Genomic DNA, 72089 nt, shown 5'->3' with positions numbered 1-72089 from the left:
GAAGATCTCCAATACAATTGTCACCATTGAATCTTCAATCTCTCAATCACCATTGAAATTCCTCGCTTTCTCTCTCTAAAATCTACTCCTAAAACTAACCCTAAATCTAGAGAGAGAAGCTCTCAACTAAGCTAAGGTTATGATCTAATTCTCTTTCTAAACTTTCTAAAACTTACCCCAAAAATCAGGTTTACCAAGATATAAATAGAGGTGCAAAAACACCAAACACCGAGCAAGAAGAACCCACGGCGGCGCGCCCTCGCAACAGGGGAGGTGCGCCCGCACCACCATGGTGCGCGGCCGCACCACCCTCACACGCGGCCGCACCTAGCTGGGTTACTTCGATTCTTCAAGGCTTCGAGCATTTGCGATGGGTGCATGACTTATGATGGTGATGAACACTAGAAGTGGAAGTAGCTAAGGCTTAATATTGGTGGGCACATCACCCCTTTGATGGTAGCACCGCATGCAAGCGCAAGAGAAGAGCCAAGACTTGGAACTTTTACTTATTTGGATCTTGAGCTTTTCGAATGCTATGAACTTGATCCAAAAGCTTCCTCCACCTTAGTGGATCACCAAAATCAAGACCCGAACCTCGTTCAATACCTACAACCACGAAAATAGAGCAAATAAAGGAGAAAAGGCTAGAAAACCAACGAAATCCACGAAAACTACAAAATAAGAGAGGAAAGGTAAAACTAAGCAACAAAGCGTAAAACTAAGCATTTATTAAGCATGAAAGCCATGAAAAGAGGATAAAAAGGACCTAAATGCTCGTCAAATGGGTGCCATTTATGACACCCATCATCATCATTATTATTATTATTATTGTTATTATTATTATTATTATTATTATTATTATTATTATTTTTTATTGTTATTGTTATTGTTATTGTTTTTATTATTTTTGTTGTTGTTGTTATTGTTATTGTTATTATTGTTATTGTTGTTGTTATTGTTGTTGATATTGTTGTTATTATTGCTATTATTGTTGTTATTGTTGTTGTTATTATTGTTGTTATTATTGTTGTTATTATTATTGTTATTGTTATTGTTATTTTTATTGTTATTGTTGTTGTTATTATTGTTGTTATTATTGTTGTTATTCTTGTTGTGATTCTTATTGTTATTGTTTTTATTATTATTATTATTATTATTATTATTATTATTATTATTATTATTATTATTATTATTATTATTATTATTATTATTATTATTATTATTATTATTATTTTCTTTTTTTTTTAAAAAAAAAAACCTATAAAGTCAATCCATTTACAAGAAATTGGTGGGGAGCCGAGATACAATCTGGGCCCCCATCCCTTTAGCTATAGCGAACCTGATCTTGCTGAAGATGTGAGCAGCTGCACGAGCACCAATATCTTGAGTTTTAGCTAACGCCTGAACCCGCTTCAGCAACGCAACATCATCTTTCTCTAATTCCCCCAATGAAGAAAAGGAGATAGGAAGAAAACCAAAGCCAATCGCTCTGCAACACGCCCCATACTTGTCCCGCTTCCGCAGAGCCGCCGCAGACACAACACGACCAGGAACGAAGTCATACTGAAGGAATTATGTCTTCGATAAGTGCAATTACTAGATATATCAAGGATCACTATTATAGAGATAATAAGTTCATTCTATAGGGTCGTCAATATCTGGTGCTAGATATGATAATTGATCTTTGGGTTAGTTAAATAGCCCAAAGCCTTAGAATGGATCCTATGAGGTCACACAACAAGGGTATTGGGTTAAACAAGTAAGAGGCCCATTAAAGGGCCTCATGAGATTATGACATGCCATGTAGAGTGTTGGCTAGAGTAGTGTGTTTAGGATAAGGGTTTTGGGCTTTTGACATGGGCTCTTATTTAGAGATGTGATCTATAAATAAGATACATGCCTAGGGTTGCAAACAAGCAGTAACAATCAACATACAGTAGATTGTGAAAAAAGCAACCAAGCCCCTAAACCCTAAACACTCTCCTCACTCACGGCCTTCCCCTCTCCCCTTCACGTCCGTACGTGAGGTGCCCCTCATGGTGGCTCGTGCTGTTCATCGTGGTGGTTCATGGTTAGCTCGTGTCTCTCTTCTCCGTTGAAGGTTGATTGAAGCGTTCAGTCACGACTAACTAGCATTAGTGGAGGTTTAACTTGTGCCCTTGGACCAAGTAGAGGAATCACGCTTGGGGTTCTTTATCTCCCTTTGTTCTTGCTCGATCGCACGTGGAATCACGTTTCAAAGGTACAATTATGTGTTCTTTGTGTGTTATGCAAAGATCCTTGGATTAGGTACTGTATGAATATGATTCATGTTTATTTCCGCTGCGTAGTACCTATAAACTCCTACAGTGGTATCAGTTAGCCTATTGCATTTACGCATATTGGCAATAATTCTTTGATAATCCACAATTTTAATTCAATTAGGAGGGAGAATTTTTAATTATGGGTCAATTATTATATTAAATGTGATTTAATAATGCTCAAAATAGCCATGAAGAGATCCAAATTTTGCCCTAGTTTATTCGAACCCTAACCCTAATTTTTCGAAAATTTCGAACCTAATTAGCCCTAAAATCTGATTTTGTGCTTGATTTTTTGTTCGTTTTCGATTGTTTAATGCTTCATGATTTTAATCTAGTTGATTTCATGTATAAATTATGAATTTTGCATGATCAATGATTTGATTTAAAAGTTAAATTAAATTGGGGATTATTTTCTTGAAGAACCCTAGATTTTAAAATTAGATTGTGAATTTAATTTTAATTAGATGAATTAGCATAAAAATTATGTTTTAATTTATCATGGACCACATGAATTTTATTTAACAAAAGTTGTTGATTAAAATTGAAAAAAAATTAAAAAAAAAAAGAAAGGAAGAATTTTCAGCAGCAGCAACCGCAGCTGGGTGGCGCTGCCACGGCGGCTGCCGCTGCTGGTGGTCCGGAGGGAGGCGGGGTGGGGCAGCGGCTCGGGTCGGGGAAGTGCAGCAACAGCAGCACCGTGCAGCAGTTGCGCGGCGCTACTGCTGCTGCTGTGTGCCGCTGGCAGCAGCGTACACCTTGCGGTGTACGGTCACCGTGGCCGGCTTCGGCTGGCCACACCACGGTGGCTGGTACACGGCTTTTTCAAAAAAAAAAATCAGTTTTTGAAAATTTATTTCAAGATAATTATGAATTATTTTGGGATAAAATCAGTTTTATTTTGGATAAGTTAAAATATTTTGAAAACATTATCTTTTATTTTAAAAGATAAAATTGGTTTTATTTGGATAAAATATTTTATTTTAGGATAAAATCAAATATTCAAAAGTTGTTATATTTTATATTATCCATGTTTAAGTTGTTAAATTGGTAATTATCCTAAATTAAAGTGGTTAATTTTGGATAAGATTTGTTAGGATATTCTGAGCATATTCCAAAAGGATAATAATTGATTTAAATAATGTGATTATCCCTGTAGGGAATATTTCAAGCATTATGATCCCAAACTTGAACCCCACTGTGATCATACACTAAAGTACGGTGGCGTTCCAAAGGGAAAGACAAAGAGCAAAAAGAGTCGCCAACAAGTTTTAGGAACTTGTAAACCCAAAAGACAATCCAAAAGGACCATCAACTACTCCATAAGGTCTTGAACCAAATAGGGTCCGGGGATGAGGGTAGGAATCCAATCTACAAAAGAAAGGACCCGCCCTATAAAATAGGCCTCTACTTTGTTCTGCTTGTATTCATGCGCGCTTTTCGAATAACATACAAACATTATATTAAACCTACCCTGTTTATCTATGTTGGTTGAATATTAATGCACAAACAAAACTATTATTGGCGATCACTTGAGTTAAAATCACATTAGCCTAAACCAAATTAATAATTATCTTATTAAGCGTGATTTCAAGTACAAATTCCCTTTAACAATCATAAAAGGTGTGATCAAGCAATAACAATAAAAATATACCAAGCAACATAAGGATAAAGAATAAATAATAATGATGATAATAGCATGATAAGGCATAATAAAGCTTAAAAGAATAGCAAGATCCTAGGCATGATACTAACAAGATTAATAACAAATCCTAGCATGTCACTAAGCAATAAAGATCAAAGCTTTAAACCTAACATGGCACTAACATGATAACATGATATTAGAAATAAGTAAATGCACCCTAAACATGATACTAGAAAGCATAAAATAACATCCTAACATGATACTAGGAATATTAAACATCCTAACATGATACTAGGAATTAAACAATAATAAACATGCTTTCTACATTGAAAGAGAGTAATAAGATTACATACTTTGAAGCCTCGTACCTCTTTCTAATAACAAAATACACAAGTTAGTAAACTTCAATGAAAAATAATAAAGAACAATTAAAGAATTAAATTGAAATAAAATTAAATAAAGTTTAGACTAGTTTTGGACCAAACCCTCAGAAAATATCAACCTTGCACGTCTAGGGCGAAGGCAACTTCGAACTTGGCTAAGAGATTTTAAGTCTTGTGAGTGCGGAATATTGTATGTAAAAAGCTAGTTTAGAAAAAGAGGGAGAAAGAAAGCAAATATTGCTCAAGAGAGAAAAGAGAGAATTAAGAAAGAGTTGATGAGAATTGTTGATGAAAACAAGGATTCGGACCCTATTTATAATGAAAATAGTCCGGAAAATCATAGAATTTGATAAGGAATAAAACTACACGCTGTCGCCAGGAATCGACTCTGTCGCGACGCGACAGGGTCTGTCGCGCGGCGTCAAAGTCTGTCGCGCGGCGACAGACTTGTCGTTTGGCGACAACCTGTATTAGCGCGTTTTCTTCACGCGGAATCCGATCTTTAATCAACTTGATCTACGGAATCCGTACAGAAGATAAAATACGTATTTTTAAGATAATAAAACAATATTTTACTCCAAATAAAAGTCTATTTTAAAATAATTAATTATTAAATCTAATAATATTAGAATTAAAAAGAACCTTCTAGAAACTTCTAGAAAATTATAATTAATCCTAATGATTTTAGGAATAATAATTAACATTGGGCCCTCCTCTAGATCATTGGGCCGTATTTAAATAACTAACCGGGCCTAGTTTAGTATTTTGGCCATAACTTCCTCAATATTCATCGGAATTGGGCTTATAATATATCGTTGGAAAGGTCTTGTCGAGCCCCATCCAACTACACTATTATTGTACCTTAATTATGGACCAAACTAAACTGGTTTGGCTATTTTCAAATAAATAAAGTCATTTTCAAAAACAGAGAGAAAAGAATTTTAATAAAACGAAACCGCAACACTTAACTTCCAACCACTTTCACCTAATTCGATTATGGTTCAACGTGAAAGGCATTCATCACTGGGTTTGGTTTTGGGGAGACACAAATGGGTGTCTATAGAAGCCCCCACTTTGACTGAGTTTGAAGAAACTTATGTTTCGAAAAACGAGAGTCAAAGTATCGATAGGGACGGAGAATGATTCAAAATGTTCTGCAATTCCAAATCATTCTTACAACGTTGATACCTGCAAACTAATCATTAGTTAAAACAGATAAAAGAGTTAAGAAACGCGTATCTTGCACCGTCGAGCACACGTCTCTGAACGTAACCATTTTGCTGCTGCTTCTTATTGCGTTTGTGACAACCCCCACAGTATTTCGTGAACGCTATCTTTGAAGATAACCATATGTCGTTGTCTTCAATATTCTTGGTGACAATCCTCCATAGTATTTCGGGAACATCGTCGAAAATAACTGTATGTCGTCATCTTCAAGTTGTGGCAGTATGTTGCCACGGCAGTGTATCGCCGCTATAGACAATCTCTTCTTTACCTTGAGGGACCGTCGAAGTTGACCTTGCTTCGTCATCTCCAAAATTTGTGACACTACCTCGCCACGGCCGTGCTTCGCCACTAGAAAACTCCTCTCTATGTTGGGACATCGCCAAAGAATCATTCTGCTTATTGACCCTTAATTCATTTTATTATCTTGTTTTTATATTTGTGCCAATACTTCGGTGCTTTGCCTTTGTAAACCATTATTTCGGTGCATCTATTGAACCAATATTTCGGTGCCTTATTATGAGCCAATACTTAGGCGCTTTAAGCTAAGTGAGACGATCTTTCATCAAGTCGATCACTTAATGCATTTGCGATCAAGCTGACTGAATCATGTCAATCTGCTTAAAAGGGCTAACTGGCGTACCAAGGAACCCAAACTGCTAAAATAGGTCCTTAAAGTCATTATGTGGGGCCCAGCATCTTGTCGCCGCTCTGGCGCTAGCCACAGACAACTGTCGCCGCGATATCGTTCCGAACTTTCAATTTGGTCGTTTCCTTACAACCAAATCTGCTCAAATCTTTTGCTAATTAAGGCTCTTCACCTATGATTTACTGATCCATATAATTTTTGCTCAAACTCCTCTCATCTTGGAAGAATCTCATATATCTATATTCGCGGTTTTTCGAAAAAATCCGGGAATATTCTTGCTCGCTAGAATGTACCTGCATCTATATTTCAGACTATAGGACTTTGCTCATCTTTTATTATCTTAGGGTTGACCTAAGGCTTAGTGTTGCTTGACTCATTAATTTGAGATGACTTAACTCAAATCGTTTGACACGTGTGTTAGACTCCACTCGATGTGATATGACACAACATGACTCAATGTACATGACTCGAAAATGCAAAAAAGCAAAAATTTTCCGTCATTTTTGTGGAGGGTACCGACTTTCTCCCGAAAAAGAAAGACGCGAAAAAAAGAATCGAAATGTTTAACGGTGCATGTTGAATGAGCTTAATCAAGTATATGCATTTGATACTATCCCTCAAGGTATAAGGATTAATTCATCCTAAACTATCTTAGTTGACTCAATTATGAAAGTATTTAGGTAACTTAGGCGCGGAGGCTAAGCATTTCATACTTTGATACAATGATGATTATAATTGATGAGTGATGAGTGATATGACAAAGCATGCTTCAACATTATGTTAAGATTTCATGACAAAAAGGGTTCCTAATTGGAAGTCTATTTGGTCATGTATCTGTGATGTGTATGAAAGTGACACTAAGGTTAAGCTGCAAAGGCTAAGTGTATGGAAAAATATTATTTGATAAGAGTCAAATAATGATGACTCTTAGGCTAGGTAGGCTAATGATGTAAGGATCAAGCCCCCCAAGTCTAGCTCTAAGTAAATAGGGATGAGCATAGGAGATCCCTTGATATGATCATAGTGTAAGTGTGTGAATGTGAAAATGAATGCATTTTTATTATGGCCGCACCTCAATATGAGGTTGCCTACGTATCCGTTAGGAATCAGGCCAAACGTAGCTCTAGCCGAACCTCGCACAAGTGTGTGTATACCTCAAAAGGTCTTTTTAAGGGTTGTAACGTGGTTAGGCTAAAGGTTAGAGAAGAAGGGGATAAAGGCTCAAGACCCTAGATAAGCCCCCAAGGTGTGCAACCTTGCTTTTAAATCTTTGTATTTTTATGCTTGAGGTTTTTTTCTCATTTGAGCTTTCTTTTTTTTGTTTGCTCTTCTTTTTTTGCTTTTGCATTTTTTTTATTTTTATAAGTGTGGGCAATCCCGATCATGCGGTCTATCACTCACTTGGCATTCATGTTTCTCAGGCACGGTACCGAGCACTCGATAAGAAACGCAATATGAGACATGTTCTTATCAAAGATATTTTCATATCATAGACATTGGAACACTTGCCCTTTTGTACACTTTTATTCATTTTTTTTATTTTTTTTGTTTTATTCTTTTGAGATCACTCAAGCTTTTGTATTTAGAACTTGTATAAGTTGCACACCATCCCATCCCAAGGTTAGGTAGATGTGGGTTGAAGAAAAAAGGTCTATCGTTAGACGAGGCTCAAAGTGGTTTATCAAAAAATAAAAGATTATATATTTAAAGGGTGAAAGATATGATATGGCTACAAGGGGTGCCTCAAATCATTGGTATACCTTGTGCTTAATTCGGCTTTTTTGTTTTTTTTTTTTTTTTTTTGTAATGCAATGATCATATGCCAGGAATAAAATGCTCATTTTGTTAAAAAAAAAAAAAAGTAAATGAAAAGTCCTACAAAGTAAAAACTAGAGGAAAATGAAAGGTGCCTATGCTAGACTTTTTTGGGGAAAGGAATAAAAAAAATAGAAAAAAGAGGTCACGAAATCTTGTCGTTGAAGCTCGCCTCTTGTCTTGTGCTTTATTATCACCCGGTCTTCTTGCCGACTGGAGGTACAGGAAGTTTGTTATTGTCGATCAAATATTGGATGGCCTCCTTTAGCTTCCAACAGCTCTCAGTAGTATGACCCCTACCTTGATGGTACTTACAATGTGAATCTGGATTCCAACTAGGCAATCTCTTTTCAGGCGCGGGATCTTGAATAGGTCCAATGGGAGTAATGAGCCCCTTAATATGGAGTCGATCGAAGGCAACATCATAGCTCATCCCAATAGGAGTGAATTCTTTCCTTAATTCTTTCTTAGATTCTTGGTTATTCATGGCTAAGACTTCATTGAGGTCAAAGGTACTAACATTGTTACTAGAGTGGGTGTTTTCAGAAGAAGAAGGATTGTCGTTCTTCTTTCCTTTCCAGCCACTTTGGTTACTATTGTTAGTAGCTTTTTGTTTTGCAAGGTCATCTTCAATCTCAATGCCTATGTCATAGACTGCCTTGAAAGTGTTCAAGTTGTGTTGGTATCTCAAATGTTTCGAATACTTCTCTTGTAAATTCTTGATAAACAACCTCACAGCTTCCTTCTCAGTAGGGACTTCAATCATATTAGCGGAAGTTTCCCTCCACTTGCTGAAAAAGGAAGTGAAACTTTCATTTTCTTTTTGTCTTAGCATCTCAAGCTGTCTATGGTCAGTTTCAACTTGAATGTTACATTTATACCTATTGATGAAAGCATTTTTTATTTCTTCCCAATTGGAGATCTTTTCTTTGTCCAGAGAAAAGTACCATTGTTGACATATAGCTTCTAAAGACAAAGAAAATACCGAATGAAATGCTTTTCTATCTATACCTTTAATGTTCATTATAGTTTCAAAAGCTCTTAAATGAAAATAAGGGTTATCCATAGCCTTAAATTTAGGGATATCATTGGGATTGAACTTCTGTGGGAGAAGGTCCTTATCCACCGAGACCCCTTGGGAACTAATATCTTGGAATCTAAAGTCGTTGGACAGCTTGCCCAAGCTTTCCTGGATTAGGTCCATTTGTTTCTGTTTTTCAGGATTACTTATTTGCAGTGATAAGTTTTGTAACATCTCAGCCAAGTTGGCTACCTGTCCCCTGACCTCATTAAGTTCTTCTTGACTAGCCATTGCCTTCTTAGCTTTCCTTTTCCTACCGATTGGTTTGTCAAAAAGTAAAATTTGAACAAAGGTGTTGTCCTTGATTAAACGCCCTTCTCTCCTTGACCAAGTACTGTAGGAAGGGAAATTAGGGATAAATTTCATACCAATTATTTTGACTCAAGCTTTATTCAACATGCAATAGATGGGAAAAGATTATGGAAGAGTGAGAGGTATGATATGCATGGGGAAAGAATGTAGTAAGTGGGAAGATGATGTAGATGGAAGAAATATGGAAGAATTAAGAATAGAATGGACCCCCAACTCAAATGACGGACTCATGCATGAACCTAAGACATGGTCATGGTGACATGTACAAAGTGTGTGCTAAGACTAGTGAGTTTAGGTGACATGTTAAGACTTGTGTCATGACCATGTGGCTAGACTATGTGACTAGAGTCAAGTAAAGACTAAGTTAAGACTTCACGTATATGCATTAAACTGGACAGGCTGTGGTATTTTAGTCATAACTTTTAATCTGTGACTCTGATTGGGACGAAACCAACGCCAAATTAAAGATAAAACTCGGGGCTACAGATCCATAGGTTATACGACTCGTGGTTCTTCCTATAACTCCGGCTATGACCAAAACAAGTTGACGCATGTGCAGTATACGGGAATAAAAATCCGGGTTGACTAAAAGGAATTATGACTCGATTTTAGGCTTATTCATTAGTTCAAATTAATTAATTAATTAATTAAACAAAGTCCTTGACTCTTAGTGTATGACCATTGGACTTTTAAGTGCCTAGACTCAATTAAAGACTTAAACGTGGTTTGAACCATTAATAAATCGATAAACTGATTAGCAGACTGTTAATTAGACTCGTCGTGATGACTCGAGCAAGAAAACTGGACTGTCGCTAAAACAACAGAACTGTCGCCAAGAGACAGACACTAAACTGCAGCGCCACAGTCCAAATTTCTGTGCCATTGCTGGAACAATAATCTGGACTGTTTCCAGTAATTTTACTCTAAATGGACATGCCTAAAGTCGTACTAAGTCGAATTGATTAATTTATTAGCCTTTAATTAATTCAAAATTAATTAATTAGACAAAGTCCTTTTAGTCATTAGTCAATTTATTTAGTCTTTAACACAAGTCAAACAAACGGTTAACACATATATAATATATACAAGCAAGGGTGCACAAGTAGTTCACATAGTCACAATATGATGAGTTTGCAACCTAACCATGGCTCTAGTTCTCTAAAGTTCGAGGATATGGGTTAAGTCAAAAAGGTCCATGGTTAAGAATCCATATGCATTGCACACAAGCCTACCGGGAGGGTTGGAGCGAATGGACAGGATCCCGCGAGTTCGTGATGAAATCGAACTCGACTCCATGGTTTGGTGGATTCACAAACTTTGCACGTACCCAAATCTGAACTTTGCACATGATAGTGGGATATTCCATTGGGCAGGTGAAGCAAGAACCCCCGGAGGGTTATTTCCATATGTAGAGCACATATGGGTTCAGAAAAGTGAGAAAAGGACTCAATCAATAAGCAAAATCAAGCCAACAATGCTAGATATGGTCAAAGCAAGAAGGCAGACCCCTGGCTCGGTATTGGAAGAACTTGGCGCCAGACTACAGGGACTGTCGCCGCAAAAAAGCTCCTGTCGCCAAGCGACAGAAACTTTTTACGGGCGACAAGCCCTGTTTTCTAGACGCTAGTTCCTACATGCCTTGGCAAGTTTCTGTGTTCTTCGAATTTTCCAGATTTCGCATCATCTTTTCGATTCTAGTCATGAAAAATATTTCTCAAATTTCCTACGTGTAGATTTTCTATGGATTGACTCATGGGGTGCTCCCATGAGGACCTTTTAATGCATATGACAATAATGTTAATCAAATCACGCACATGAAATACTTAGAATTTTTCGAGTCTCATCCGCTCATTCTAAATAATTGCCAAAATTAAATAAATTTCAGGAATATAAATAGAAATCCTCCCCAGTGGAGTCGCCAAAACTTGTAGGGAAAATTTCAAGCATTATGATCCCAAACTTGAACCCCACTGTGATCATATACTAAAGTACGGTGGCGTTCCAAAGGGAAAGACAAAGAGCAAAAAGAGTCGCCAACAAGTTTTAGGAACTTGTAAACCCAAAAGACAATCCAAAAGGACCATCAACTACTCCATAAGGTCTTGAACCAAATAGGGTCCGGGGATGAGGGTACGAATCCAATCTACAAAAGAAAGGACCCGCCCTATAAAATAGGCCTCTACTTTGTTCTGCTCGTATTCATGCGCGCTTTTCGAATAACATACAAACATTATATTAAACCTACCCTGTTTATCTATGTTGGTTGAATATTAATGCACAAACAAAACTATTATTGGCGATCACTTGAGTTAAAATCACATTAGCCTAAACCAAATTAATAATTATCTTATTAAGCGTGATTTCAAGTACAAATTCCCTTTAACAATCATAAAAGGTGTGATCAAGCAATAACAATAAAAATATACCAAGCAACATAAGGATAAAGAATAAATAATAATGATGATAATAGCATGATAAGGCATAATAAAGCTTAAAAGAATAGCAAGATCCTAGGCATGATACTAACAAGATTAATAACAAATCCTAGCATGTCACTAAGCAATAAAGATCAAAGCTTTAAACCTAACATGGCACTAACATGATAACATGATATTAGAAATAAGTAAAGGCACCCTAAACATGATACTAGAAAGCATAAAATAACATCCTAACATGATACTAGGAATATTAAACATCCTAACATGATACTAGGAATTAAACAATAATAAACATGCTTTCTACATTGAAAGAGAGTAATAAGATTACATACTTTGAAGCCTCGTACCTCTTTCTAATAACAAAATACACAAGTTAGTAAACTTCAATGAAAAATAATAAAGAACAATTAAAGAATTAAATTGAAATAAAATTAAATAAAGTTTAGACTAGTTTTGGACCAAACCCTCAGAAAATATCAACCTTGCACGTCTAGGGCGAAGGCAACTTCGAACTTGGCTAAGAGATTTTAAGTCTTGTGAGTGCGGAATATTGTATGTAAAAAGCTAGTTTAGAAAAAGAGGGAGAAAGAAAGCAAATATTGCTCAAGAGAGAAAAGAGAGAATTAAGAAAGAGTTGATGAGAATTGTTGATGAAAACAAGGATTCGGACCCTATTTATAATGAAAATAGTCCGGAAAATCATAGAATTTGATAAGGAATAAAACTACACGCTGTCGCCAGGAATCGACTCTGTCGCGACGCGACAGGGTCTGTCGCGCGGCGTCAAAGTCTGTCGCGCGGCGACAGACTTGTCGTTTGGCGACAACCTGTATTAGCGTGTTTTCTTCACGCGGAATCCGATCTTTAATCAACTTGATCTACGGAATCCGTACAGAAGATAAAATACGTATTTTTAAGATAATAAAACAATATTTTACTCCAAATAAAAGTCTATTTTAAAATAATTAATTATTAAATCTAATAATATTAGAATTAAAAAGAACCTTCTAGAAACTTCTAGAAAATTATAATTAATCCTAATGATTTTAGGAATAATAATTAACATTGGGCCCTCCTCTAGATCATTGGGCCGTATTTAAATAACTAACCGGGCCTAGTTTAGTATTTTGGCCATAACTTCCTCAATATTCATCGGAATTGGGCTTATAATATATCGTTGGAAAGGTCTTGTCGAACCCCATCCAACTACACTATTATTGTACCTTAATTATGGACCAAACTAAACTGGTTTGGCTATTTTCAAATAAATAAAGTCATTTTCAAAAACAGAGAGAAAATAATTTTAATAAAACGAAACCGCAACACTTAACTTCCAACCACTTTCACCTAATTCGATTATGGTTCGACGTGAAAGGCATTCATCACTGGGTTTGGTTTTGGGGAGACACAAATGGGTGTCTACAATCCCATAATTATTTTTGGATATAATTGATTTAAAATTTTTGTGATTGGCTAGTAATTAGGATAGAATTTCATAACTTTGTTAGGATAATCTTTAAGGATAAATATGATTTATCTTTTAAGATTAAAATAAGATTTAATTCTATCTCATGACTAATTTAGAATATATGATATTTTATTGATGATCATGAATAATATGTGATATTATCTAATTACACTAATTAAAATATGAGATATTTAGATGCCATGTTTCCATAATTGTGAACATTCGATGTTATAGTTTAGGAAAGCATGATGAGTGATTTATTATGTGGCAATTTTATAATATATGATGTTGTTTATTGCTATATAATGACTAGTATGGCCCAGTAGATTGCTAAATACGATCTGCGCATCGTGATGTATTTTTGTAATCTTAGTACGGTCTACGAACCGATAAAGTATTTTGTAATTTTATTTTATTTAAGTAGTAGATAGAATAGAGTAAAATTACAGGTTGCAGTTAATCCAAGAAGTCCATGAAGTGAAGGCCCAAAGGAGCAAGGTGGATGTGATCCATGATGATTCAAGTGGGAGCTTTTTGCTTTATTAGTTTTCTTAAGATTAGGGGCCATGCTATGTCTTATTTATGCATTTAGTATTTTATGCATGTTAGATTTTATTGATGTTTTGTGATGATGCGCTAGAGTTCACTATTTAATCACAACATAATAAATCTAGATCCCAGTAATATTGAGGCAGCTTTTCCAATTAAAAACCCGATGAAACCTTTGACATTTATGATGGGTCATGCCAAAGCTGGGCATCATATTTTTCATTGGGGAGTGGGGGTAGGACAAATTCTACACTTTTAATTGGTTATACTCAACAAGGTTAACTAAAGATAAAGTTTAGAACCTTGAAGCTAAGGGTAATAATTAAACATGTGATGGTTAATTATTCAACCAAGAATTACAAGAGTTGTAATCAGTAAAGAGTTTACTCACCTTGAAAATGTAATGATTGATGGCAGGGCCAAAGTCCGGTTAATTATTGCACGAATAAAGGATCTTGGAATCATTTAATTCAATTGGGATCAATTAACATTGAATAAATGCTTTAAAGTTACCAATTTAATTCGCTTTTGGCCTGGTACTTTAAATTTAATAAACATAATTGAATTTTGCGTTTACTTATAAGTAACATGTCGTTCTAATTTTATTATTATATATAATTTCCTCGATTGAAAATAAAGTTGAGAAACGTTCTCAAAAAGTTTAAAAGATAATCCATAAACCTATATTCCAATTTTGCTAAGATTGTTCTAAAAGGCAAGATTTAGAAATTCATGTCACATGTCTAAGGTTGGTTTTATTCAAAATGTTTGAATAAAATACCAACACATCTTCATTTTGAAAAATGTTTCAAGGGATATAATGAGATGAGAGGTACAATCCCTAAAAAGACAAGTGTACAAGTCCAATAAAATCTCTTATCTTCAATATGATTGAATATAAGAAAGTGATTGGAAATATCTATGATCAAAAGTTGATCAAATGACGCTATTCTTCATCCACTTTATATAGAGTTTAATATTTGATTAAACTCAAATATGAAAAATGATTGAATAGACCTAGCAAAATCATGAAATGTGCTTAAAGTAGTTAAGTAAAGCATCAATTTGAACCTAAGAGAAGTGTTCTAAGTGGCTCAAAAGGGAAAGGTTTAGTAATATATGAGGATTGCATTAAGATGTTATAGGCCAAGAAATGCAAACAAGTTGCTACTTCTCAAACCTAGAACTACTTATATGCTAAAAGTTGTTATGAACAACAAATGTTTCAAATTAAATGGACTAATTCTAATTGATTAGAAACTACCTCATACAGTTGGAAGGTAAAACAATGGAAATGTTCCAATTTAAGAAGTATATTATAGAAATTGATTTAGCATATTGCTACTTCTTGGACATATGATGTCTTGTTTAGATCACTCATTGCACAATCTGGTTGAACTAAATGAAGAATTTAGCTAAAGGAGGAATAAAATCTACAAGTTTAGAAGCAAATGTTGCTACTTCACAAGAAGAATCTACAAGTTTGGAAGCAAAAGTTGCAACTTTACAAGTAGAACCTATATTTCACCTTACCTTATTATTGGCTAGAATTAAATAAATGTTATTCATTCTTGCCATTATCAAAACACCATTTCTATATATATAAATTGTCTCTAATAAGTCAATTAATTCAAATGAAAATGAAAATTGCATGCGAAAGATCCAAAGGGATGGACTTTCAATATCATTGGATTATGAATCCATTGATATATGTGACTATCATTCTAATTTGAAATTTTGACTAAGTCACCATTTAGAGAAATGATGGTGTGAACTCGAGGTTGAATACATATCGATGTAAGAAAGCCAAAGGTTCAAAGTCTAGAGACGGACAATGAAACTTCATTTGTGATACGATCACTACTTGTGCTTAGTTGAAGCATAAGAGTGAAGATTTTGAAAAGTTCAAAATGTTCAGTATGAAGTTCAGTATCAACTTGACAAGATAATGATTACACTACAATATGATTGAACTTGTGAAAATTTAAGTCAAGACATGTACTTGGCAACACATTCAAAGTATTGCGATATGATCGTAAAAATGAGAATTTAAGCCAAGACATTGATAAACATCCAGAGTTGTGAAAACGTTTTACAACAAACTCCGAAAGTAAACCTTGTGAAGTGTTTATGAAGGAAGCTGTCAATCTATATGAGATATATTTTGATAATGGATGTAAGTTACCTATCTTCCAACCATTGTTCAAGGGATGTACTTTTAAGATAAGCTAAAAAACTAAACAAAAAAAAAATAATAATTACATAGGTCAAATCAGAATGTAGCAAGGTTTCACATGCGATACGGATAAGAAGAGTTCTTATTAAGTCTTTCTACAAAGCAAGGAATAAAACATGTATTAAACCGTTTGATGCACGTTCGATTCCTATATAGAGCACGGGGTACTACTACACAACCATACTTAGCACAAAATGTTTGTTGCTCAAGTAGGTGCCCTTATGGAAATTGTTGCAAAAGGTCAACTGGGAGTAGTGTAAATCTCAAAAGAGTTCGAGAAAAGCAACAAACAAACATGGCTCAAAACCATGGTTGGTTCACCCTATGCTAAGTATGCCTCCTCATAAGGCAAATGGGAGTATAAGAATCTCGAAAAGTTCGAGAGCCTTGAAAGAGTTCAAGAAAAGTGATTTTGAAAATCTCGAAGAAATTTGAGGAGTTATCAAATAAAAGCAACAATATGAGCATGATTCACCTCATGTTAAAAATTAAGTGTAATGGGATTAATAACCATGTGTCGAAGGTAGTACATTCCAAGTGCAAATCCTCTATTGTCGTTTCTCATTGAAAACTAAACAAAGTTGTTGTATGAGTTTCAATTGTTGCATAAAACCCACAAGGATGACTAGCATATGTAAAACTTATTCAGAGAAATATAATTTCATATTGACTAAGAGTTCTAAAATATTTATTTTGGAACATTATGATTATGCAAGTAATAAAGATGATTTGACAAGTTATGACTCCAAGTGGTTTAAAACCATGAAATCTGAAATAGATTCTAAGTCTGTAAGAAAGTGTATGACACTTGATTAATTTGCCAAAATTGGATAAAACCCATTGTAAGCAAAGTAGACAAGAAAGGAAAATGTTTTCTAACTAAAGCAAAGACTTGTTAATGGATTCAACATATTCATAGTATGACTATGATTACGATGAAACCTTTACATTAGTCATGTTGCAAAGATCTATTAAAGATACTTTAGTGATTTCTACCTTATGAGATTTGGTAGATGGATTTCAAAACGCTTTCTTAAAATTGTTCATGAAATAAGATTTGTATATGATACAATCAAAAGTTTGGAGATCCAATAATCCTAAGGATGCATAAAAGATCCATAATAGATTGAAGTTAGCATCAGGGAGTTATGTTCCTAATTTTGCGAGTTAATCAAATCGTTTGATGTCCTCGTAAAATGAAGAAAAGGCCTTGTATGTACAAGATGTTTAGTGGGAGCTATAAAGTCTTCTTGGCCTAGTACAAAGAGAAATTAATGAAGGATCAAGTAATGGCTAATGCATTTTGTATGAAAATCTTGAAGAAGAAGATGAGTACATTTGGGATTCAAGATCTATATAGATAGGTCTCGAAGGATGTTTGAGTTTTGGTTAAGAAGCTTATATTGATAAGATTCTTATAATGTTCATTGAAAAGAGTTTCAATCCCATGTGACATGGCACATTGCTTAATGATTCAATACTTTGAGAAAGATTGATGAAATTAAGATTTTGAGTGATGATCCTTATGCAATTTGCAAAGGATGCATCATGCATGTCATGGACTATACTCGTCTATTTGACTCACATGTTTTTTTTAACAAGTGATAATAGATTTCAATCGAAATCCAATGTGATGTTGGAATACAAATTAGAAATTCCTAAATTCTTTGCGAAAGGGGGAAGGAAATTCTTAGTGTATGGAGGTGAATATTATTATAAAATTTAGAAATTGCAAACTTCATGTTTATGAAATGTCTCATGAACTCTACTTACTGAACCCCTTTCATGACCAAGGTATGAGAGTCATACTAAGGTTTTTGGATTGAAGCAAGTTATGTAATTTTAGTTGTGTATGTCTTGAGAAAGCATATTACAAAAGTAATACATTAGCTTGCAGAATTATGTTTATCAATTGAAACAAAGTTTCAATCTTATTTAATCGTGGTTTCAAAATTAAATAAAATGTCCAAAATAATTATGAATTGATGGGCTCACTAGGTTGATGACCTTTTGAATAAAACCCCACAGGTGAACTAAATTAATATATTATTTAAGTTCCTAGTTCGGAATCATTAAACTGGACATAAATGATTTCCAATAATGGACTAGCATGTTAAGATTGATTGGATAGCGCAGTTTCATGGGCTATAGGAGCGTAGTGATGCTCGATCAATCACATGGATATGCATGAATGATGCATGATCGAACTATAGACCTACTTTGAAATTCAAGTATAGAGCTTCCGGATATATTAGTGGATTCCTTTGACATGAGTGGAACACTGATTCCATTCAATGATTGTTTTAATTGTGGTACATTCAAACGTCTAGCCGTAAATGGAGATTATAAAGGATGTTTCCCGGTTACTTCATGAGTTGAGTGGGAGCTTTGGTTGCCACAAGATTTGATAGAGTCTACCTATTTAATTAGGAATGTGTCTTGGCCCCTTGAAGAGGGAGAATTCAGAAAATGCATGGCCGTGCTCAAATGGATTACATTGCAACCATTTGTTTTGTAATTCTAACTCAGATTTCAAGAAAGATTTGTAGATTAATATGATCACGACATGAGATGCAATCATATTATCAAATCGACACAACTAGACTTAAGGAATTTGAATATTGTGCACTTGTCTCAGACAAGTGGGAGATTGAAGGAATTATGTCTTCGATAAGTGCAATTACTAGATATATCAAGGATCACTATTATAGAGATAATAAGTTCATTCTATAGGGTCGTCAATATCTGGTGCTAGATATGATAATTGATCTTTGGGTTAGTTAAATAGCCCAAAACCTTATAGAATGGATCCTATGAGGTCATACAATAAGGGTATTGGGTTAAACAAGTAAGAGGCCCATTAATGGGCCTCATGAGATTATGACATACCATGTAGAGTGTTGGGCTAGAGTAGTGTGTTTAGGATAAGGGTTTTGGGCTTTTGACATGGGCTCTTATTTAGAGATGTGATCTATAAATAAGATCCATGCCTAGGGTTGCAAACAAGCAGTAACAATCAACATACAGTAGATTGTGAAAGAATCAACATACAGTAGATTATGACATACCATGTAGAGTGTTGGGCTAGAGTAGTGTGTTTAGGATAAGGGTTTTGTGCTTTTGACATGGGCTCTTATTTAGAGATGTGATCTATAAATAAGATCCATGCCTAGGGTTGCAAACAAGCAGTAACAATCAACAGACAGTAGATTGTGAAAGAATCAACATACAGTAGATTATGACATACCATGTAGAGTGTTGGGCTAGAGTAGTGTGTTTAGGATAAGGGTTTTGGGCTTTTGACATGGGCTCTTATTTAGAGATGTGATCTATAAATAAGATCCATGCCTAGGGTTGCAAACAAGCAGTAACAATCAACATACAGTAGATTGTGAAAGAATCAACATACAGTAGATTATGACATACCATGTAGAGTGTTGGGCTAGAGTAGTGTGTTTAGGATAAGGGTTTTGGGCTTTTGACATGGGCTCTTATTTAGAGATGTGATCTATAAATAAGATCCATGCCTAGGGTTGCAAACAAGCAGTAACAATCAACATACAGTAGATTGTGAAAGAAGCAACCAAGCCCCTAATGTAATACCCCATATTTTAAACCCGTTTAATTATATTAATCAAATTTATTAATTTAATAATGTTCGATTTCCTTCCAAATTATTTTAAAAATATAAATATGTATTTAGATAATACAATAGCATTATTTAACTTATCAATATATAATTTTACGGAAATAATAATTACATTTATAAAATATTTTATACGTATGAGTTAAGCCGGAAATGTAATACTCGAAAATCATATTTTTACTTTGAGTATTTCTTTGCTCCAAATCAAAGGACCCAAGTCCATTTCTTACTCCTAAAGCATGACCAAAGTCACAAACTTCTCTTACAAACTTGAATACTTGGCCTCCAAGTTGTTGATGACATCATACATGATGTTAATAACATGACCTCATAAACTTCATTGACCCCCAAGTTGTTGACATCATACATGATGTCAATAGGGCTCTCAAACTCTATAAATAGGATCCAAAGTTCAGCCATTTTAAGCCAAAAGTCTCTTGCCCTCAAAGCTCCATCCTTCTTTCTTCTCTCTTTCTCCCATTTTCGTACTTCTTCATCCCGTATATGTTCCAGGCCATTTTTCAGCCACTTCTGTTCATTTTTAGCATTTTGATATTTGAGACAAAGTTGTTCTTCTCAAAAAATCCTTGAGGTTAGGCTCAAGAATCATCCAATTCGGAGTTATATACTATGAGATATGGCCTCTGCAAGATCTGACTCCTCCTTTTCAACGTGAACCTTTCTACTTTAAGTTGTTTTGCGGTTAGTATTCTAAAACTAATATTTATTTTCAATTTATTATTATAAGGTTTTATATTTGATTTTATTACTCCATATAATGTTTATTTAGGAGATAATTCATGGTAGTAAATCTAGGTAAATAGTTGTAAAGAGTCAATATAATTGTTCATGCACAACTAGTCTAGGGTCGTTATTTAATGGTTTAATGTTCATGGGTTGAAGAGTTTTTGATTTAGGATTATTGGTTCCTTGTAGGGGGAATTACAAGTTTGAGATTAAGAAATTTGTGTTTGTTGCACCTAAACCCTAAACACTCTCCTCACTCACGGCCCTCCCCTCTCCCCTTCACGTCCGTACGTGCGGTACCCCTCATGGTGGCTCGTGGTGTTCGTCGTGGTGGTTCATGGTTAGCTCGTGTCTCTCTTCTCCGTTGAAGGTTGATTGAAGCGTTCAGTCACGACTAACTAGCATTAGTGGAGGTTTAACTTGTGCCCGTGGACCAAATAGAGGAATCACGCTTGGGGTTCTTTATCTCCCTTTGTTCTTGCTCGATCGCACGTGGAATCACGTTTCAAAGGTACAATTATGTGTTCTTTATGTGTTATGCAAAGATCCTTGGATTAGGTACTGTATGAATATGATTCATGTTTATTTCCGCTGCGTAGTACCTATAAACTCCTACACATACAACCCCGATTGTGTCAAAGGTGAAGACCCCGTCAAGTCAACACATACATCAAGGCCTCTATCCCAAGAACAAAGCAACACATCTGTTCGAAGCGCCCCCTCATTCCCTCCAGTTAACCTAACGTTAACCTCATTTCGAGCAGAAATCCCAAATCGAAAACAAATATCAACAAGGGTCACTAACAACGTTGTGCCGATGTTTAATACCTACCATCCCAGCACAAGACACTACATGATCCCCATATATATCTCCATCAAAAACCCTTAAGCAAGAAGAACAGGGTGTTGAAACGGAGAACAATGGAATACCCAGTTGATAGCAAAGAACACTACGGTAAAGTCTTACCATTCATACTCTGACCCAAACCCGATATTAGGACCGTCCGCAACCTGGCCGAAGAGTGATGCCCCTGTTGGGAATTCCATAAGGCAACCTGACGCGGAGATAAGGAGAAAGTGGAATCCGCAGATGCAGTGACCTTCGTGAAATATATATTTGCCAATTTTTTCATTAGTTTGGGGGCAGCGATCTCACTAGGGTTACTCAAAAGGCCAGTCTCCACAGGCTTGTTAAAAATACTAAGAGCACCATCAAAGCCCGGTCCCGGACCAACAATACCAGAAACATGAAGAAGCGTAGCTTGAAGACCAGAAGACTGGAGACGCAACGCAAGGAAAGCATTATGCCGAACATCACCCGCCGAAGAGACACCCAAACTACCATAAGAAAAAGGTAAGGTGGCAAGTCGCCATTGCCAATCACCAAAACTAGGTCCCGAAGCAGTTACAATACGCTCCAAACAAATAAAGTTATATAACTTATAGAAAATTAGTGGGAAGCTGAGATACAATCTAAGTCCCACTCCTTTTACTCTAGAAAAACCTATCCTAGTAAACTTCAAACTGAACTCGCTTATAGTTATATCCTGAGTAAACTTCATACTGAACCTACTTATAGTAAAACCTATCCTAAAAAAACCTATCCTGAGTCGTCAAGAATTTCATTCTGAACCCGCTTATATAATATATATACACATATATATATGTATATATACATATATATGTGTGTGTGTGTGTGTGTGTGTGTACATATATGTGTGTGTGTGTGTGTGTGTGTACATATATATATGTGTGTGTGTGTGTGTGTGTTATATATATATATATATATATATATATATATATATATATATATATATATATATATATATATATATATATATATATATATATATATATATATATATATATACACGTATATATATATATACATACATACATACATATACATATATATACATATATATATTAATTACAAATTTAATTAGTATGCATTAATAAAATCTTTTTTCCATATAATTTTATTACTTATGTATTATCTAATCTTACTATTAAAGGAGTAAAATTCGATAGCATACGTTAGACTTATTCTAATCAAGCTAAAAAATATGTCATAATTCTAGAGAAAATAAAAAAATTCTAATATAATATGGATAGCATATATGTTCTTGAAGTGTTCCTTTCTTTTGGGTGTGTGTTTATTTTGTTACTTTTTTTTTTAATAAAGTATCTTGAATGCTTTCTTTTTAATCACATTTAAGCGACTCAAGACTTTTTAAAATTGCTTTAAGTTATTAATTTATATAGTTTCAAAATGCCGTCAACCATACAAATTAAGGGGGGCATTTGTTACACCAAAAATAGAAATATTATTGACCCGTGTTGACCTTGACATGTTTAGGGAGTTTGACCAAAGAGTTAACCAGATTTAGGATGTTTAACTTTAAACGTTGGACCAAAGGGTTATCTAGTGCTAAAAGGATCATTGTCCTAAACAAATGCTGCCATAATACCATGCCTAATATAATAAGCTTTGCTTACATATGATTAAAAGACCTAAAGTTTGAATTATTGAGCATGATTCATGATTTTATTTCTCACTCATTTATTATTGGAGTTGAGTCAAAAAGTTAGTTTATTTATTTACTCACTCATGTAAGTTGAGTTTGAGTCAAGGAAGTTTAGTAGTGGATCTTATGCACCAAGGTAGTAATAATGCAATTTTGTGTACAAAACTACACAAGGAACCTTAAGTAAAACTAAATAGTATGTGCTCACTAATTAATTCAAGACTGAAATGGAAGTACGTGTTTATTATTGTTATGTCTTTCTTGATTGATTGTGTTAGAATCATTATAAGTTAAATTGGTAAATCACGTAAAGTGTAAAAGGATACGCACCAAAACTGTTGGAATGTATTCACCTGGAGTATGAACATATAAGGAAAGTTATGAGGTTTTATATTTAACCATAGCTTCTACAGGAGTACTGGACGTATGCGTTGGAATTCTTGCACAAGGTGACATAGTAGGTGCCAATTTGGGTAGCTCCCTAAATGGAAGCTAAATATTTAAATGGGCTATTTTTAAGGGAGAAACCCCGTTTGATGCATATACCAAAAACTATTATTTAATAATTAACATTATTAGTATGAGGCAAAGATAAGTTGACTTGTGGATTGTATAACAAACATGTTTTAATTATTTATTGCTAAGATATTCATATTAATGTTTTTGTTGATCCGTACTTTTGTGTTTGAGTTTGGCTTTCCTTTGGTTTGACCCGACTATGACCCATTTATATGGTAAGTAGAAGGGTTGATATAAAGAGAAAGTGTCAGGTTTTTGAAGCATGAAGGGCCGGGAATGAGTGCAGAGAGTTATTTGTTATGCTTTGTTAGTTTTATATTTTGAATTGTTGATTACAATTCATTTTGTCAATAAAAAAAATAAAATTATAATTCATGGACTAACATTGTTATGCTTTACTTTTAAGTTGGTTTTTAACAAGGGCCATGTTTATATTGGTTCTAACTTATAAGTGTTTTAAATTACTTATGTTTGGAGGTTCTGAACTCATTTTTTAATTTGAACAGTTGGATTTTAGTTTTAGACTTCCGATGTGTGACTTTCACTATTAGAAAAACTCATTTTGGCACCGAGTCATTAGCATTGGTCCTTAAAAACCAGTGGCAAAAATAGTTAGGCGGGAGTTAGTGTTCAAACCAAAAAAATTATCAAATTAGTGAAATGGCACTGGTTTGAACCGGCAGGAATTCTAAAAATAAAAATCGCCTTGATCATGTTATATAAAACCATTTACCCTAGCTTCTTTCTCTCTCATCCCCCGCTCTCTCTTTCATTCATTTCTCACCTCTTTCGCTTTCGTTCTCTGTTCCCTTTCTCTTTCTCTTTCGTCCTTTCATCTCATCCTCTTTTTCTCGTTCTGTCATCCTCTTTCTCTTATTCTGTCATCCTTTTGTCTTTCTCTTTCATTCATTTCTCATCCCTTTCTTCTTCCTCTTCTCAACAACCACGCATCAGCCGCGCATCATTTTTCATGCAAGCATCAACTACCAACGTCGCCGCCGCTGTTATTTATTCGAACCATGCTTTTATGTTTTGGGGTTTTCGGGTTTAATTATTCGAGGTTAGGGTTTCTGGGTTTATTTATTCATGTTAAATGCCTTGATTTTTTTTTGGGTTTAATTGTTGTAATATTGTTCGAAATTGCTGGGTTTCATTGATTTTGAAATTTTCTGGGTTTCTGGGTTAAATAGATTTTGGAATTGCCGGGTTTAATTGATTTTGAAATTTTCTGGGTTTTCTGGGTTTAATTGATTTTTAAATTGCTGGTTTTGATTGATTTTTCTAGGTTTCCGAGTTTAATTGATTTTGGAATTTTCATGAATTTCCTGGATTTATTTTGTTGATTTTATGGGTTTTAGTTTTTATTTATTTTTTATTATTATTTTGAGATTCTTGATTTGAAGGGCTTTAATGGAGGTTTTTTAAGTTTATTGTATTAATTTTGGTGTTTTAATTGATGTAGGTATTAGTTTATGACTCCACATAGAAGAAGGATTCAACATGTTGATTTTGGAATATTGATTTTAATGGGTTTTTTTTTTTATTTTTTTTTTTATTTTATAATTTTACAGTAACAATTTATGTCATAGGATGTGACAAAGTTTTACACTGGCTGTCATTGGCCTATCGAAACTCTCCTCCTTTATCCACGCTTTGGTTGATTATTGTACAATAACAATTTAATGATGAATATATATGTGATTAATGTATATTATGATTATATTTCATTGTTTGCTTCTGCGCTCATGTTATACTGCTATTGTTCTCCTATTGTTCTGTTGATAACAGTTTGGAGATAAATTCAAGTGAAAAAGCCAAAAAAATAAATAAATTTGGGACAAAAAGGGCAGCGGTTAACTGGTGGTAATGACCATATATGGGCACTGGTTAACCGTTGCTTATTTGAGGGATCCCAAGTGCGAAAATGCTATTTTCTACTAGTGTTTGAAAATAACCTTAGCCGTTCTCAAGGTGGCGGTAATATTTTAGGAATTTCCTAGAATTAGTTTTATTTAGAGTAGAAAAAATATTTTAAAAGGAGGAAATTTCCAGGGTATTACAGGAAACCACACCAACCATGGAATCACATGATTGGTTAAAAAAAATTGAAAATTTGAAAAATAAAAACAAAAAACCATCTCCTCCCTACTCGCCACCCTTCCCCCCACCCTAACTAGAAACTTTCCCTTCCTCTGCCATTCCATCGAAAACAACCCCCTCCCCAGCCCACCCAAAAAAAGCCTTCTCCCTTTCACCAACCCACGAAACCATCTTTAACCTGCCCCTTCCCTTGATAAACCACCTATAACCCACACCTACCATAGCGAAACCACCGCCCTCCCATTCTCTCCCCCTCGCTAAACCACCCCCTCCCACCCCTTACCCTCGCGAAACCCTTGAAACCTATTCCTTCACTCGAACCCCCCCCCCCCCGTCCATTCCTCAAATATCGAACCCAACCGCTTGTAAGAGAAAGAGAGAGACAAGTAACTCGCCGGAAAGAGAGGTAGTGGGAATTATTGAGGGTGGGGGTCGGAATTGGGTTGGAGGATGGAGGGGTAAGAATCAGGGGTGGGGAGGGGAAGAGTGGTGGTTTTCGGTAAGGAGAGTGGGCTGGTAGGGGGGTTGGGAAGAGGGGATTTTTTTTTGTTTTTTTTTTATGAGACACGTGTAATTTTTTTTTTTTAAAAAAAAGAAAATTTAACTTTTTCATCTGGTTATCGGTCAACAAAGGTGAGATTAATAAATAATAATCAAAAGTTAGGATTATTCAAAGTAAATCGCCCAAAGTTGGGATTATTAAAGTGATTTTATCCTAATTAATTTATTTGGATTAAGTAATCATAAAGCACATTTTTAAGAAAAATCTTGTAGTTCTCATGTGCCTTAAGGGAGCTAGAACATGAGTTAATTGTTTAGTATTTAATTAGGAATTAAATCTATAATCTATAATCTATATCTATATCTATAATCTATAATCTATATCTATAATATATATTAAAAGACGTTCCTTTTAAAGGAACGGTGCCATGTGGCACTCTTCAATGTACACGACACCATGTCACAACGCCACGTTACTATTCATGCGACACATAAACTTGCAACTTCATTTAACAAAATAAATAAATTATGATTTGATCCAGATTTGAACCTAGAACCTCCAACAAATAAAGGTTATATTTCAAATTTGGTTCATGTTAACCGATCCCACTTATGGGATTAAAGCTTTGATTAATTGATTGAATCTGCAACCTCCAACAAATAAAGGTATACACTTACCATCTCAACCATTATTATTAGTGTTTTAAATTTCACATAATTAACATTATATATTTAATATTTCAAACACCCAACTTTGAACCCCACTGTGATCAAGCATTTAAGCATGGTGGCATCCAAAGAAAAGGAAGTTAGAGCAAAAGAGTCGCCAACAAGTTTTAGGAACTTGTAAACTGTTCTCGAGGTGTGAAAGTTACACCTAATTCATGATAATAGAAATTGCTAACTCCATAGTGGTTTGAAACCATGATTGAATATTCGGAGATGATGGTATGAATCCAACCTAAAAGAGATTGAACCCTCCCTAAATAGGCCTCTACTTTATTTTTCTCATGTTCATGTGCGCTTTCCAATCTATGTTGGTTGATTATTAATGCAAAAATAAATCTATTATTGACGATCACTTGAATTAAAATCATATTAGCCTAAAATCAAATTAATAATTATCTTATTAAACGTGATTTCAAGTATAAATTCCCTTTAAACATGCAAAAAAAGGCGTGAATACAACAACAAAGCTCAACTATCTGTCCAAAAAAAAAAAAAAACTCAACTGAACTTAATTTCCTAATTAAACAAGTTGATCGATCACAGCAAAAGTCAGTAAAAATATTTTTCCAAAAATATGTGCCAGTGGTAATCAACCAAAAATACATAAAATAACATTTGAATATACCTTGATGGTCTTGTTCAATGATCTGGTGTGTACAACCAACAGTTCTCAACCCATAATGTTTGAAGGCAAGAACAATTGCACAATGAACAGTACAGCTATGGCATATTTGAAGGACTGCTCGTGACAACTAGGACTTCCTGGCTAACAGCAAATTACAGCCACCAATTCTAGTTGACAGCAGTCTAAACGAATAAGTTCCATACTTTCATTGCCTACCTGAAACTCCCAAAAAAAACTTGTTTTCCGAATTTCATCAGCAATACCACCATTATCACCATTTACCAATGCAATTATGTTCTCTAATCTAAGTACTCCTGGGTTATAAAAATGTTTGATGCATGATTCTCTTAAATCAAAGAAGATGCTAGTCCACCATAAAAACAAAACTGTTCTCTTCCCAAATGCTCATCGACGCTTGTAAAGACAAGGCTTCAGCTCAGGCCATTCAATCTCATTCACATCTCTCAGTTGCTCATCCTGACCAAAAAGTACAGTGACGCATATTCAAAATAAGAAACAAATAATAAAACAAGGAACGGTTGATTGGCCCACATATATGCAAAAACACAAAGATGACGAGGGCCTTTAATCTTAATACCCTGATATGGAAAAATGAAAGGAAAGCAATTCATACCTTTTTCCTGAAGAAAAACAGGATGAACATCTTATTTGAGGAATCCTGTAAACAAGAATTCATAATTAGACAGTTTTACAGTAAAGCAAGCAGGAGTCCAGAAGAGACATTATTCATACTATTAGAATAACTAGAATAAACAAAAGAAAGAAACACAATGTGGTTGTCCATTTTTGGGGAAATTAAAAGCACGTATACCTTTTTTTCAGTAATAAATCCTAGTTCACATATGGCTTTAGAAAATTTATTGGGATTTGCTCCTCCAGTGTTTGGATCAAACCTACTCTTTACTTCGGCTATCAAGAGCCAGCCCCTAAAAGCATCAGAATATTATCAGAAACATACCCACAAAAAAAAAAAAAAACATTCACTTATATCAATAACTTGTAAACCACAAAACTAAAAATATTGCCTTGGCTTAAGAACTCGGTGTGCTTCCTGAAGATAACTAGGGAAATCAGTTCCCATCAGCGAAAGGCAGAATACAGAGACATCTACGGATGATGATTCAAGAGGTGTCTGCAAGAACAAAACTTTATGACTTAAACAGCATTGAGATATCAATACACTTGATCAATGATGTTTAGTAACAAGAGCATACTGCACATGATCTCAGCAATAAGTTTGAGCGTGCAGCATGAAATAAAGTCTAAAATACATGGAAAGTTGAAATCACAGCAGATTCCGTAACATATCTCACAAATATTTTTAACTAGAACTGATCTGCAAGAGCCGACTTCCAAAAATTGCTCATGCTTAAAAATGTAGTCCAACTCAGTCTCTACACTACAAAATTACTTTTGCTGATGCTAGAATCTTACATTTTTCTAAGTTATTTGTAACTGAACAGGTGAATGTAAAAGGCCACGCGGTATAGTAATTGACAAGGTAATCCAGCCTTTTTTTTTTTTTTTTTTAAAGCCAAGGTAATCCAGCCTAAAGAAGGGAGAACTCGTACAAATAGAAAACAGTCTATATGACATATACTTTATAAGACGATAGCTTTTACCACAAATTACAATAAGAGTAATGTCTTATTACTACAAGTTTCAAAATATTGTTTATAAAATTCTAATGCTCTTATGTTTGAGATTTTAAAAAATAAATCCTGATGACGGAGAATAAATAAATAAAATAAAATGTAACAGACAGCAAATACAAGGAACTTGATAAATTGAATGTGGGTAAACTATGGAAAGAAGACAAACCTTGAGAGAGTATTTCGACTATCACAACTTTAGATCAATCCCCCAAAGGTTTGGTGAAAATTGTATGAGCTTACTCTAATCAAACATTCCAATCCAAAAGAGATACCCATAAGCTAGCTCATCAATTTCATATATTATGTTACCCAAAATAAGTGCTTGTTTGGTTAAATAAAGTATTAACTCCATGAACTTTCAATGTCCATGAAAGTTTATTTCCAAAAATTATTTTGGCTGAATGGTAAAAATTTCTACTTCCCAAATTCCCAAAGGAATTTCCACTAACCTTAAGGGGCTAGGCAAGTGAATTCCTCCATTTAGTGGAAAGCAGAATTTCCTAGGGGTGTCTATTCGGTTTTCGGTTTGGATTTAGGCCAAATCCAATCCGATCCGAAATAAAATTCGGTTTTTAATTTTTAAATCCAATCCAATCCGAATTTCTCATGAATCCAATCCGATCCAATCCGAAATAAAATTCGGTTATTTGGATCCGATCCGAAAATCCGAATTAAAAACATTGCAAATTTTTTAGGGACTTAAGTGATTATAAAAATAAAAATGCAATTATGAAAAGCCTAGTTTTAAATACATAGTTCCTCATGATTAATACAAATATTAAAAACATAATTTTTCATAGTTTATATTAATGTAATTATCAAAAAAAATTTACATGATTAATATAATGTATCCTTATTTGTAAAAGTGTGGTTTTATATTTCGGTTAATTCGGTTTTTTGGATCCAAACAAGGTCAATCCGATCTGATCCGAAAATCCGAATTTTCGAAAAATTTCAATCCGATCCGATCCGATTTAAAGTTTGGATCCGATCCGAATTAATAATTCGGTTTGGATTGGATTGGATTTCGGTTTTTATCCGAATAATTGACACCCCTAGAATTTCCTATGAAGTCTCACTTCCCATGTTAATGTTAACCAAGTGAGCACATACATCTATTTCCTACAAAATTACTTCCCATGTTTTTATTTGTCAACCAAAGCACTATTTTACTCAGTGCCAAACACAAATATAGGTCCAAGTGTTAAGACTCAAAACTAATCTATCTTACAAACAAGTGACTACTATTAATACTTGTGTTAGTGTTCAGAATCTGACTTGGATACTTACGGAGTTACGGTGGATGAAGGGCCCAGGTGACATAGGTGGCAATTTTAGACATCATTAAGGTAAAGTAATATGTGGACTCAAAGTCTCAAACCCAAGCTTCCAGCAGTATATATGTTTTACTGAAAGAAATATATACAAACAACCATCCCACTAAATCATGGATCTAATGACTACTAAGTAAAACAAGAAACATCCATATCCACTTGGGTCAATGAAATGGGATGAAATAATGGATTGCAAAGGTGCATACCTTGGACATGTCACAAGCAATAACAGAAGGATCACTGGAAACAAGATCAATAGAATATACTTTGTTTTTTACATTCTTTGATAACCGTGCATCCCCTGCATTTGACAAAATCAAGCACAATTAGTATAAAAGAGATAATGAGAAGCAATAAGTGAGACTTCAAGTAACACCAGACATCATTTCAAAATAGGCATTAGTTTGAATAGGGCGCAGAAGACCTCACCACAACCAAAATCAGCCACAATAAAAGATGGGTCATGATCCTTCAGCCATTTGATGATCACGTTTACTGGCAGCTCAGGCCAATGTGACATTTGTTCTTGATATCCTACATGATACTGGCAAATAAGTTAAGAAAATGTCAAAACAAGCAAGGAATCAGGCACTGACTATATCAGACCCAAACAACTTCCTGGCAGCATATTCCTATGAATATATGACAGAGTGGATACAACAACACGCACACGCACACACACATTATATATATATAGGAAGGCTCTCGTGAGAATTTTTCTAATGTGAGAACACTCTTTTTACTCGTATATTCTAAATTTCAAATTTGATGTTCTAAACTTTTCCTTAGGTGTTCTAAATTAAATCAAATGTTCTAATTTAGTATTCACATGTTCTAAACCATAAATTAGTTAAGTTTGATGTCATAAATTTTAAATAACTTATTCCAAAATTTTAACTTATATGTTCTAAATTTTAAAACGTATGTTCTAAGATTTTTAATTTTAAGTTCCAGATTTTAAAGCGTATGTTTTATTTTTTTTACACGTATGTTCTAAATTCTTTACTCACACTTTCTATATTCTATATCAGTTTGATCTAAATTTTTATATATGTAAAAATATATACTACCTCCGTTAATTATTACTTGCAACTTTGAGGGTGAACACGGTTCCCAAGTCAAAATTTCATAATTGTTATTAAGGGATATAAGGGTATGTGATTAAGTATGATAGAGAAAAAATTAAAAGTGATTAAATAACCACCCAAGCCACCACCAGTCCACCCCCACTGACTCACTCCTAAAACCCAGACCTGCCATCGCCGCCGCCACCACCACCACCACCCTTCGCTGACATCCCCTATACCCACATCAGCACGACACCCTCACAAACCCAAACCCACCATCGCCAAACCCCAGATCGAAGCTCACCATCTGCCGACACCCCCTAATTCCAACCTCACCACCACCGCACCCCCTAAACAAAAACCACCCACTCAACCCGAAACCAAAAAGACGGCCCCCAGTCAACCCAAAACCATCCACTGAACCCGAAACCACCGGAAATCAAACTCCCACTCAACCAAAACCACCAAAAATTAAACCACCGTACCCATCCTAAAAACCACAAAAGCCCTAGCCCATTTTGAAACATCCCCTAAACCCCCCGCTCATCTCGAAACCAGAAATCCCCAACCCGAAACCATCGGAATTCAAACCACCCAGCTCTCAAACCATTAGATCTAAACAACAGGTGGATGAGGCGACGTTGTAGCGGTGTTTAGAGGCGGCGATGTTGTAGGTGGTGGTTAGAAATGGCGGCGGCGACATCGATATTGAAGGTGGTGTTCGAATGAGTTATTGGAAGATGAATCTGATGGTGGAATGATTTGTTGGGTTGGATTTTTGATTGAATAAGTATGGGTAAATTAGAATTGGGCGAGAATAGTTATGTTAAATAAGTGAAATTATTAATTTAATAAGTTGTAATTAAGTTATCTAAGTGTGTTTTTAACATTATTAGTAAGGGTATTTTTGTAATCTTATTTAAAAAAATTAACCAAAAAAGAAAAGAAAATGGAAAGTTGCAAGTAATTGGAAGCATAAAAGTTGCAAGTAATAGTTAACGGAGGTAGTATATATACATACATATATGTATATATGTACATACATATATGTATATATGTATATATACATATATCTACATATATGTATATATACATATATCTACATATATTTATCTACATATATGTATATGTATACATATATGTATCTATATATATGTATCTACATATATATATGTATGTATATATAAAATTAAAAAATAAAATTTTAAAATAAAATAAAAAAAATAAAAACCAAACAAACAAACACAAAAAAAAAATTAAAAAAAAATAAAAAAATAATTCAGATGCTGAAGCAAAAGTTCACAATATAAGAGTGCAATTTCAGCAGAATATAGTGGGACTTCCTAGTAAGTGCAAGGTAGGTAAGTGATGTTGATTAAAGCCCTTTAACTGAATATAAGATCAAAAATCACACAAGTAGAATAAAGCTTCGTTCTTAACAAGAAATTCGAATCAAAAACGATTGAAAGTAACCGGATATGACCTTGAAAACGACAGAACGGATTCAATGCCTAATCAAATCATCTAGACTACTCCCAGAACTAGATACTTTGATGAACAAATCTTAGACTACTCCTAGAACTAAGAATTGCACGTTCTAATCATCAAAACAACTCCTTGAATTGAAAACTAGCAAAGAAAAGTTTAAACAAAGCTAAACAATTGTATTGAATTAATCTGATTTTTTATGACTCTAAAGGTCAAAAAAATCCTTTATTTATAGACTAAAAATAAGCTAATTCTATCCCTACAAGGATTAGGACAAACCCTTAACCTTGCCCCCAAGTATCCTAACTAGAATAGGAAACCAATCCTAATTGGATTAGGAAACTACTTCTAATCAGAATAGGAAAACTAATCCTAAACAAACTCAATTAACAAAAAACTTTCCTAATATATTTAGGAAGTTTATAGCAACTAAATAACGGAAATTAAACCTTATCCTAAGTGCTTAAACCAAGAAAAACCCTCTCAAGTGAAAGGTAAAAACTTGCAAGCAAAACTCTAGAAAAAAACTAAGTATAAAAAATCATCCATTTTGTATCGCCGCCGAAACACCATCACATGCGCCACCAATGGTGACACACGCCACACCCAAGTGTAGCTGGGCTCCGATGCTTGGAAGCCGGCGCGTGGGACCTAGATCGGCACGTGGGCATCATCATCGCCGCCGGAAGTGACTGCTGCAAATCTTCTTCCTTGGTGATCAAGCTTCCTTCTTTCTCAATTGATCTAATGAACCTTTCCTTGTTAATTTCCTTGTTTGGGCAGCCTATAATAAAGTTATTAAGACCTTCTAAAAGTACATCAGATCCTTCAAAAGAATTCCCCTCTTGATTCACATCAGTAAGTTAAAAACTTGGTGAAGTGAGGTTAGTATGACTTATTAGGAATTTCCACATCCCACATTCCTTGCGTAATTTCCCAAGGTAAGTAGAAATTCTTATAGAAAGTTACTTCCCCTATAGATAACCAAACAACTTTAGGAATTTCCAATAAATTTGGATTATGGAATTTAATTCCCATAAAAATCGAACTTTATGGGAATTCACTTCCTATGAGAATCAAACAACCACTAAATATTTGGACTTAAGACATTATCAGTCTTGCATAGTTGTAATATGAAAGAGGTCTGCTACAAACATCTCTTTAAGCAAACTTGAAGGGCCGATGATAAGTACTTTATAGCAGGATACTCAAGAAATTTCTCAAGCATATAAAAAGTATTTTTGGAATATACACCCTTGATAATGGACCAAAGAATCCACTCAGAGATTGTTCTTATGGCGGATCCAAGATTTAATGAGTGCTAGGTCACTTTTATCCATCGACCGCATATAGTCAATAATTAATTAATGCGTGAATATGTAAAAAAAAAAAAAAGTCTCCCAATGTATTAAATAATAAAAAAAACTAATTTAAACACAATCAATTCAACAAAGCAATAACTCATGGAGAATATAAAATTAAAAACTTTGATTCTCAACTAGTACATATCTTAGTAGGCTTCTCATTGTTCTTAATTTAACCTCCACTTTTCTTTAACTTGTTCAAACGATCAAACTAATGCTTTGTCAATTTATGATTGTGTTTTTATTTTTCTTTTCCTATTCTCCGCACACTCCATCCTTAACCCGCCAACATGGCATCACGTCACCACCTACATTGGCCGAAACCACCACCACCTACCTTTCTCGATGACAACAATTATTATGATGCATGACGAAGGTGTTTATGTGTTTTACAAAACATCCAAGATAAAAAGAAAAGAGCAAAAAACAAAGGTGTTATGTGGATGGTGGTGGGTATGGATTTGGTTGTTCGTTTGGTGGGGTTTAGAAACTACAAATTATAATTTCATAATTTCTTGTTGATTTTTCAAAATGAGTAAAAATTTGAGGAGAATAAAATGGGGTTTGGAAACTACCTGGCCATTTTCAGCAAGAACAAAGACATCTTTATTGTCACAAAGATATGAGCTTTATGAGAGAAAAAGAGTAGAAAAATTGGCAGGTTTAGAAGAGAGAGAAAGAGAGGAAGAGGTACTGTGTTGAATTGGTGTTGACGTGTTGTCGTCGCTCGTCAATCCGTGAATTGTGACACGTGAAAAGAGCAAAAGGCCAGATTTTTTTAAAAAGTTAACTTTTTCTTTTTTAATTTTGCTGGGTCAAGTGACCCACCAATAGTAGCTCCGCCACTGATCTTACCTATCTTGTCATTAAACAAGTAAAAATCAACTAATAGATTCCAGTGATTTACATCAGGAACAGAGATGGGGGTATAAATTTGGCTTGTTAAAATAAAACTTAACAAACTAGAGTTTCAGTTATTTATTGTTTCCACTATCTTACTAGTCATTCATAATTAAATAACCAAACATATGAAACCAATAATTTTATAAAAGGTTACACTTTTATAAAATTGTTAGCTTAATCTAAAGACCATATACTTCCTCCGTTTTCTTTTACTTGCAACACTTCCCTAAAAAGGAAATGTCACAATACTATACTATATCCCTTATTTAAAGCACAAGACCCACTAAATTACACTCCTAACAACCACTCATCCTATTTTAAAGTTTATTTATCATGTAAACCCCACCTTTCTTAATTACCGTGCTAAAAGGTGTGTTGCATCTAAAAGAAAACGGAGGAAGTATATACACTAGAAATAAAGTACTTTTAATAATTTAATCTAGTATAACTAATCACACATTCACACTTAGTTTTATAAATTGCCATAATCTAATATACATTGATACAAATAGAGGCACACTAATTTATACCTGTTAAATATTACTGAAATTAGAAGAAGAAAAAAAATTAAATAAATAAAAATAAAAATAAAAAATAAATAAATGAAAAAAGCAAACTATATTGATGGAACATACTAAGTTTAGAACCAAACGATTCGAAAACTTTTTTATTTATATATATAAGAAATCATTAGACAGCCATTAAATATTAGGAAAAATTACTTTAAATAAACCATCCTTTGCCCCGTTCTCCCAAAATAAACCAACCTTTTACCCCCTTCTTCCCATATCAAACCCAACAGGTCACCTATCCGGTACAACCGATTATATGTGCTACGTGACACTTCATGATTGGTTTTTTTAAAACTTTTACTTTTATTTTTTTAATTTGAGTTGGAAAAAATAAATGAAAATAAACAAAAAAAACCCACCCACTGGTTTCTTTCCCCCATTCCCCCACCTGCTTTCTTCTTTCTCTCTCTTCCCCCATCACCACGAATCCAACGTAGTCACCACCAATCCACCATAGTCCCCACCATCCTTTTTTCTCTCTTCTTTCCCTTCCATAGCCTTCCTCCATTACCACTTCACCTCCCCTTTAACTTTCCCACCAGCACCACCACAAACCTCCATCCACCGCCACCAACACCTCCGGGCACTACATACCTCCAACCACCACGAAACAACCCTCCAGCCACCACGAATCTCTAGCCTAATTGGGATAGATTCATCCCTCCACGAGGCTATAGGCTAAACTGGGTGTACAATTGAGGCGGCTGCTCCGATTGGTGGTTGCTGATTGTTGCGGCGGTTTGGTGGTGGGTGACGTTTTTTGGTGCAATTATTGCGGCTGCTGCGTGGCTATGTTTTGCGGGATGGTGAGGGGGGTTGTTGTGTTGGAATGGGGGTGATGTTATGGTTTTGTGAGGTGGTGATTTCGGGTTTGGTGCGTGAGGGAGTAGCAAGGGAGATTTTGGTGGTGTACGTTGGGTCGGTGGTGGATATTTGAGGGAGTAGTGTTTGTTTGGGGCGGTCTGGTGAAGGTGGTGGTGGGATGAGTGGTGACTTCAAAAGAAAGAAGGGTAAAATAAAATGGAGGTGGAGCTTTGGGTGCTGGTAATGGAGGTAGATGATAGCAATAGGTGGAAGGAAGGAGAAGGAAATGGATAACCGGTTGTTTGGGTAACCAATCATTTGGGTTTGATATTGGAAGAAGGGGGTAAAAGGTTGAAATCCAAAGGTTGGTTAATTTTGGGAGAACGGGGCAAAGGTTGGTTTATTTAAAGTAATTTTTCCTAAATATTACTCCCTCCGTTTCATAATGTTAGTCTCATATACTATTTTGGGCGTTTCAAAAAGATCAACCCATATTGAATATGTTACCTTACATTTTTAACTTAATTTTTTTTGGAAATAATTGGTTGTGGATTGATGACATAGATCTAAGTAAGGAATCTCAAACTTGAATTATGCAATTATGACTTTCAAAAAAATTAAAAAGCTTATATAAGGTAAACTAATTATGAATAATTTTGTAATTTGATATTAGATTCCAAATATTTTTCTTTTCTTATTTTATGTGATTGATTCTATGTGGGACTAACATTATGAAACGGACATATATATTGATGTAAGATAATATTGAAATGACTAATATTTGATATTAGTGTTATATGTTTAAGTATATAAATGATACTTCGTACTTCATAGTAATATTAAAATGAAGAGGACAAGAAAAAATTTACTCCCTCAATCAATCAATCAATCAAAGCCTTAATCCCATAAGTGGGGTAAGCTGACATGAACCAAATTTGATTATTTCGTGTAGTCATCGACATAAATCTTCTTCCTCCATCTCTTACGGTCCAATGTTTCATCCTCGTGCAAATCCATATGCCTCATATCCTTCCTAACTCCTTCCAACCAAGTCATTTTCGGTCTCCCTCTCTCTCGTTTAAGCCCTCTATGATCCCACTCTTCCACTCTTCGGACCGGTGCACCCCTCGGGTTCTCTTCTTACATGCTTAAACCAGCGCAAGGCAATTTTCTCTTAGTTCTCTTAGTTTATCTGCAATGCCTTTCACACCTACTTTCTTGCGAATAACCTCATTTCTGATTCTATCTCTTAGAGTGTTCCTCACATCCATCTTAACATGCGCATTTCCGTAACCTCCATCTTTTTAATGTGCTCCTTTTTAGAAGCCCAACATTGTCTACCATAGAGCAACACCGGTCTTATGGCAATCCTATAGAATTTTCCCTTCAACTGTAAAGGAATTCTTCGGTCACATAACAATCCCGTGGCCGCTCTCCATTTAAGCCACCCCGACTTAATCTTGTGGGCCACGTCTTGATCAATGTCACCATTATTCTGGATGACCGACTTAAGATACTTACAACATTCACTCATGGTCAAATCCTTTCCAATTAAACTCACCACTTCATTGCTTGTCCCACTCTGAGTACCAAATTGGCAAACCAAATATTCAGTCTTACTCCGACTTAGCTTAAACCCTCTAGATTCCAAACTTTGCCTCCATTGCTCCAACTTGGCATTAACCCCATCCTTAGCTTCATCCACCAATACGATATCATCCGCGAACAACATACACCATGGATCCTCATCTTGAATTGGTCTAGTTACTTCATCTAAAACCGTTGCAAAAAGAAAATGGCTTGATGCAGACCCTTGATGCAATCCGATTGTAATTTGAAAATCTTTTGTCAACCCCCACATGTCCTCACAATTGTTAACACATCCCGATACATATCCTTCACCAAGTCCACATACCTTCGTGGAATACCTTTCTTATTGCACACCAAAGTACATCTTTTTTGGCACCTTGTCATATGCCTTCTCTAAATCAATAAACACCATATGAAGATCCTTCTTCTTTACCCTATAAAACTCCAAACTCCATCATTTGTCCTATCAAATGGATTGCTTCCATAGTAGATCTCCCAAGCATTGAACAATGAAAATGGATTGGAGGATTGGATGGTGAGTGCCTGATCGACTTGATCGAACAGCTTCTTCTTTGGTTAATCTATGACATTGTCTGCTTGTAAAACCAAATTGGTTGTATGAAATGCTTGTGCATGCCCTCAACCTATGTTCAATCACTGTTTCCCACAATTTCATAGTTTGGCTCATAAGCATGATCCCTCGATAGTTAGAACAATCTTGAGCATCTCCTTTGTTTTTATAAACTGGGACCAAGGTGCTTTACCTCCAATCTTGCGGGATCCTTGTGGCCCTCCATATCTAGTTGAAAAGATCTGTTAACCAATCAATACCAATCTTACCCAAACAAATCCACACCTCTATTGGTACACCATAAGGGCAAACTGCCTTCTTAGGCTTCATCTTCTTCAATGCAATCTCCACCTCTACTCTCCCAATCCTCTACACATACTCCATGTTGATTTCTTCATCCCCCACGGAGGTATTTCCTGTCACAACTCCATTACTTCCATTAAACAATTCATCGAAGTACCCCTTCCACCTGTCCTTGATATCCTCCTCTTGTACTAGGACCATTTGGTTCTTATCTTTGACACATTTCACCATACCAATATGTTTCTGTTTTTATCTTCCTACTTTCCGTTTCGATATGTTTCTGTTTTATCTTCCCACTTTGCTTTATTCCTTTTATGGTAAAGAAACTATCCACTTTTATCACTACTTACCCCACCACATGGTCCACATAAGAATATATAATGATACTTTTGTTTATAAACAACTTTCTCTCTCATACTTAAAAAGTAAAAATAAGGACCCATTTTTACAAGAGTTAATATAATCCACAAGTGTTTAGGATAAAAAAATTAAAAATAAATAAAAGAAAAAAAAAACTTTAAAACAAATATTAAAGTAAACAACTCATTCTGGCAGAAGCGTACTTATATAACTAAAGAAAACAGTTCTAACCATTGCCAGTCTCTTTTCATTTCCTTTGTAGAAGAGTGCAGCAAAGACTATTAATGCTGACTCTATGACAAAACCTATGAGATCAATTTTATATGATAATCAGTCTCTTTGATCAATATTTTGTTTTCTGGAATGAGGATATGCACCCCTGTATCCGTCATTGTTTACAAAGAATCTGTAGCATGAGACATATTATTTCAAAACAGAATCATAAGTACAAAATCCAGCACGAACATTGTGTGAAAGAACTTTTAACCACTGGACACATTTATTAAAGGGAAGATAATTTTCAAAAATTACTAGATGGTAGGGCTCGCGAGAATGGCAAGTGAACAATTATGCAATAAGGAATCTAGGATTTAGATAAGCATATAATAGCTTAGCTACTCCAATAGGTGGCTGCCACAGCCACCAAGAAGACTAGATTCTAGAGTGCACTTACAAATTAGTAATTAAAAGTCATCCAAAACTTCCAAGTACTAGATGACTTAATATCCATTACATCATATACATATGTACTGTTTAACGCACATTCCCCAATTCTACTCATTTTGTCAATAATATATCCAGGATAAGTCATACAACTTGGATATAGTAACCATAAAAGTAGAAACTCACCATATTGAACAGAGAAGGGTCCTCCTTGAAAAAATTCAGAGCTTCATTTCCACTGCAAAACAAAAGAAGGATACATGTGATATCAATTTAGCAAAATAAAATGGCTAACAATACATCAATAAAAAGTTTATAACATTCTATACCCAATTTTGCCCTCAAAAGCCCCCAAGTAAAAGATTATAACAAAACAAAATTCAACTGTCAAACAATTCCAAACTCAAAATCATAATTTCACTCTATTCTAGGGGTGGGTCCAGTAATTCATGAATTTCAAAGAATCTTAAAGATGAACATTTAACACCTCCAGCAAACTATGAAGCGGCTGATATCTGTCATCCACAATCCTAATAGAAGAGACGCAGCAAAGGGAAACATTAAGCGAAGAGAAAGGAAACTATGCAAGTATCAACAATTCTCATACAATTTTATTGGACTAATTAATTGATGGTCATTCAGTTAGAGATAATATGGATAATATTTCTTGTATCTAGGTTAATTCCTATTCCTTCTTTAGATGCATTAGGAACTCCCCTCGTGAGAAGGGTTTCCTATTGTTTTTCTTTTTTTTTTTTGTTAACCTTTAAATTAAAACAAATTAGTGATACTCTACAATAAGTCCCTAGATCTTTTTTCAATATATATATATATATATATATATATATATATATATATATATATATATATTACAGGTACCTTATTTTCTGGGACTACAGCAGATCAAATAGCCTTAAGATCACAAGACTACCTACAAGTACCAAAATATGAAGGATTCCCAGAAAGAGAAGTAGGGTACCATAATGTCTATAAAACTAAATAAATCACATAATATGAAGTCCCCAAAGTACACACTAATCAACCTCAGGAGTCTGGAAAAAATGTGCCTCCCCAGCCTCACTGAACTTGTTCTATCACGACAAATAACATTACATACTGCCACCTTCTAGTTTCGGCTATTTTAATTTCCAGACCACAGATGCTCTAATTGTGTACCATGCCACAGACATGAGATTGCTACATTCACAAAATAAATATATTCATTATGTTGCTATGTGAACAACACATATTTTTTAGCCAAGGGCCATTCAAATCTCAGGTATATGATGCCCCTCAATCAGAGTGAAAACAGGAAATATATAGAACGAAAAATGAAAAAGGAAGAAAGAATACAACTATACATGTGTCTATCAATTGAAACCATCTAAACAAAATAATAATAGATTAAAACATCAACATCCATACATATGCTATCATAAATTATGTCATCCATTTTACAACCTTATTAGCAAACACTAAGTTGCATGCTCTTGATTGTGATTTACAATCATTGGCATAACCCATAATTGCGATTTACAATCATTGGCATACATATACGACTAGTCATTGACATAACCCATAATTGCGATTTACAATCATCCAGGCTGTGATTTGCATCCTCTTGACTAACAGTATACATAAAGGACTAGTCAATAGTCATTGACATGGTATTAAATCCCTTACTATTTTATGGTTATAACAGATAAGTCCTATTATGACTTAATAGCTTTATTGATGCAGAAGCTAGATCCCTCTAGTTTCACATTGATGTTGATTCCCTTGATACTCTCACAGCGGCATTCAAGGTATTAATAGCTTGATTTTAGGTTAATTTCTCTCTTATGGCGTTCCTTGCATGATTTGGATTTGGTCCTCAAAGGCTTTAATAAGTGTTTGAAGAGTAGTAGTTTTTTCAAACAATGGTATAGGTTCAGACTCTTTGAAGCCAAAAGGGACCAAAGAAAAATTAGTCTTTTGCTAGAATGGTGATGCCGGATGCACTACTGCACACCCATGGTGAAGGAAACAACACTAAGAACAGCCAAGCAACAAATTAGAGCTATTCATGAAAAACTGTGATACAGTTCCAGACATACATCACCAGAAAACAGTGATGCACAAAGGCACCAATGCTCCTAAGTTATAAGTACCGGCACCGGCGATACATCATAGCTTCATTACTCCGCTAATCCAGCGATGTCCATATATCGTTCCTTTTTGTTGTCCAAAATACCTTTAATCTAATCTTGATATCAGGATTTTAACTCAAAAGGTCAAGAGATCCTACCCAAGGTCCATACACATTAAACTAGAATTGCAACCAAGGTTAATGAATGATGATGGAGCCTTAAAAATTTACGAAGACAGAAAAAGAAAATATAACAAGCTTACAATTTTAAGTTCCAACCTAACTTTCCTTTCCTCTCAACCTGTCTTCAATTCACCCTCAAATCAAAATATAAGAATCTTAAAGAATAAAATAAATATAAATGAATGAAAAAATAAAGAAAAACATTAAAGATCTCATACAGTCATATCACACATCAGCACCATCAACTTTCCCCTCCGCCTGAGAAAAATGGGAAAAAAAGTTGACATTCTCAACCAAAATCAATGACAGATTATTTAATTTCTAACCAAACACAATACCACAATTGCACCTACGAAAATAAAATTCAAATCACCTTTACCCTAATCACCGTTCCTCTTTTAATTCGTTAATTTTCCTCCATAACCCACAAACACTAAGCCCTAGTTTGAGCTCAATTTCTCCCTCTCCGTTGGACCCCCTTAGGCCCAGTAACCCTCACAAGTGACAAATTTAAGACCCTTTGTAAATAAAAACTCAAAATTAACGAATTTGACCTCATATTGAATAGAGCTTTAAATAATTTTATGATTTTTTTTTACCACAATCAATAAGTGTGCCTTAGTTCAACTATGAAAGGAGATGATCCATTTTAAGGAAAATCCAATTAATAATTTTAAAACAAATTCATAGGACCCAGCAAGAAAGCAAGTTTGTCAGCCATAACTAATAACTATGACCACGTGGGTGGTTTTAGGAGAAACATAGGCAAGTGCTCTACCAAAAAAGCTATGAATGAGATGGCTTCTAGTACCTAAAGAAGAAAGAAAAGAAAAGAATAGAAGTATACCCACAAGAAAACCAAAGCTCGTTTATGTAATGAGTTGGGTTATGGACAAAAAGAACTAAAGGAAGAAGATGAATTTGATTTACAAAATGAGATTAGTTACAGGAAATAAAACGAAAGTGCAAGCTTTCAAGAGGCTTGTTTTCTCCCAAGACTAACTAAAGCAATTAAACTCTTAGTATTTTTTTCCACTCTGATTCTTTTATTTATAGAGCTACATCAACTGCTTTTCCTTGAAGCTAAAGTATTTTTGTTGCACTTCCAATTTTATCCTTTTACTATTCCCAATGCTTAACACTAACAGCAGACCAAACTTCCACCTTTTCCTAAAGGCAGATGGTAATCAACTCTTCATGAGTCCATGGCAATGAAGATCAATGACCCGTATCTTGAAATATACAAAGCAGATTGAGTTGCAGCTCCACATTATTTATCTTGTTGTGATGTTGCGAAGTGGATACCAGGTTCATAAAAAATGAATCTGATCTAGATGAGTATCAAAAGGTGGGTGGTTGGGATAGGTGTTTGGTTGGATGCTGCAGTTTGGGTTATGAAATGAGAATTATAATAAGGCAAGCTTTCAAGAGGCCTGTTCTCTCCCAAACCACACCTCTGTTTCAAAATATAAGCCCTGGTTGACTTTTGCAATAATCTGCTACACAACTTTGACCCATGTTTGTGCAATTTACATAAGATTAAACATAGTCATATGGGTACTTGTTAGATATTATTGGTCAAATTTCTAGGTTGGCAATGAAACATTTATTTTAAAACAAAAGGGAGTAACAAACAAAAGTAATTGAACTCTGACATGTTTTTTCCATGCTTACCCTCTAACTGATCTCTTTTAGTTAAAGAGCTAACTCCCTTGCTTTCTCCCCAAGCTAAACTAATTATGTTGCACCTCCAATATTAATTATTCCCTATACCTAATGCATAACAATGTATTATAATTCCTCCATGTTACATGGACATGGGCATGAGAATTGAATATAAGTGTAGATCCCATTTGGCATTTTTAAACATTATGGATGGGGACATTGTCCTATACAAGGATACAATATCAATAAAAATATTCTATATTTAAACCTTAAAAGTATTTATTCTGAATATTAAATCACATTTATAAAAAATAGAAAACTTTTTTCCAAAATAAAATACAGTGTTCTATACATAACTTGATTAAATTTGGACTCCAAAGTTGTAGGCAGCTTGCAGCCTCAAGTTACCAACCCACAAATAAGAGAGATTATTATTATGGCCCAACATAAGGCCCAAACAAAGACCACTTCTATTAGCTATACCCTATGTTACTCAGACTTGAGTACAACTGTACAAGTGTCGGATAAAAGTATGGATACAAAGTTAAAATTTCAAGAATACAAGAGCTTTGTCCTAATTTGAAAGCATGCACGAGGACATGAAGAAAAAAACGGAGATAATCTAAAGTAAACATATCTTCAATCTTACTCAAATTTTCAAAATATTTCAAATTTAAGATAAGAAAAAAAAAATAAAAAATAAATAAATAAATCGAAACAGGGGAGAATATAAATAAATAAATAAGATAATGAGAGTTGGAAAATGGGAAGTACTGCCAAAGTCAAATTGTCAAAGTATCGCATGATTTTTAAATTCTTTCACATAGTACATATTATGTTGTACCCCTTCCCTTACCCACACCAAGATGAAATAACAAAAGTAAATAAGTTGCACGCAATTGAAAAGCTTAGTATCCACCTCCGCCATAGCGGAGCACTCGTTATAGGGGGAAAAAATCTCTTCAATGTGATGAGATTTATACTGTTAGCAAACGCCCCATTCTATTAAGAAAAAAAGGTAAATTTCACCTCTCACCCTCCCCCCCCCCCCCCCCCCCCCCCAAATTTCCCATTTAACAGAACTAAGGTTAATACATAAGATCAAAACTATTCTTTAATTGTTCCCCCCTCCTTGCATCACTCTTTCTTTTAATGTTCTGTGTCGAAAAGATAAATCAAGGATGAGCTATGGATACAAACACTTGGATCTAGCTCGGATATAGGCCGGATCTTCCGTGTCGATAATTTGTAGGTGAGGGTAGAGAATGTACTCCACCAGCTGCACAAAGACAGGAGAAAGATGCGCAAACACATGCATTGAAGAAGATTATCAGAGCTCTGACCATTTTAATAATCCTTAAAGACTGATTCGTGCAAGATCTCCCTTCCTTACTCTAATTTAGGTCAGTATGGAGAGTCATAATTGAGCAAAATCTTTCGTACCCTGCCTATATTCCGCACCAGTACCAAGATCAGTTTCAGTTTGTATTAGTATGGGGAAAATTTGCCATGACGGAATAACATAGTGACTAATCTTATCCATTAACATTTAATTTTACACTCATTGATTATGCAATCTGCCACTTTACCCATCTTTATTAGTATGGGTTAGAATTGCATGCTTTCGGACCACCTTAAAGGCTCAAACCCTTTAACTATCAAAACTGATGCTATACTTTATAGTGAGTGCATGAGGTAATAGCTCTCAAAAATTCCATAACTAATTGCTCATCACCATGTAATAAAGATATACATTTGCATAAAATCTCACACAAGTGCACTATACAAGAACCTTGTTTCAACAGTTCCATGTTCCTTCACAAAACTCAGTTTACAATACAAAGCAAAGGACAACAAAAAAGACAAGAAATGAAGCACCTTAATATCCACCCATTACCTTTATCATATGTTACGAACTAGGTGATCACCCAAAACCTTGTCCCAATACCATTATAACCCAACAAGATGAATTTATAAATTCAGTACCTCGGCTTCTCACATCCTAGTGCTGCCTATATCCCCCCTACACTTCCCTTACTACTACCTTCATACATTACAAGTAATTTATCCACTTTTATTCAACCAAACTCCATTACTTTCTTTTGTTTTTCATTTTTAAACAACCAAACTATATTAGTAGTATCTTTTCTATTTGCCTTTAATCAACCCAACTCCAGAATCCTATTTATCACCCCTCCTAAAATTTGAACGATTTCAATAAAAATTATTGAATTGTAAATTAATTCCCGATTTGCGTCAGCTTAAAAACTTATTCCCACAATATTGTCCACGTACGATTGGTAGAAGGCTTGGTTTTCTTTTCTTTTTTTTTTTTTTTGCAAAGAACCGCTAACGGTGATAGCGGTTCTATAGTTATTATAAAACCGCTAACGGTTAGCGGTTCTTATATTAAGTTTTAACTTGTGAAGTTTTCTAATACAAGAACCTAATACAAGAACCGCTAACGACATTAGTGGTTTTATAAGTATGGAACCGCTATCACCGTTAGCGAATCTTTGCCAAAAAAAACAAAAAAAAATCTACCAAACCTACGTGGACAACATTGTGGGAATAAGTTTTTAAACCATCGCAAATAGGGAATTAATTTACAATTCAACAATTTTTAGGGAAAAAATCTTCCCCTAAAAGTTAGTGCGAAGGGTACATGAGACTTTTATTTGGAAACAAAGGGAGTAAGTAAATCATTATATATTTTTTTTTTAAGAACAGTAAATCAATTTAAGTAGGAGCCAGTTTAACAACAACACTAAACAAAATTTTGCGCTAATACACATCAAATTTCAGGAATTATCATGCATAAAATGAAACAAAAATAAAAAGCAATTAAGAATTTTACGTGCAAGTGTAGAGCTTTTCGTTGAGCATCCTGAAATGTCCACCTGATAACCTTGCCTTCATCTATACAATCCCAAAATACAAAAAACAAAAATTATTAATTGAAAATTCTACGAAATAAAACTAGAATGAAAAGGGGTGAAAGCAAGAAAGAAAATAATACCTTGTCAAGAAAATTAGAGGATTTAATAGGATTAGAGCGAGATGAAATAGAGGTTTTATTTGGGATAATTTGTTTAGAATGAGAAGTGGAAGTGGTTACAGAAGAAGAGGTAATTGTGTTATCTTTGTGAGATTTGTTGCGGGCTCTACCCTTTCCACCTCTTCTCTTACGTTTTCTGGTATCTCCCTCTGTCGCCATTACGAAATTGATTGCTGGCCGTAGGTGAGGAGGAAGGAAGACGAAATTTCTTTCGGAGGAAACGGCGGCGACCAGACGGAGCTTCTTTTCCGGCGGTGGGGAGGACAAAAGAGCAGCCGCGAAGGAGAAGGAAGAAGGAGTGAATTAATTGGGAATGTGAGGAAAAGAGGTCAAATTAAATATGTTTTTTAATTAAACATGCACTCTAACGAGTAAGTCTCAGCCCAACACGGTACTACGCCTCTTTGTCCAAGCACGGGGGCAATATTGGTAATTCACTACCGTATAAAATTTAAGATAAAGTATGCAGATACTTTCTACGTATGTAAATACAGATATAAATTGTTGAGCTACCCGTTCGAATCTTCTCAGCCCGTTTCAAGTTTGGTGCTCTTCTGTTGTTCCCGCTTTGTGTTCATCACATTGAAGCTTCGTTTGAGTTGTGTGTTCTCCTCGAATTTTGCCCAATTTTTGCCCGATTTTGCAGCGAGAAAGACTTACACTTTCCAATGAAGAGCAGAGGTGAGTGAATTATCGATTTCTTAATTTAGGGTTTAGGTTAGGAGTTTTGCGATATGATTGTGGTGGATTAAGCTTGTACTGCGAAATTAACCCTAATAATTTGGCTTTTATGTGATTGTTTTTTATTTTGGTAGCGATTTGTTAGAGTTATCCAAGAATTTCGGTATAGATAAGTACGAATGGGATAGATAAGTGCGAATGGGATGTTCTTAATGCAATATTGCTGTGAATTTGTGGTTTGTCAATGCATGCATGTGGCATTGGAGTTTTATTCTTGAGCTAGTGTATACTTATTAGTCTACTGAATTACTGATTGCGCTTGCATGTGAGTTTTCCATGAAGTTTAGTTTGGTATATATTAGTGGGAATTCATGTGAATTTTGGTATATATTCTGGTATAACTGGTGTGGATACACACATGGATAGTTTGATGTGTAAGGGTGTTGTGTTTGAAGTCAATAGGAATAAATAGGTTGCCTGATTTTCAATTGGTAAGCTACTGCATGTAAGGTACCTTGACTTGTCTTTCAATTATTATTTGGAGATACTCTCTGATTCTATTAATGGACTACATAATTTGCAGACATTAGACATATATGATTGCATAATTTTGAAATTGTTGCCAAAAGATTTTAGCAAATAGGTGGCACTTTGATTTAAGAAAGTGTGATTATGAAATTTTGGGAATTACTGATTGCAGTTTCAGTACAGTGTCTTGATTGCAATGTTACTCTGATATATTCTTCATAAAATAGTTTTATTGAACTAGTCTAACCCTTGAAGTTGAAACATACAATGTGCTTGTTGTGTATATTAGTGGGAAATCCATTATTACTGATTACTCCTGTTTCCGAAGTGTGTGTTGATTGCAATGTTACTATGATAATATATTCTTCATTTTATTGAATTTTATGTGCTGTGGCAATGCATACTTGTGGCATTTGAGTTTATTCCCTCGAGATAGTTTATTCCTTGAATAAAGGATGATCTGATTGATTTGTTTAGTACTTCAATAAAGGATGATGTATGTGGTGGTGATTGTTGTGTAATTTGTTGTTGTTTAGGTAAATCTGTGAAAAAGGGAGTTGGTAATGGTAATGCTAAAGGACGGAATGATAAAGGATGCGGTGGTAAATGGAAAGGAGATCGTAAAAGAAGCAAAACACCCGTTGAAAGATTTTATGATGAGTTCGATGATTCTTTTTCTGGAGAGTCTCAATCATTGTCTAAATCAGACTCTACTTATGCTGCTGCAACTGAAAGTGTATACGAACCATATACTGCCGTTAGTAGTAGAGATGTTAGCCAATGCTACAATAGTGAGGAAGAGGTAATGAAATGTACTATGATATTTGTTTTATTAAAGGTTATTTTGTGATAATGGGCCATTGTGGTAATGTTAAGTAAGTTTGGGTATTGTAGGTGAAAAAGGCTGAACGCAAAGCAAAGGCTAGGAAACGTAAAATTGATCCATAGGTATGGTGAGTGGTTTGTTGCCATTTTTTAGAATAATTTTGGTTTGTTGCCATTTGTTAATTGGAGTGTAGTGAGTGGTGTATTGCTCTTAGCTTATGTAATATTAGTTTAAATAATTATTTGAGTGATTGCTGTAATTCTTACCTTTTTTATTTTGCAGGATAATTCCAAAACAGTTGGAGGCAGGGTGAAGGAGTCAGGAACTGTTATTGCTTCTTTTAGGAGGCATAAGAAGGTATAACTTTAATGCTATGGATATTTAACCTCTTTGAGTGCTATTTTTGTGCCATATTTAATAGACTTATTAATGTTTAAGGATAATTGTTCCTTGTATCCTTGTAGGCAATGAATGTGAACTGTCCTGTGGAGACAATGGGAAGGGTGTTAGGGAAGTTTGACGAGAAGAAGATTCGGTTAGTTAAGGAAATGGGGTTTGGTGGTTTGTTTTATTGTGTTGGTAAGGGACTTCCACGGACGTTGGCATTCAGGTTGTGTACTAGAGTTGATGTGAGTCGTAGATGTTTGATGACTGTGGATGGTAAACTTTTACCGTTGGACCCAGTTCAAGTGTGTTGGGTACTGGGTCTACCATATGGTCCACACGCTGTTCTAGATAAGGTAGTGCACAAAGAGGTGGAGGATAGATTGTATGATACATATAGCACTGTACATCCATGCGGTACGAGAGGTATTTGATTGAGTATCTGGAGGGTCCTTTGGCTGAGGAAAGTGAGTTTAAGAAGGTGTTCCTAATGTATGCTCTGAATGTGTTGTGCTCATCGACATGCCATCGTTTGAAGAAGTCATTCCTTCATGGTGTTTGTGTTGCGAACAATGCATCTGAGTATAACTGGTGTGAGTTTGTCCTAGATCAGCTTATGAAAGCACTAGGGAAGTTTAGTAAAAGATTTTATGATAATGCGAGTGCAACAAGCAGTGGGGGATGTACTCTTTTCTTGGCTGTAAGTTTCTTAAAAATTGCAGTGGCTTTTATGGCTGATTGATTAGGGAATTTTTGCTTATGTGGAATCTGGTTTGATTGTATTTTGTAAATGTAGATATTTTATCTTGATCGCTTTGATCGGGTTCCTTTGAAGTGGGGCGAATTCCCAAGGATGAAAGTATGGTCGAGACAGGAGATGAACAAGGCAATAGCAGACGATGAGTTTGCTTTAGGGGATTTCGGAGCTCGTGGGGTAAGCGTTTTAAAAGCACAAGTTTAGTCGGACTTATTAAAATCTGGAAGCTGATTATTATGATTTTTTGTTTAGTGTTTGGCAGTTAGCTATGGGCGCCCATATCCCATAAAAGCAGATGATATCCTGCGATGTGTTGGGAACAATTCAAAGGAATGTGTAGATGTAAGTGTGTTTGTAGTTATTTGAGCACTTTTACATTTGGATTGATTGTTTGTAGATATGGGGTTAGCGTTTCATGCTTGATCCCACCTTCGGAGTCAGTTTACAGATCTCGTGGAGCAGGATATGTTTGCTTCTATTGGTTCAAGTTCTTGTTCTGTTGATCTGTTTTGCTTTATTAGATTTTCTGGAGGCATTGGATCTAATTACTCAATTGGTAGTTTGAGCTTTAGTCAAATTGATCCAAGAGGCTTATAGTAATGAGATGAGTAAGTCTACTTAAAGTAATAAGTGGAGAAAAAAATAAGGTAACTTAAGGGGCCATCAGTAGTTGATAGTTTTCCCGCATTAAGGGTAGATTACATTGCCTTGTGTGGCTGTTAATGTTTTGGAATATTTTACATGTCAACTACTTGCCTGAGTTTTTGCTTTTTTAGACTCCAATTATGTTATATCAGGTATTGGTTTACAATTATGCTTTTTTATGTGTGTTTTTATATTTTATCTTCACGTGTAAGTTTGTCTTGGCCTCTTTGCATCGTTAGACATACTTTGTATTGCACCTTGTTTGAATGTAAGGGAAGGGCGGGAAAAGAAAGAAGGGAAAGGGATGACATTCTCTATAGGCTAAATAACAATTATAGAGGGTGAGGGTGAGGGTGAGGGAAATGGAGGGGAGGGAAATAGAAGGGAAATTTGCATTGATTGATTAAGAATAAAATTTTTTCAAATTTGGAAAGGAAATACTGGTAAACTGAATCTTCTCATAATCAGACAGATCAGACTCCACTGTTGTTTCCCTAATTCAGCCATTATTACCCTCAAATTTCACAATATATATATATCCCCATCGATTTAAATTAGGGTTTCAAAATTGAGGGATTAGAGAGGGAAATGCAATTGAGGAAAGTGATGAAGAAATGATGAGAGAATTATGGCTAGTAGATAAGTAATTTGAGATTAATCCCAAATTTTGGGTATTATTTTGGGAAATTGCAGATGTTTTTATGGGATTGAAGGATATTGACGGGAATGATGATTCCCGTTCCTACCTTTTCCTCTTTTGTCCAAATAAAGGAGTCGCATTTCTTCCCCCCTTCCCTCTTCCCTCTCCTCCCTAATGATATAGGTCTCTGTTTTTTCCCCGGGGTAGGCTTGCTCAGTCCATTTATTTTTGTGTGTGGGAATTTCATTTCCCTTGAAGTACATTTAGAGTTTACATTCATATCTAGGGAACACTTCTCAATTATATTTATATTTCGATTGAAATTTGATATAAGGACTTCATATAATCTTATGGCACATTGAAAACTGATCCTTAAAAAGTGTTTGTACACACTTTGCTGGAAAACCAGGGCTAAATGTTTAATTATGTCACATAGATTAGTGATTTGTGCAAGGCTTATATGATTTGTGCAAGGCTTATATGGTTATACCTAGAGTCAAGTCTTTTATATTGTTAACTTTTTCATAGCAAGAGTAGAATTTTAAGATATTGATATTTAAATGAAATGGCAGTTCCCTTGCTTGATCAAAATGAACCTTAGACTTGTTGAAATTCCTAACTAAAGACCATTGAAAATGCAGAAACAGCTTGAGTTTGTACTCTTGATTGGAAGTATTTGATTAATTTCACCTATTTTTTTTTTAATTCTTGAAAGTATATGTAAATGAACCTCTTTCTCTTGATTAATTTGACCTATTTTTTGTTGTTGTTTTGTGTGGTTTTGGTTCTGGTTAGGTGCTTGATGCTTTGAGCAATGTTTTGAATAGTAAGGTTGGTGAAGTACATCACGGACATGTGGATGTAGATGATATTGATCTGGAAATGTTGACTAAAAATGTTAGGAGGAGAACAACGGCAACATCGGATCGACCTTTCGGTCGGACGAAAATGGTAGTGCAGTTGCATGAGATTGATGAGGACAAGGATGAAGAACAGGAAGGTATGTATATATTCATTATCTAGTTATATTCATTAATTACATATTCATGGAACCAAATATTCATGTATGGTGTTGGGTACATTTGTAATGTATAGGTCCTCAAGTAGCTCCACAAGTGCAAGAGGAGCAGGAGATTAAAGATGATCTTGATGAAGCAAATCCGAATGAAGCTCCTACTTCCAAGGATTTTCATGGTGTTGAGGGTCATCCTCAAAATGGTTTGTTGGATAGTACGAATCAGGACGACAACCATAGTGAGGAGGTAAACTAAAGTCATCAAGATGTAGATGATTTGGATTGGACTGTTACCCGAGTACCATTTAATGTGGTACTTGATCAACCATTGAACCTTGACACATATGTGCTACTTGAACAACCATTGAACATTGATGCTTTAGACGGTCGGTTCAGGGGTAGCAAGTACTCCTTTGCCAATGATGATGGTAGCTTTAATGAGTTTGCAGATGTAAATGATAAATTTGGTGATGGGAATGGTTCTGATGATAGCTTTGTGTTGGATAAAAATCTGGGGAACGTGGGGAAAGCAGGTATTAGTAACAACGCAGACAATGCAAGTGAGATTAACCCTGCTGTGTTGATGGTTGGAGTTGAAAATGGGGTGGGTAAGAAAGCTATCAATGACAATGCTGTTGATAGACAGACTAACAATGCAAATGGGGCCATTCTGGTGCAGGGACATAATGGTGCAGTGAATGTTGAGGGGAAGAGTAATGATTCTTCTCGGCAGAATGGGCATAATGCTGCAGGGGTTGAGGGTAATAATTAGACAGTGGTTGAGGGTAAAAATGTTAACTTTGGTGCACAGAATGTTGAAGGGATTGGTGATTCTGGAAGGGTGTTTGAGGTGGATACACAAGATCATAATTGTGGGAACAGTTGTTCAGAGAATGGCTCAAGGTCAAGGATTGGTGGTCCGCAACAAATGAATGAAGCTGAGTCGGAGGTACGCGAGTTCACTTATGAATATGAGGAAGACCCGGTTACCCCGACAAATCAGAGGACTGCTATGCAGATGGAGATGTTAAGGAGGAAAAACGAGCGCAGTAGGAGGCAGAGGAAGGCTGGTGGCCCTCCAACCTTGCCTGTTGATTATGTCAAGCACTGGCGACTGAAGTACATTCGTCGGTTTCGAGAACCATTGGTCCAGTTTGTCATGGATCATTCATCGGGTCACGGACGCGTTAGGAATTTGGAGTGAGTCTTCATTTTATAGTCGATTCTTTTACTTATTATCTAATTTTTTTTGTTTGTAGTGTATCGGTCCAGAAATAGTTGATACTTGTCTTGTTTTAAATGTTTTTGTTTTCTTATTTTAGGAATGATATTGCATTATTGAAATATGATGGGAATATTGCACCCGTGAGTGTATGTGGTTTGGTGGCTAGTTGTGTGGGGCAGATTTCCAGTCAAGTATATCAATGTTTATTTTTATGTCCATCTAAGTCCTTCATATGTCACTTACTCACGAAAGCTCCTCCGTTTCACTTTATTATGTAATGCAGTATGTTAGGGTCGCAGCTAAAGTTTATGAGAGGGTTTGGGAGATGCAATTTGTTGGTAAGAGTAGGCGTTTCATGCTTGATCCCACTTCGGAGTAAGTTTAAAGATTTTTGTAGATTTGGTTATAGTAACCACATTCTATATATTCTCATTTATTGCTTTGTTTTAGATTATGATGCTGACCTGTAATGAACGGCTGGATGCGATCCAAAAGCTAGTGAAATCGTACTGCAAACAACTAAGACAGACGGTTCCTAATAGAGTTAATGTGGTAAGTCTTTTTTTTTCTTCCAATTTGAATTATGTATAAATGAGCTACCATGCCTTAGTTTGTGATAGTTGATTATTTTGATTATTTAGATTTGGTTGATGGTATTGGTTTACTTAATATACATACATGACCAGATTTTTGTCCCGATAGTCCGTGATGGCCATTGGTGGTGCGTGGCATTTTCAATGAATAAGAAGGAAATTGTTGTCATAGATTCTATTGAAACCAAGAGGGCAGCTGAAAGTAGGAGTGTAGAAGTATCTCAGCTGGTATCTGCTTTTTCTCTCACTCTTTGACAAGCAAACCTTAATTGATATAAAGAATCCTTGTTTATAGGACAACTCATTATTGCAGGTCATTGCCATGGATGTAGCTTTTCAGAGCATGGATCCTTCATGGCCAACCGGAACCATTGCTAACTGGCTAGGACCTCCCTTGAAATGGCTCAGCAAGGCGATATATGAGTTGCTCTCTGTGCACTAGCATTCGATAAAATTTCTAGTTTTTTATTAGGTCCTATTCTGATTCTTGCTTTTTTTTTTGTTTGGTGGACTTGTTGCACAGCCACAGTTGCGGAGTACACATAATTATTGCAATCAAACGAAACGCCCATAAAATAATGACGAAAATGCCTCCTGTAAGTTATTTACCAATTAACGCTCGTCTTGTGATTCTTACTTATTTAGCAATGAAATCTAATGAGTTTGTTGATTTGTTAGGTTGAGGATCTGATGACAGAGAGGTCATGGCTAGTGCTGTCAAATTTCAAACCGAAACCGTTTAACTGCCTGAAACCGACCGACCCAAATGAGAACCGAACCGATTACAAACCGATTTTTTTGGAACCGAAAACCGACCCGAACCGTATTTTAGTAAACCCGAAACCGAATCGACCCGAGTAATGGTAAACCGTTTAAGAACCGAACCCGTTAACAAACCGAACCAAATATAAACCGAACTGAATGAAAACCGAACCGAAAGAGAACCGAACTGTATCTAAACCGAAACCGGTTCCAACCCAAAACCGTTTAAACTGGCAAAAAAACCGATTACACCGAACCGTTAGCAAACTGCTACCCGTTTGCACCGAACCATTTAAAAACCGAACTGATTGTAAACCGAACTGGTTATAAACCGAACCGTTTATGAACCAAACCGCTTCTAAACCGAACCGTTTACAAACCGTTAGTAATAAAAACTTATGAAGAGTGATGAAGAAACACAAATTCCATATAATGCTAGACACTCTGAGCTGTGTCTCTGATATCTTGAATCTAGATAAGCACGTCTATGAGACTATGAGCATGTTAGAATTTTGAGATAATGCTTTATAATGGATGAAAAGCCTGCTGAAAGACCCTTAACATTCCCTTCAGACTGAAAATTTGTCTTGCTGGTAGAGGTATGCTGAGTCCTTTGTGTTTCGGGGTTTTTTGAGTCCCTTGGGAGAGTTACAACACTAAGACTGGATGCTCGCTTGGATGCCTGTACCTGCAAAACAACGGAGCACCGAATGGTCGGTGGTCCGCCTCCGAAGCTTAAGTTAGTCTAAGTCCGAAGAATAAGGTGCGGAATGAAAAGGTTATCTGCTCGGATTCCGAGCTCGAGTGTACTGTTCTCTTGATAGTGACAGTTCTGACAATGATTAATAAACACTGAATATTCCTCGTAAGGAGTGTAAAGGGTTCTTTGTGTACGTATCACGTAGCCATAAATGAGGAGGTCATCTCCTATTTATAGGCTTCTCGAAAAATGTGCACTCCCTAGGGTTTCGTGCCCTAGGGAATATTCACGCAGCTTTTGTAGACCTCGGGATTTGGGCCTGAAAGCCGCCAATCCCAGGTCCTTTTATCCATCTGCCACGTGTCGTTCCCTGAGAGGTCCAAGGTGGCGCCCCTTTCAGTGACACGTGGCGGACTCTGATTGGGCCAACTGGCCTAAGGTATTTTTACCCAAATCATTTGCCCCTCACAGGTGACACGCGCTTGCCACGTGTTGCCTGTGACAGGTGTCCGCATCCGATTGGTCGGATTTTGAATAGTTACTGTGGAGGGAAAGTTTTAGGGTTTTTAACCCCTCTAGAAATAGAAAGTTTTCACCCCCCAAATTTTTACACCTTTGCGAATCTTTGGAGAATCTTGGACTTTTTGACTTTAAGAATCTCAAAATTCCCTAAGTGTTTCTTAGCTTTCAAGCATCCGACACTCGGCCCGCTGTCCGACCGTTCTCAGCCAACCAAGCGTCTCTCACCCTTCTTCTAAAGGTAACGCCTGTCTCTTCTTTTACTTTTCATTTTTTCTTTGTTTTCGAAAAAATGGTATCCCAATCGCATGCGGCACAGCATAGGATAGTGATCAGCCGGTCACCGGGGACGGCTGAATCTAGAACTTGCAGTGCCGACTGCTTGGCCAGTGACTGTGCTTTGCGAACTTCTCCGAATCCGACTGGTTTTGTGTCTGTGCAGGACACAATGGCCAGAACCAAAAGAACAGCAAGAAAACCTAACTCCGATGGATCTTTTTTCCCGTCGGATGGTTCAACTCTTTATTCTGACGGCTCGATGAGGGTGCCTCGAAGTGAGGTGTCGGAACACCCTGATAGCCCTTCTTATCTTCCTCTTACCCCCACCTATTACCATTCGCCCTCTTCAAGCGGTACTCCTAGTGATAAAAATACTGGAGGAGGCAGATGAAACCTATGCAGCCGGGCCTTCTGAACAGGCGCCGGAAGAGAGTCTAGGGGAGGACCCTGCTGGCACCAGTCGGCAGTCCCTTAGCTCTGATGAGAGCTCTGATGACGAGTCGGCCTCGTCATCTTCTTCAGATAATGCCTCCGCCTCTTCAGGGGAGGCAAGGGCCAGAATAGATACTGCCAGGGAGTCCTTGGTAGTTGAGAGGGGGGAATCCTGGGCCGAGCCGAGCGCTTCCAAGCGCTTGGAGAAAGCCCCCTACTATCATCATGTTCCGTAGAGCAGGCGGAACACCATGGCAAACGACCTTACAAGTTTTAAGCGTAAGGTTGTTCTGGGTCATGGCTTTACTTTGTGCGCCCCCAATAAGGACGACACCATTACTTGGCCGAGTATGGCCAGCTACGAAGACCGAGCATTCGGTTGTTATGAGGCGACCTTTCAGGCTGGCTTGCGCTTCCCTCTCCATCCGGCCGTGGAGAGGATTTTGGATGGATACCAACTTGGTATCTGGCAACTCGTACCCAATTCCTGGATCAATATTCTGGGGTACGTTGCCGCCTGCGAGATGCTGGAAGTGGAGGCGAGCTTTGAAGCATTCGCCCACATGCATTATCTTAGCAGGGCGCCTGCTAGGGGTGGCGAAGGCTGGTACACCTTGACTACTTCCAAGGGGTACATGATGGCTGTCGGCAAAGAGAACAAGTGGAAAGACTGGAGAACTAAGTTCTACATAGTCAAAATTGCCGACCGCCGCCTGAACCAAAAGTATAACAGGTGGAACAAGGATCCACCTCTCCTAGCAGGCAGAAGTGCATTGCCAAGCCTTCCTAGACGAGAAAAGGAGGAGATCATGGACGCGGGTTTGTTCACCGTGTCTGTGAAGACGAATGATGAGGGGGACAAGGAAGTCACCCCTCAATGCTATCTCCCTTTGTACAAATGGTTTGAGGAAGGGACGTTCTTGGCCGCTTGTGGGCTAAGTACTGAGATGCCGAGAGGTAGTCGGCCGTCTGTTTAATATGCCAGTTTTATTTTGCTTGTCTTCAGTTGTTAAATGTGTCTAACACTTGATTCTTTTTTGCAGACAAAGCAATGGAGAAACTCTCGGCCTCCAGGAAGCCGGCTGTATCTGCTGCCAGATACAGATCAAACGTCCTTAATAGGACGGAAGCCACCACTGCAAGGGTGGAAGAGCAGCAACCAGCCGGTACCCCAGGGGTGAGATTTTTATACTTAACATTTTTCTGATTAGTGCTGAGTTTTTCCGGATGTTCTCTGACTTTGTTTTGTCTTCAATGATGCAGAGTACCTCCTCCAAATCCCCGTCCAAACCATCCGACCCTAAGCTCCTAAAGACTAGGGCGGGTGATGTGAGCGCATCCGGCAAGGGCGGCCGGAAGCACATTGCTCATAAGCCCAAGAGGCCCTCAGACGCCCCTGCCGGTGAGGCGAGGTTTTTGGGGAAAGAGCCCCCCTCCTCTACCGGTGAGAAGAGGTTTCTGGGGAAAAGCCCCCCTCTTCTTCCGGTAAGGAGAGGCTTTTGGGGAAAAGGCCCGCCTCTTCTACCGGTCAGAAGAGGGTTCTGGGGGAAGAGGAGGTGGATGAGGACGACGGTAAGGACCATTCGTCCTTCCTTTCTTTTCTTTCAAGTTATCCATACTTGGACATTTTTCTAACTTTTTCCCTCTTGCAGTTCCTGTACAGAGGCCGACTGTAGTTCAAATGGCCAAGTCCATGCTGAGGACGATTGATCCGGATGATAAAGCATCCGTCAGAGGAGTCGGCACCCTAGACCTTGATGGCATTCTAGGGAACCTTTGTGAGGTATAGACTTAGCCTTGAATCACTTTACATTCGTCTCTCTTTTTTTTTTTTTTTTTAGTCTTTGTCCGCCTGGTTCTTAACCATTCGGCTTCTTTTTGCAGGCCATGCTGCGCGTCCAAGGGCCCGGGAAACCTCTCAAGGAGAAGTCCAAAGAGGTAAAAGCTGCTAAGGCTCAGGCCAAGTCCGCCTTGGATAGGGCTCAATTTGATATTGCTCAGAATGAATTTCTGACGCATGATATGATGTATTCGCAGTCGGAGGCTAATCTGCAGGTGAAGGAGGACCTGGACTCGGCCTGCCTTTAGGTCTCCAACCTCAAGAAGGAGATCAAATCCCTTAAGATGGAGCTCGAGCCCCTTCGGGATGCCAAGGATGAGGCCGAGAGAGCCCAGAAGAGGGTGAGCCGCCTGGAGCAGCGTCTCACCAACCAGGAGCACCAGCTGAGGGCCAAGTTTGAGTCCCGTGCCGAGCAAGATAGATCTGAACTGGTCAAACAAATGATCAGGGACAATGAGGCCATCATGCGGGACACTTGGGCGGCTGTTCAGCCAGGCTCGGACTATCAAATTTGGAAATCCAATTTGATGAACTCAGCAAAGCTCTCGACGATCGTCTCCTTGAGGAGATGGAAGAAGCTACCAAGGCTGATGCTGAGGCCGAGGCTGCCGAGGGCTCCGAGTCCGACTCTTCTGGGGAGTCGTCCTCTGAGGAGGAAGAGGATCAGGCGGAGGAGCAAGAGCAAAAAGAGGAAGAGCAGCCGAAGGACAACAGGCCGGCTGCCAATGAAGAGGCTCTCCCCTGATCACTTAAGCTTTTTATTTTTTCTGTTTCTGCGGCCGAATGGCCAAGTACTTGCTTTTCCGGCCTGTGTGTCGAGTATTTATGTATTTTTACCGGCCGAGGGGTCGGGTAATTTGACAATTCCTCTGGCTCTGCCAGATAATAATTTCAACCAATCGTCTGGTGGCGATTGGTCATTTTAATTTAAATCATTCGGCCATTTGGCTGAAGTTTTTCATATTCTGTCCTTTGAATTGTTTTGAAATTTTTGCATGTTTTTTGGCTAAGTATTATAACCTGTATACCATGCGAATGTTCTTGCCCCTAGACGGATGTCGAGTGGTTTCGGTTTATGAGATTGATTGACTTGGAAATTATTGATACTTAGAAGAGTATTCATGGTTTCTAAGTCAATCAATCACTATGGTGATTGCCCCAAACCACGCGGCAGACGTCCATCCAGAATTTGGCAAAAATAAGTGTTCATTCGGCCATTGGCTCGACCAAAACTCAAATTTCCAATTTAGCTGTTATGCTAAGGAAAAATCCCCGCCTGTTCTGCCCCATAGGCAAAAACAGGCACATCCGGCCATTGGCCTCATTGAGATTAAAGTGTTAAGTCTGGGACTTAACTAATTTTCTTTAAAGTAATTTGTCCGCCTGTCTTGCCCCATAGGTAAGGATCAGGCGTCATCCGGCTGATAGCCTCAAATAAGTGCTAAGTTAACTTAACGCATTTTTTATAAAATTATTCCGCCTGTTTACCCCTAAGCTGAAACAGGCGCATCCGGCTTTATGCCTCGGTTAGCCTCTACTTATGAAATAGTGACCATTTCCGAACTGTGCTAGAACAGATAGAAAATTTTGGCCTTTTAGATTTCACTTTCGATTAAAACAAACGATTGCGAGTGCTGCTTTAGCACTCGCGCGGTTGGGCCGCTTGCTATATTCGTAGAGCAATGTGCCACCCAAATGGGAGATGCTTCTCCTCGACGAATTCACCCGAATGGGCGTCGCCGGTTATCTGACTCATGTTGGAGCAGACGGTCATACTCATGTTGGAGCAGACTGTGACCATTCGGTCTCTTTTTATTTTTATCTGGCCTTGGGCCTCGTAATTGATTAAGTAAATGTTGGTATAAACTTAATAAAATTCGTAGGAACGACTGTTTAGAACAATCGGCTCCTTCAAAGGGTTTGGGGCGTCTGCTGTTGGGACAGACGCCTTTCATACATACTGGCCGTCTGTAGCTGGTACAGACGGTGCTAAAAACTTAAAATAATAGAACAAGTTGGAACATGGAAGCATATTCTCATTAACAAAACTTTGAGATAACAAAATTGAAGTATTTACATTCGTACTTAGAAGTAGTACTTTTTCAAGTTGTCTACATTCCAAGTTCTGGGCAGCTGCCTGCCGTCTGGTTCTTCCAGGCGGTAGGTGCCGTCTCTTACTTCCTCATAGAATCGGTAGGGGCCTTCCCAATTTGGGGTAGCTTTCCCTGGTCATTCGCCCTACCGAGTGCTTCCATTTTCCGTAGCACAAAGTCCCCCACTTTGAGAGGACGCTTGTGTACTCTCTTGTTGTAAGCCCGAGTCATTCTCAGACGATATATCTCATGGCGCAAGGCAGCATTGCCCCTGCACTCTGGTAGTGAGTCCAATGCTAGGCGCATGGCCTCCCAGTTCGCCTCTTCATCATACAACATGATTCGAAGAGTCCGCTCATAGTGCTCAATGGGCAGGACAACTTCTGCACCATACACCATAAGGAATGGGGTCTCTCTAGTTGCCCCTTTAGCAGTCGTTCTGATGGACCAGAGGACGTGTGGTAATTCATCCGCCCAAAGGCCACCAGCCCGTTCAATTTTCTTTTTAATCCCGTCTGAGATTAACTTGTTAAAAGCCTCGACCTGGCCGTTTGCTTGAGGACGACCGACTGATGCGAAGAAGCTAGAGACCCCTTGGTCTCCCAGCCAAGTCTTGAGTTGAGGCGTTTCAAATTGAGGACCATTGTCAAAAACCATAGACATGGGCACCCCGAAACGAGTGATTATGTTCCTCCAGATGAAGGAAATGACATCTTTTGTCTTAATGTTTTTGACCGCCTCCGCCTCTACCCACATAGTATAGTAGTCCACAGCTACCAATATGTAGCGCTTGCCGCCTGGTGCAGCTGTATATGGCCCCAGAATGTCCATGCCCCATTTGGCGAAGGGTATTGGGCTGTGGATGGCCGTCAGATCTGTAGCCGGACGATGAATGAGCTTGCCAAATTTTTGACACTTGTCACATTTTTTCACCAATTCCATTGCATCCGACTCCAGTGTAGGCCAGAAGTAGAGCCGCCTGGCTTTGGCAGCAAGGGATCTGCCCCCTATATGGGAGGCGCAGAATCCCGCATGCAACTCTTCGAGGACTTCCTTACCCTTCTCAGAGGTAACACACTTCAACAGAGGCTTCAGAAAACCAGCCCTGAAGAGTTCTCCTTGTCGCAACTCAAAGTTAGCCGCTCGTTTTTTCAAAACAGCAACTTCATGTGGTGAGTCAGGGAGCGTGCCGTCTGTAAGGTAGGCCCGGATGCTGTCCATCCAGGTTGAGCTTCGATCAAGAACTCCAATGGGGTCTTCCTTAGAGATACTCCTTTTTTCCATGACCTCCCAGAAGACTGGCCGAGGCGTTTCACAAGAGGTGGATGATGCCAGCTTGGACAAGGCATCCGCTTGATTGTTGGAAGACCTGGGCACTTGACTTAGAGTAAATTCTTCAAGTGTCCGAACTTCAGCTTTAACCGCCTGCAAATATTTTATCATGGCCGAATGAGTGGCCTCGTACGTTCCATTGACTTGGAGTACGACCAACTGTGAGTGTGAGCAGGCGTCAATTTTCTTTGCCCCTGCTGCCTTACAGTATCGAATACCAGCAAGCAGGGCTTCATATTCGGCCTCATTATTAGAGACCTAGAACTTGAACCGTAGTGCGTATTCAAATTTGTCCCCCTCAGGAGACTGACAAATAATCCCTGCACCACAGCCGTTCGCATTGGAGCTCCCGTCCACATACACTTTCCAAACCTAACTAGTATCATCCGGAGCAACCGACTTTGTCATTTCCACAATAAAGTCGGCGAATGCTTGCCCCTTTATTGCTTTCCTGGGTTCGTAAGTGATTTCCAATCCTTGCATTTCAATCGCCCATTTGAGAATTCGTCCAGAAGACTCCAAGGTTGTCAGAGGCCGCTTGATCGGCTGGTCAGTATAGACCACCACCGCATGTGCCAAGAAGTAAGGTTTCAATTTCTTGATGGCGATGTAGAGAGCGAGACCAAAATTTTCAACCATGGGGTACCGAAGCTCAGCGTTCCTGAGAACATGGCTGATGAAATAGACTGGGAGCTGAGTGCCGTCTCTTTCAGCTAAGAGAACAGCGTTGAGGGCATGATCGGAGACGGCCAGATACATGAAGAGCGTCTCTTTGGGCAAAGGGCTAACAAGCCTCGGCAAAGAGTGCAAATGAGTTTTTAACTTTTGAAAGGCCGCCTCTGCATCATCACCCCATTCAAAATTAGTCTTCTTCCTGATTGCCTGGAAAAAGTAGAGACACTTATCGCCTAACCGACTGAGGAATCTCCCCAAGGCCGCCAGACAACCTGTAAGCTTTTGAACCTCTTTCATAGTGCGGGGCGACTGCATGTCGATGACCGCCTGTATTTTCTCAGGATTGGCCTCTATTCCCCTTTGATCAATCAGGTTTCCGAGAAACTTCCCAGACTCAACACCAAAGGCACACTTTTTTGGATTTAGCATGACCTTGTGCCGCCTGAGTGTGGCGAATGTTTCTCGGAGATCAGCAAGGTGATCCGCTTGTAGTTTGGATTTGACTATCATTTCATCAATGTATGCTTCTACATTCCTCCCAATCTGATTAATGAAGACCGTATTAATCATTCGTTGGAAAGTAGCAGGCGCATTCTTCAAACCAAATGGCATCACATTATAACAGAACAACCCCTGATCAGTGACGAATGCCGTCTTTTCTTGATCTTTTTTCCACAGGGGAATCTAATGGAAGCCTGGATAGGCGCCCATAAAACTCATCAGGGCATGCCCAGCTGTTGAATCAACCAGGCTGTTGATCTTTGGCAATGGATAACTGTCCTTCGGACATGCCTTGTTCAGGTCGGTGTAGTCAACACACATCCGCCAAGTACCATTCGGCTTTTTTACTAACACAACGTTAGCTACCCAATCAGGGAAGTTGCATGGCCGAATGAACTTGGCGTCCAGCAGCTTTTTAACTTCAGATGCTGCCGCCTGACTTCTTTCTTCGCCATGATTTCTCTTCTTTTGCCGAATGGGCTTCTTTTTGGGATCCACGACGAGTTTGTGGACAGCGAGATCCGGGCTAATGCCAGGCATCTCTTCCACTTCAAAGGCAAAGATGTCTTTGAATTCTTTCGGAAGCTGGTGCAAGCTGTCACCTAGCTTAGCAAATGAAACTGTCCCCACCTTAACAGTCCGCTCTGGGCGAGTGTCGTCTAGGGGGATATCAATGTGTTCATGACAAGAGGAAAATGCATGTCGTTTTCTACCCTTTCCCCAAGCCAAACTAAATTTGTAAACACCTAACCAACCTTATATGAATATAGGGTAAGTTAAGGGTCGGTCCCAAGGGAATGCAATGATGAAAACTAAAGTCTAAGTCAAGCTACCTCGGAGTCGAAAATGAGATATTGGTTGGTACTAAAATGAACTAGATCAAATTCAACAAATAATCGAAGGTCTAAACACTAGGGATATGGGTTCCACATGCAAAATCAATGATAATGCTAGATTAAAGATCAATCAATTAATTCAAGTATTGCAATGGACAAACAATAGTAGCAATCAAGAGAGTTCAAATACTATCTCCTATAGGCCAATCTAGTGGTCACTATGAAAGGCAAACCAAGAAGAATTATAAGCAAACTCAATCAATTAGAGCAACCTTTAAATCAATTGGTCATGTCATTAAGAGTTGCAATGCAATCTAGATTAATCTTATAGGGTGATCAATCCTAATCTAATCAATCTCATGCAAAACTATGTCAACCAATTTAATTGCAACAAATCAACCAATCAAAGAGCATCAACTATCATTTCCATTAATCAAACATGCTTCCCCCTTTCCTTAGCAACTAATCTACTCACTAATCATGGTGAAATTGAAGAACAAAAAACTAGAAATTGCATTGATCATCATTCTATATCAAAATCTAATAGAAATCAAAGTATTCAATATTATCAAACTCAAATCCAAGAAAAACAAACATCAAGCAAAAGAATCAAATAACAAGTAAGTAAAAGATGAAAGAAAGAAGAGAATCTCACTAAAATTGATGATTGAAAATGAAGAAATCCAAACTTGATTGAGCAAATGTTGAGTTACAAATCCAAAACCAAGAACTTCTCTCTAACTTCTCTCTCTAAAACTAAGCTAATGAAAATTATCAAAAAGTTAGATTCAAAAAAAAGAAATACAATTCTATTTGTAGCCTAAGAAGAAATCGGCAGCTCCCGCGGTCTCTCTCGATAAGCCCGCGCCCGCGGAAAAATGGGTACGGAACCCTCTGCGGGCTGCCTGGGCAGCACCCGCGCCCGCGGCCTCAGGGGCCCGCGCCCGCGGCCTCAGGGGCCCGCGCCCGCGGCTTGATGATCCGCGCCCGCGGCGAAGTCCCCTGCTCCCAAAGGCTGATCAGGGGAGCCGCGGTCTCTCTGAGCGGAGAGACCTCTCCAAATTGCCCGCGCCCGCGGAGAGACCGCGGGGCAACCGCGGCTAGTTCCTGCCAACTTTTGGCACTTTTGAACAATAAAAGCCCGCGCCCGCGGCTTGAAGTCCCGCGCCCGCGGCCTGGTGGAAAGCCATGGAGACCTCTCCGAGGTCTCTCCAAGGCCTCTCTAAGCCCTCTCTAGCCAAATGCTTCTTCCTTGCTTGATCATTGAGGTCCCGAATTGCATCCTTTGCCAAGGTGAATCTCACAATACCTACACAAGTAAACAAAGGAAGGAAATAAAAGGGAAAAAGAGCAAAATAAAGGAAAAACACGATAAACATAGAGAAAGAGGAAAAAGGAGAAACTAAAGGAAAAAGGGCCAAAACTAAAAGAAGAAAGCAACAAAAAGGGAAAGAAATAGCCTAAAAGACTACCTTATGAGTGCCATAAATGACACTCATCAAATTCCCCCAAGCTAGACTTTTGCTCGTCCCGAGCAAAACAAAAGCCAAGAAGGAATAAGAAGGGAAAAATAAAAAGAAAAAGTGGGGTAAGAATTTACACTAGGACTCACTGTCGTAGGAATCACGGTTGTTTTTAGCTACAATAAGCCATTTTGAACCCCTAGATCGCTCAAGAGGACTAGTGATGCTCTCGTAAGGGTATCCTAAGAGTTTACCCATAACTCTCCACCAAACCCCCAAGAGGCAAACCAAAGAAAGAAAAGAAAAAGGAAAAAGGAAACAAATTCTTTACGAAATGGACTTTACAAAGAGACTATAATTCAAATGAATAACAACCTTTCTAAAGTGAATTATGGTATGCACGTTAAAAGATACCTAAGGTTGATTGAAATATAAATATGCTAAGCATGGGAACTAGTTATCACACTCCACCTTCATCCCAAACAGTCTTACCGCGTTCCCCCTACTAATCTCATATCTCCCCTTAGTGAGCATCTCATAGATTCCGCGAAGGAACCGGAAAAAGATCAAAGTTTTTAGGCTACTCGACATCTTGATTTCGCATCCCCTTTCCTTAGTCCACAACCTATGATTCCCTCCACCGATGAAAGACTCAACTCCTAAGTCCAAAGGTCTTCCCCAAGGTTGTAACGTAAGGCAAGAAGGGTTAAGGTAGGCTAAAAATTTAAAAATTTGGTGGTTATCCTAAAATGTGAAGCAAAGACCGGCCAAATCTCAACACCAAACTTAAATAATCACCAAACAAAAATGTATTAACACCCCCAAGCTTATTCAACGCAATACTCTACTAAAATAAGACCAAAAAGCGTGAAGAAATAACGCTTTCCCCCCCAAGCTAAAGGAAGCATTGTCCTCAATGCTTAGAAGGAGAAAAGATTACATCAAAATATTTTTTTTTGAATTTTTACTTTTTTGAATTTTTTTTCTTTGTTTTTACTTAAACTTGCAATGTCCTTGCCTTTTGCTAAATTCGGACGGCTTTTTCTATAATGCAATTTATTAGTCCATGCCTTTTATGATTAAGGACGGCTTTTACTCAAACACTTGCCATAGTTCACAAAAAAAACTTAACACAATCTTGCACTCATAAAAACCCAACATCCAACTTCACCACCACAAACTCCATCAAATATGATCAATTTTCTTCACAAAAACAAGAAAAGAAAGAAAATGAAACAAAAGGCCAAAGATCTAAAGATGTGGCTTGAAAAAGAAGGGATAAGGCTCAAATGGTTGCAAGAAGGCAAATGTAAACCCAAAAAAAAATAAAGAAAATGAAATAAAACTATCCTAAAAATGAAAAATACCACCCCGAAAAAGCTGCCTTTGTCCTCCCTAGATAGCTCGGTCTCGGATTTAAGAATCATACATCAAGCTTTATAGATTAGGCTTGCAAAGTCAAGGACACCATGTCGCTCATGCAAGAATATGATGAATGCTTGAACAAATATAAATCTCACATGGTTGTAGCAAAAACTCACTAAGGTTGTCAAATCGAAGATAGGGAGCAACTACCAAACATGCCACAAACAAGTAGAATCCGGCTTCATGATCCCCCTAGTTCTAGACAACTACCTTAGCATGCTTTATCCTAGAATCAACCAAACGTAATCTCAAACCGTGCACACCACTACCATTTAGGAAGAAAAGCATTCAATTATACAAGTCCAAATGTTATTATGTCCAAAGCAAGAACAGAACAAAACACATTGCAAATTTGCCTTGATAGAAACAAAAATCTTTTTGGAGTTTTTCAAAATATAAGAAACATGGAAAAGCATATACAAAGGTGCATAGCATACATGAATCAACATCCCACCAAACATGATAGAATACCCTCCCCCAAGCTTGAATGAGACATTACACTCAAACATAAATCATATAATGCATGGGAGGGGAAAACAAGGAGATCAATCCAACAAACCAACATATGTCCAACAAGTCATCATCCACTAGAGAAAGAGCAAGGAAGGATATTACCGGATATAAGGTGGGTGTAAATACCCGCAAATGACCCAATTTAACCTTTCAAAGCTAATTTCTCAAGAATTGAACCTTGTTTCCATATGCTAGCAAAAATAGGAGTCAACCTTCCTTGATTCTTGATTCAAATCGAAGCACCGAAGTATATCAAGTCATGTACCTAGCAAAAAGGCACACAAAAATTTCCATGAGAGAAAATTTATTCTAAAAAGAAAAGGAAAATCTAATCTAAAACACGGGTTACTTCCCGAGAAAGGCTTGCTTAAGGTCCAAGCTTGACCGCTCTAGTAAAATAATAATTCAACGCACGCAAGAGCTTGTCAAATGCACTACTACACATTTCATAAGAGAGAATGTAGGCAAATGACGGGATAAGGACGTGCAACAAGATCGTTGCACGCAAGTGAGAAGGGAGGTGCCAAAAGAAAGAAGAAGAAGGATCAAAAGGAAAAACAAGAAAATAAGAAGAAGAAGAAGAAGAAGAAGAAGGGGGAATAAAAGAATGGAAAGAAAAAGAAAAAGGCAAATCCTCCTCACTAAAATATTTTTGGGTAGCACCATCACCCTTTTCCTCAACAATAGACGAATGAGGGACATTGAGATCATCATAGACAAGGGAGTCCCCAATAGGCTTATCAACAAAGGAAGGGAGAAAAATAGGGAAATAGAGGACGTGGTCAAACCTTTGAGAAAAAGGGGTATGAGAAATAGGCAAAGGGTTCGCGACTCCCTCAACACAAGGTCTCACATTGCCAATGAGGGCATGAAAATCAATCATAGAGTCCTCAAATGAAGTCCTCTCACAATCGACATCTCCTTCAAGCTCAAACACTCCAAAGGAATCAACCTCATCCTTCTTTGCACCACAATAAACAACTTTTCCTTCCACAAACTCAAAACCCAAGTCCTCAAAACCGTGCATGAATGGATGCAAATATAACTCAAAATCATCTCTCTCCCATGAAGCATCATCAATGAACTCACTTAGAAGGCTATGGGTTTTCATTTGACTCTCAATAAACACATTGGACATAACCTCAAACAAGTCCAAACACTCATGGATAGTAGAGTCACATTCATACACTTGAGGCTCATCATAATCAACCAAGGAAGAGGAGTTTAGATTCACAAAATCATCATAATCATCATCACTCTCAACTCCCTTTCCTTCACTTCTATGATCAACAATAGGATCCTCACACACTCTTGGTTGTTCAAAATGATCTTCATCATCCTCAACACACACACTAAATTGGGATTTTTCACAAATAAGCATCAAGGATGACAATTGGCCTTCTAACTCTTCTTTTCTTCTCTTTCCCTCCTCAAGACGCTCCTCATTCTTTTTCATTATCTCTAATTGACCTCTCATAGAATTAAGAATCATCTCCTTACTAGGCCCAAACTCATTATCAAGCTCAATGTGCCTAATTTGAGATTCAAATATATCAACAAGAGATTCAAAAGATGTAGAAGGTTGAGGTTCAATAAGAGGAGAAGAAATACAACCAAGATTGGAAGAATCAACATTAAGATCATGAGCATATACATCACATTGGGGAGTGGGGGCACAATCAAGAACATGAGATTCATCATCAAGGGAACGAAGCACATCACAAGAAGGCATGGTAAATAATGAAGAATATTGAAACACACCATTAGCATCAACTTGAGCATGTACTTCATCATTATGAACAAAAGGGGAAATAGAGTTGAAATCATGTGTTCTAGGTTCACTAATGGGATCACGTGACAAATCATGGGAAATCATGCTAATATTAAAAGAATCAACACATTGCATATCAATACTAGGATCATGATTACCCCTATTATAAACATCCCTAGCAAACCAAACATAGAAATCCCAAGCATCATCAATTGACAATGTTCTAAATTCACCATTATACATGCATTCAACTTCTTTCCTAGTTTGCTCATTCAAACCAAAATAACAAATCTCACAAGCCTCCCAAATATTACAACAATTACAATAAAGAAATCCCTCTAGTCTATTAAAATATTCACAAAAAGGCTCATTGTCAAATTGAGGAAATGAGAGACATGCCATTTTTTTCCAATTCAAACAAAAAGAAATAAAAGAAAAGTATACACAAAGACCTAGACTCAAGCAATCAAAAACACTCAAACATAGACACCGTTCCCCGGCAACGGCGCCATTTTGACAAGAGGAAAATGCATGTCGTTTTCTACCCTTTCCCCAAGCCAAACTAAATTTGTAAACACCTAACCAACCTTATATGAATATAGGGTAAGTTAAGGGTCGGTCCCAAGGGAATGCAATGATGAAAACTAAAGTCTAAGTCAAGCTACCTCGGAGTCGAAAATGAGATATTGGTTGGTACTAAAATGAACTAGATCAAATTCAACAAATAATCAAAGGTCTAAACACTAGGGATATGGGTTCCACAGGCAAAATCAATGATAATGCTAGATTAAAGCTCAATCAATTAATTCAAGTATTGCAATGGACAAACAATAGTAGCAATCAAGAGAGTTCAAATACTATCTCCTATAGGCCAATCTAGTGGTCACTATGAAAGGCAAACCAAGAAGAATCATAAGCAAACTCAATCAATTAGAGCAACCTTTAAATCAATTGGTCATGTCATTAAGAGTTGCAATGCAATCTAGATTAATCTTATAGGGTGATCAATCCTAATCTAATCAATCTCATGCAAAACTATGTCAACCAATTTAATTGCAACAAATCAACCAATCAAAGAGCATCAACTATCATTTCCATTAATCAAACATGCTTCCCCCTTTCCCTAGCAACTAATCTACTCACTAATCATGGTGAAATTGAAGAACAAATAACTAGAAATTGCATTGATCATCATTCTATATCAAAATCTAATAGAAATCAAAGTATTCAATATTATCAAACTCAAATCCAAGAAAAACAAACATCAAGCAAAAGAATCAAATAACAAGTAAGTAAAAGATGAAAGAAAGAAGAGAATCTCACTAAAATTGATGATTGAAAATGAAGAAATCCAAACTTGATTGAGCAAATGTTGAGTTACAAATCCAAAACCAAGAACTTCTCTCTAACTTCTCTCTAACTTCTCTCTCTAAAACTAAGCTAATGAAAATTATCAAAAAGTTAGATTCAAAAAAAAGAAATACAATTCTATTTGTAGCCTAAGAAGAAATCGGCAGCTCCCGCGGTCTCTCTCGATAAGCCCGCGCCCGCGGAAAAATGGGTACGGAACCCTCTGCGGGCTGCCTGGGCAGCACCCGCGCCCGCGGCCTCAGGGGCCCGCGCCCGCGGCTTGATGATCCGCGCCCGCGGCGAAGTCCCCTGCTCCCAAAGGCTGATCAGGGGAGCCGCGGTCTCTCTGAGCGGAGAGACCTCTCCAAATTGCCCGCGCCCGCGAAGAGACCGCGGGGCAACCGCGGCTAGTTCCTGCCAACTTTTGGCACTTTTGAACAATAAAAGCCCGCGCCCGCGGCTTGAAGTCCCGCGCCCGCGGCCTGGTGGAAAGCCATGGAGACCTCTCCGAGGTCTCTCCAAGGCCTCTCTAAGCCCTCTCTAGCCAAATGCTTCTTCCTTGCTTGATCATTGAGGTCCCGAATTGCATCCTTTGCCAAGGTGAATCTCACAATACCTACACAAGTAAACAAAGGAAGGAAATAAAAGGGAAAAAGAGCAAAATAAAGGAAAAACACGATAAAAACACGAGAAACATAGAGAAAGAGGAAAAAGGAGAAACTAAAGGAAAAAGGGCCAAAACTAAAAGAAGAAAGCAACAAAAAGGGAAAGAAATAACCTAAAAGACCACCTTATGAGTGCCATAAATGACACTCATCAGTTCGCCAGTTGGCTGGGGACGGAGATCATCCGACCGTTCCCCGGTTAGTGATTGCTATTGCTTTTCTTTTTTGACCACCACCAGTTGAACAACTTTTCTCTTTTTCTTAGCTGGTGGGGCCGCTTGGTCTTCCCTGTTATCATCAAGGTCGACTGCTTGTTTGCCCCGGAAGGTTGCTGCGACCGCGGGCTTGACATCCGAGAGATAGCATTCCCGAGCTGTCTTTTGGTCCCCGTTAAGGGAACCGACTGTGCCATCAT

The 72089-nt window shown here is 37.2% G+C and overlaps 1 protein-coding gene and 1 long non-coding RNA gene across 2 annotated transcripts; one reads left to right on the top strand and one right to left on the bottom strand.

Moving 5' to 3' along the window:
* Window positions 1-24295: 24295 nt before the first annotated feature.
* On the top strand, window positions 24296-25278 carry LOC145602492 (uncharacterized). Its single transcript, XR_014104561.1, has 2 exons — window positions 24296-24600; window positions 25003-25278. It is a non-coding gene; the product is annotated as an uncharacterized LOC145602492 (long non-coding RNA).
* A 2138-nt stretch (window positions 25279-27416) lies between these two features.
* LOC145601990 (ribosomal RNA-processing protein 8-like) lies at window positions 27417-47527 on the bottom strand. Its single transcript, XM_081658097.1, has 9 exons — window positions 47186-47527; window positions 47024-47085; window positions 40377-40428; window positions 30935-31049; window positions 30712-30806; window positions 28542-28648; window positions 28328-28442; window positions 28130-28174; window positions 27417-27972 (listed from the first exon to the last, which is right to left on the bottom strand). The coding sequence occupies exons 1-9, from the start codon at window positions 47381-47383 to the stop codon at window positions 27901-27903; spliced, it is 861 nt and encodes a 286-aa protein (XP_081514223.1). The 5' UTR covers window positions 47384-47527; the 3' UTR covers window positions 27417-27900.
* Window positions 47528-72089: the final 24562 nt, after the last annotated feature.

This window comes from Chenopodium album, chromosome 21 (genome assembly GCF_948465745.1).
Source record: "Chenopodium album chromosome 21, dcCheAlbu1.1, whole genome shotgun sequence".
Taxonomy (NCBI): Eukaryota; Viridiplantae; Streptophyta; class Magnoliopsida; order Caryophyllales; family Amaranthaceae; genus Chenopodium; species Chenopodium album.
Note: the sequence above shows the minus strand (reverse complement) of the source record. Positions and strands in the feature narration are given on the sequence as shown.

Bases quoted from the DNA above. Each gene is read 5' to 3' on its own strand.
- LOC145601990 (XM_081658097.1), bottom strand. From the start codon at position 47,383: ATGGCGACAGAGGGAGATACCAGAAAACGTAAGAGAAGAGGTGGAAAG. The intron at 40,429-47,023 runs GTAAAATTCTTA...TTTGTTTTGCAG, and splicing joins GAAAAGCTCTACACTTGCAC to TGGAAATGAAGCTCTGAATT. The intron at 28,649-30,711 runs GTATGCACCTTT...TTGTTCTTGCAG, and splicing joins TTGCTTGTGACATGTCCAAG to ACACCTCTTGAATCATCATC.